The sequence below is a fragment of the Equus caballus genome, chromosome 30, assembly GCF_041296265.1.
Source record: "Equus caballus isolate H_3958 breed thoroughbred chromosome 30, TB-T2T, whole genome shotgun sequence".
Classification (NCBI taxonomy): Eukaryota; Metazoa; Chordata; class Mammalia; order Perissodactyla; family Equidae; genus Equus; species Equus caballus.
Window position 1 is genome coordinate 36723593 of NC_091713.1, and position 64436 is coordinate 36788028.

Genomic DNA, 64436 nt, shown 5'->3' on the forward strand with positions numbered 1-64436 from the left:
CCACGCCGCAGGGTGGGCTGGGCAAGCGCCTGCGAGCTCCGTGGCTCCTGCTGGCATCCGTCTTGCCCAGGTCCATCTGACAGTCCCTGGAGGGTCTCAGGGTTTCTGCAGGGTCATTTGCCACCAACCCTCCCACTCCAAGCCAGGGTGTCACCTGTTACCCCTGACCTTCCATCACCCGGGCCCTTGGCAAAGCTCTGAGCCCAGGGACAATAACCCAATGTCCTAAAAAGTAGGCTCCCCCGCCGCCAAACTTGCTCTGACTCGGAAGGGGCTCTGGCTACGACGAGGCCGACCCCCGGGTTGGTTCCAGCCCTCGCCCTGCAGCGCCCAGCCCCTCACCTGCACCCAAGCCCCCAGGAACATGGGGAGCCCCCCTCCCCCTGTGCTCGCCCTCCCTGCCCCTACTCATCCTTCCAAGTGGGGGCCATGCTCCTCGCAACATTCTCTCGGCCTGGGCACAGAGCTGGAGTCACTCGGTTGTGCTTGCAAACAGAGCCAGCAGGAAAGCTCACATGTCTGCGCTGTGGCCACAGGCCCTTCTCACCCCCTCCCCTTGGCCTGGCCTCTGGGTCCCACAGCTGTGGCCCCGGCTGTCACCAGGGGCCTTATCAGCTGCCCTGTTATAGACGGAGGTGAACGGGATGTCACAGGACTTGACTGTTACACGCACGTGCCCTTGTCCAAATCGCAATCTGGCTCTGCCACGGGCATTACGGAAGATAGATCTTATTAAAAACCTGTTAGCAGGTCAAGTGCACTGGTACAGGACCCACTTAGAGACTGTCCTGATGTCCCCGCCAGTTACCTCCTCTCCTTGGTCAAGCCAGGTGAACGGGCAGGAGGGGAAGAGATCAGACAGGGAGGTAATGGATTCCAGGGCCATCTCTGTCCCCGTGTGACCTTGGCCGACTCTGTCGGCTTCTCTGGGCCTCAATTCTCCTCATCTGTAAATTGAGAGGGTTGTAAAAAACGATCTTTTAAGATGCCACCAGGCCCTGACAACGAATGGCTCCTGTCAAATTCTGAGAAGTTCCATTTCCTCGGGTCTGGGAAGCTGCCTCGTAACTTATGTCCTAAACAGATTTCTCGTCTTCACAGTCATTCATTTTACAAATTTTCCATAATAAGCAGATATTACCCTTATAATCTGGAAACCGCCCCCCCCCCCCAATATCTCATATTAAGAGGATAAAAGACACTGTCACTTGACCTGGCGTTCCTGCCTCACCACCCCTAAGTCCCTTGGCATCTTCAAGACACAGGGTGAGCTGACTTTGGGAAACCCACCTTCTGTGGCAAACCCTCTGGAGGGCGAGGGAGGGGCACACAGTGGCAAGGGGGAAGCAGGGGACTGGAGGGGCTCCAGGGCCCCCTCCTGACAAGTGGGGCAGCTCCTGGGCTCTGTCTTCCGCTTTCACTCCCACACTCTCCTTGGCCTGTGGCCAGCCACGCCTATCTATCACCTCCCATAGTCAACACTGGGCTCCATCCCGTAGGGCAGGGCCCTGTAGAAGATGGGCCTGTGGGGAGCAAGGGTTGGGTGGCAAGAATGACACGGGTGGGGCCCGGTCAGCCAGCCAACAGCAACCATCTTCAGAAGCCACCCCTGCTTCTTAGGGCTGGGGGAGTTCCTGTGCCTGCCCAGGGCTGCAACTCCCTCAGGGGCTCAGGGTCCCCTGGCCCTTCAAAAGGCCCTTGTGCTTGAGGACCACCAGCCTCTTGGGCGGAACCTCCCTCGGGAAGCCTTTCTCCTCCAACCGCAGACTCAGGGAGCTGACCGGCTGGATCGTGTGTCCACAGCCACGGGTCTAGATAAGCGGCCGGGACTGCGGTGTTGGATGAGGCAACTTGGTTTCGTACTTGGAAAGCAAAGCAAAGAGAGACCTCCCTGTTTTCATAACACAAAAATCAGAAAGTAAAGTTTTCAAGACGGGCTTGGCTGGTGATGATGACACAGATTGTCCCCTGAGGCCTCTGTCCCCGAGGGGATGAGGGGCCAGAATCTCCAGGGTTGGGGGAGTGGGTTGTGGTTATTATCAAAGGGAACTAGGACTGTTGCAGAAGAAAAGCCAGGTTTGGATGGTTAGTGACGCTTCACAACCCAACCCCCCAACGGCCCGTTCTTTCTTCCCTTCACCCACTCGCGCAGTTGCTCACTCGATGCCGCTTCAGCATCTGCTGCCACGAGGCCGGAAAGCAAATACAGAAATAAACGAAATAAAATCATGAGCCTAAAGAAAAGACGGTGAATTTCATGGTATGGGAATTATACCTCAATAAAACTGCTATCATAAAAAATGTGTTCTTGAGAGCTAAACCCAACAAACCAGATCATGACACACAGAGCCGGTGGAGGGCCCTGGTCCTGCGAGGGCGCCAGGAATGCAGTGAATTCTGAAGCACGATTAAAAGACACGAGAGTCACCAATTCCTGAACACGGTGACAGGAGACAAAGTCCATCGAGTGACAAGCACAAGAGCGGCTCAGCGTTAGAGCGATGATTGTGTCTTCCAGGTGACAGCATGCTGTAGGTCTGTTCGGCGTCTCATAGACGTGAAGCTGTGTTTATGCTACAAATATTGGGAGGACAAGGGAGAGCGCACGGGATTTTTAGGGCAGTGGATCTAGAAACAAAAATCAAGACATGGTGGAGCTGTTTTCTTCTGTGAACGTTTTATATTTCTGTCTCCTCTTTGTAAGTGGCCTGTAAGGCACAGGTCTGTTCTGCCACTTCCTCTCAGAGACCTCTGTCATTTCAGAAGATGAGATCACCACCCCTCACACAGGACAGTGAAGATCCGGCGAAAAACGCCACAGCTGGCCTGGAGAAAGCAGGTGCCCAATAAACGCCAGTGCCCCGTCCTCCAGTGAGCATGCCCATCCCGGAGGCAGGAGATGGCCTGGAGAGAGACAAAGCTCTCAACACCGCTTCCTAGCTGATGAGCCCCACACTCCCAGCCCAGGAAACACTCATCAGGCTGAGCCGGGCCCCGGAGGCCACCCCACCCACCACCACCGACCTCCTACCCAACACGTCCACCATCAACCTCCCACTCTATCCACCACCACCAACCTCTCACCCCACACGCCCACCACGGACCTCCCACTCCATCCACTACCACCGACATCCCACTTCATCCACCACCACTGACCTCCTACCCCATCCACTACCATCGACCTCCAACTCCCAACTCCCAAACTTTCCCCCCACCGATGTCCCACCCACTCACCCCCCCCCACCAAACTCTCACCCCATCCACCACTGCTGACCTCCTACCCACCCATCACCACCAACCTCCCACCCAGGAAGGGCCACCAGCCACAAGTCAGCCTGAGACAATGGTCATTCAGGTTTTATTTATGACAACTTCTTAGAACACACACACACATCCAGTCTAGGAACAGAAATGTACAGCATGGGGCTTAAATAACTTTCATACACTATGTACAGTCATCGGCAGAGGTACAAAACATATATACACTTGTGCTAGCCACACAGAGGAGAGCACGGGCCAGAGGACCCTGCAGCTTGGGCAGGAGGCGATCGCCAGAAGAGAGCTGGTGGGCAGGGCAGGGCAGGGCCCTGATTCACTTCAGGGGTCCTCTCTGACCCTCGGCTCTTCATGGAGCAGTTCCGCTTCCCTGCAAGGCCCTCGGGACATGGGTTCAAAGGATTGGACTGGGGTGTGGTGGGGGGCCAGGGGCTCATTTGAGTGCTGGAGATGGGCAGGGGCTGGGGGATAGAACAAAGATGCCATGGAAGAAACAATTTTCCCTGTAGAGTCTGTCCTTGCACATAGGAGGGCAGTGAAGGATCTGGGAGCCAGGAGAGGAGGGCCAGGCCCAGGGAGGCCTGTGGGGGGCATCGGCCAAGCCCTGGCTCCTGAGCCTGGACCAGGAGGCTGTGCCAAGCCAAGAGAGCGGCGAGCGCTTTCCTGTTTGGGATGGCAAAGGGACAGAAGCCACAGGTGTGGGCCGCTGGGTGGGAAGAACTCTCCGCTCTCGCAGGGCAGGCCCGCCCACACAAACACGACAGCGAACATGGCGGGCATAGGCGGTGGCGGAACAAGCCGCGGGGAGTGCCTGCACCCTGCCCGGACTGCATCAGAGGACACCCCGTGAGCCGAGATGCTCTGTGACGGAGGAGAGCGGTGCATCTCTGATTTCACAGCGGCCGCCTGCCTGTGTCTCCACCACACTGGGTGGCGTGAGAAAGTTCCAGCAACTCCTTGCGGTAGTTTTGTGCTTTAAACCGCCCTCTGCCCAAGCCACACCGCCCCAGGCGGACAGCAGGGTGAAAGGTCCCTACGTGGAGGCTGTGGCGGGGGTGGGCGGGCAGGGAGAGCACTCCCAGACCCACAGACGTCCCTCCCCGAGGGGCTGGAGGCGGCACCCTGCCCACCTCAAAGGCTTAGATGTGCCCGCCTCTGCCTCGTAGCCTCGCCTCCCTCCTGGCAGCCTCCAGAGGCCACGCCAGGTGGTCCCTTGGGGAATTGTGGCTGCCGTGGAGGAGTCAGTCTCTCAGACGGAAGCAAACACTGAACTGGGTAATACTGGGAACAGAGCCTGGCACAGGGCTGTGCCGAGGAGGCCCCTGGGCCGTGGGGATGGAAGACAGGCTCCATCCAGGGAGCTCGCCAGTCAGCTTCCCAAGCATGCACGGGGCTCGGCCCAGCAGACAGGGCAGGTGGGTCTCGCTGGTTAGGCTCCAGCCTGGGCTCAGGCATCTGAAGATGTGGGGTGTGAGGTCAAGAGAGGGCGCTGTTCCCAGGGCCCACGGCATCCCGATAGGGCCTGGCTGCAGTGCGGCTCAGCCCCACGTCTTCGGATGGGCACGGAAAAATAAATAGGATGACGAGTCCCAGAACTGGGCTGAGTCGCAGGCCAAGCCCTGGTCCGAGCGAGAGCAGGCCCCCCCGAGATGTGCACATCCTCGTCGAACTCTGGACAGAGCCGAGCTGGGAGAAGCCACCTGCCACAAGCCCTGCCACTGTGCTCACATCACAACCATTTTGTGCTTGAAACACTTACGACGCTTGTGCAACGAGGAGACAGGGGCCTGCCCCCTAACTATGTGCCTGGGACATCCCTGAAGGAGTGGGCAGTCTTCAACGCCCCCGGAGCACAGCTGGGAATGGCTCAGGGCTTCCGGGGCACTTCAAGTTTAGAGCCAACGACACTGGCCAGGACAGCAGAGCTGGCCCCACTGGGAGGTAGCTGGCCCGTCCGAAGCAGCAGGGGACGGGCGCTGATGCCGAGCCCCTCTCGCAGGCCGCGGGGCACAGCTTGTGCGGGAACAGGCCTGGCAGCCCCGGGACAGCCGGCGGGCCGGGGGAGCACAGTCTGTGTGTTTCTACACTTGTAAACGGTCATGCAGACGGATTCTTCCTACAGGTTGCAAGCTTGAAGCTTTCTCTCGGGGTGGGAGAGGGGTGGGGAGGGGAGAGACCTGTGCTCTCTTCTGAGGGGTGGAAGGAGCGGCCGGCACCCTGGGACGGCCGGAGAAAGGGGACTTGCCATCTCGCAGACAGACTGGCCGGGCCCCAGGAGACCAGCCTGCGAGGGCACATCCTCCCTGCCCGTCAGCTCGCCCAGCCCTCACCAGGGCGAGGGTCCAGCGGGGCTCCCACAGCAGGACATAGCATCGGGGCGGCTCCCGGCAGGGGGACTGGCCAGCCTGGGCCTCTGCAGGCGTCTCCCCCCTTTCACAGCTAAGACGGCCCCTCTGTGTGTGCCAGGCACACATGGGGAGAGGCGCCCGGGGCCAGCCGGAGGCCAGGGAGCCCAAGACCAGTTAAGCAACCGAAAATCAGTGTGGACGGCTGGGGTTGGGGTGGAGGGACGGGGTGCGACCCCGCTAAGGCCCCAGCCTGTAATTCAGAGTTGTCCCAACTGGGGGAGCCGGCACAAGGACATCCCTGGAGCTGAGTCCATAGCCCGCGGGGTTGCGGGAAAAGAGACACTCAGTGAATTCCATCCTCACGGCCGACCTCCTAACAGGTGGGGCCCCGGCCCGTGCCACCTCTAAGGCTTGAGAACGTGTCTCCAGAATAGCCCGAGACAAAGAAATTAGAGGGACACCCAGCTACTCGGGGTGAAAATCCAGCAGGCTGGCTGGGGAGGGGGCCAGCCCCCCATCCAAGCTGCATCCTCGTGGACACAGTCCTCCGAGCTGCTTCCTACCCAGCCCACCGGGACTCTGGGGCCCCTGGGCTGGGCCGTGGGGGCAGCGGGCACGAGACCCCATGAGTGAAGACACAAGTGGCGCCGTGGGCATGGCTGATGTAAGGCTGCCCAGCACGGGGGCCAGGCCCCGGGGAGGAAGGCACTGAGCATCGGTGGCCCGGAGGTCAGGGGTGCGCTAGAACGGTCCCCCGGACGATGTAGGGAGGCCTGGCTGCAAAGGGGAAGGGGCACGTCCCCACCCCGCAGAGCAGACCAGGAACGGCCCTGGAGGGCTGGCAAGGCGGGTCCCCTTTGGGGCTCCCCTCCCCGCAAGAGCTGAGGGAAAGAACACGTGGGAAGAAACTTCAAGTCAGTTTCCAGGAGGCAACAGCAAAAAATAAAAATAAAAAATAAATTAAATAACTGAAGTATTTCTGACCACCTCTCCGAAGGAGTCTTCCCAGCGGCTCTGCCGTGGCCCCATTGGAAAGGGACCCCCAGGGATTGCTGGGGTCACCTGGGAATGGCTGTCGGGGGCCAAGGGGCCGAGGGTCACGGCGGGGGCCCAGCTGCCTCCACCTGGTCTCCGTGGTTACCTGAGGACTATCTTTTTGGGCTCAGAGGCAGGTCTGGGGCTGCGTCACCGGCCCCACAGGGCCCCGCCCCCAGGCCAAAGGCTCAAGGAAGGGCAGGGCCGGCTCAGCAGGAGAAAGGTGGCCATCAGGGAGGGAGGCCAAGGGGCCGCAGGGAGAGAAAAGAGGGGGAAATGCCCTTTGGCTTCACAGCTTAATTTCCTCCCCAAATTCTCTCTCCACGTGGCCGGGGAGGGACTGAGGAGAGTATCCCGTGGGAAGGTTAAGGGGGAGGCAGGAGAGCAGAAGAGGGGCCACACCCGTCGCCCACACCCTCTGTCCCCAGGGCAGCTGGCCTCCTCGGGCCACGGCTCCCCTTCCGTGCTGTCCAGGCTGCGGGGGGCCGAGGGTCCGGGGGCCATCCTCTGACCTCACGCCTAGGGTGGGCCACCGGGTAAGCGCCGTATACTCCAGAACTTCACTGTCAGGTCGCTGGGGTGGAGGACAGAGAGGGGCTGGTCAGCTCCTGAGGTCAGCCGGCTACCCCCCAAGAGGAAAGGATGGGCCAAATGATGGCCCAAAGGCAGCTGGGGCCGAGGGGCGAGGCTTGTTCAGGACGAAGGGGGAGACAGGCGGGAGGCGTGCCAGGCAGAGGGGGAGCCCCACAGTCCCAAAGGACTGCCAGGATTCTCGTGGTGGCTTTTCTTGGTTGTTGATGCTTTGTTTCGTCCCCTCTGCTTTCTGCTCCCTGGCTCCCCTCTCCTGGGGGCCTGTCCCACTGCTCATGCTCGGGAGGGGAGGGTGAGGCGGGCAGGGCAGTCTCACCGGGCCAGGAGGATAGGAAGGGAGAGCAGAGAGGAGTAAAATCGTCTCCTACCGTTAAGAAGCAGCTCAGATCGAAGTGGAGAGAGAGGAAGAAGGAGAGAGAGGAGAATGAGAGAGGGGTGGGGCGGGGAGGGTCAGGGCAAGGTGGTGGCGCGGCCCTTTATGGCCAGGACTCGGCGAGGAAGGCAGGGGGTGAGTCCAGGGACGTAATTCCACAACTTTACCCGGCAGTCACTGTGGGGGGAGAGAGGCGGAGGGGCAGAGAGGAGAGGCAGGAGGAGACGGGAAGGGCAGAGGGGAGAGAAGGGAGACGGTCGGAACAGGAAGGAAAAAGAAGAGACCCCTCTGAGTAGCTCCCGGGGGACAGACGGCCTGCACAGCCCCTGGATGGGGCCAGAGCTGGGGTGGAGGGAGGGGGTCTGGGGGGGACAGGGCTGCTCTGTGGTCTGAGTAACCTGGATAAGGGACAGCTGTGTGAGGGGCAGGAGGCGGGGCGAGTCCTGGCCTGGGGCCCAGCACCTTCCTGCTCCCCTGCCCGTGGCGGGCACTCCGTGAGGGTTACACAGGCTGGCGGGCGCTATGCAGGGGCCCAGAGGCCTGCCCCGCCCACGCCACGGGGAAGGGTGGGCCCCAGAAGCAGACCTCCGTGCGGCACCCACCTGGAGGCGGTGAAGATGTGCTTGGCGTTGGTGCAGATGGCGTTGATGGGGCTGTCATGGCCCTTGATCTCCCCGATGGGCGTGAAATTGTCCACGTTCCAGACCTTGATGACGCCTGCCCGGCAGGCGCTCAGCAGCATGGGGCGGCCCGGCACGAAGGCCAGGGCGCACACCCAGTCCTTGTGTGCGTTGGGGATTTGCTGCGGGAGGAGCGGGGCCAGTGAGGACCGAGGAGGGAGCAGCAGGGAGAGGACCCTGCACACACGGAGCGGGCTCCCCTCTGCCTCTGGAGTCCCCGGGCAGACAGGCAGCATCACGGCTGCCAGGAGCCAGCTGGGGAGGGCACGGGCCCAGAGAGGGGTTCTAGGCTCAAACTGGCACTGGTGGGGAACTCTGCAGCACTCGGAGGGGTCAGAGGAAAACACAAATGCTCCGGGAAAGGGAACATGGGGAGAGCTTTGCATCAAACCCAGGGGCTGCGAGCAGATGCTCTCCTGAGAGCAGGTGCATTGGGGGGTGAGGTGGAATGGGGAGAGGCTGCAGGGGACGGGGGGTGGACAGAGATGGGGAACAGGGTGCGGAACAGGTGGGTTTCGGTCCCCCCGGGCCCCACTTGGGCTGGGGGAGCCACGCCGCCCTACCCACCCTCCCCTCCCTCCCAGCACACCTGGATGAGCTCCTGCTGTTCCAGGTCCCACTTCTTGATGCCGTTATCCCGGGAGCCGCTGAACAGGATGTCTCCCTGGATGGCGAGGCATTCGATGCCGTCATAGTGCGGGGGCTCGAAGTTGTGGGTGGGGCCGATGGTGCCCGCCACGCACTCCCCCAGCTCGAACATCTGCGGGAGGGAGGGTCCGGGGAGACAGGGCTGGTTGGGGGGGGGGGGGCCCGGGGCCGACCACTGCCCTGGATACAGCACCGCCTGGGTGGAGGGGCGCGCTGCTCCCAGGGCCTGAGGACGCTGAAGGCTCACGTCTCGACCTCCCTGTGGGGACAGGGCTGCGGGTGTGGGGGGCCCGACTTCAGTTAATGCCAGGGGACCCCACAGCTCAGCATGGGGTGGTTACAGAGAAAGGTGGGTTTGTGGTGTAACCCTCCCTTCAAAACTCTTTTACGCTTTCCAGTAAATAAATATAACATTTTTGTACGTTAAATAAAAACATTCATCAGAACCCGATGTCCTCTATTCCCCTTTTACACCCTGCGTTCCCGTTTCCGGCCGCGGACGTGCAGCTGTTGTTGTCCCTCAGGAGGAACCAGGATCAGTGTTGTTTGTCCCTTTGTGTTTTGTTTTCCTAATTTGCCTACTAACAGTCGCACTGCATCCCGTTCGGCGGCTTCCCTAATTTATTGACCGTTATTCTACTCTAGACATTTAGGTTCTTTCTAATTTTCATCACTTACAAGCTCGCTCTGCCATCTTTACTGTCTGCACACACCCTCTTGCCTCTGTGGAGGGATTTCTTCAGCAGAAATGCCCAGAAGTCTCATTATTTCCATGCGTGTCCCCAAGGTGACAGAGCAGGAGGTGGGAGGGCGGGAGAAGCCCCAGGAATGGTGCCCCCCGGGGGCCTCGGGCCGCGGCTCCCCCGGTACCTTAACGTAGTGGTCCTTGGAGCCGGTCACCACCAGATCGTGCTGGCTGGCGGTCTGGGTGACGGTCAGGCACATCACGGGGCCGATGTGGCCAGTCAGCTTGCCGACGGGCTGGAACCTGTGGCCGGGAGAGGTGCAGCCAGGGGCAGGTGGGTCAGAGGGTTGGGGCAGGGGATCTGCCCTGGAACGAACATGCCTGGTGGGGTACTGCCCTCCCCTTGAGCAAGAACAAGAACCTAGACGGTGAGCTGCCCGCATCCCAGGGCTTTCGGAGGATGTGGGAGCAGAGAAGCAGCCGGGGTCCCTCCAGCCCCGGGAGGGTCACCCCAAGCTGAGACTCGCATGCCCTCCTTCAGCCATGCCGAGACCCCCGGCCCTGACCCAGGCAGCCCCCCGACCTGCTGAGCTCCCAGATGCGGACGGCGTTGCCGGAGGCCGCGTACAGCATGGTGCCCGAAGGGCTGAGGGCAATCTGGTTGATCTGGTGCTCTCCCTGTGCACTGGCGATGGCGCGGGTGGACGTGGCGGCACAGGCGTCACCAGAGGTCACCTGGCCCGAGGACCTGCCGCGAGGAAGAGAGGCTAGGTCAGAGATCAAAGCGGTCCGTCCGCCCAGGCCGGGAAACCAGCCAAACAGCACTCAGGCCACGCTGAGAACCCTCTTCTTCCAGGAAGCCTTCCCAGACTGACGGACAGGATCAGCTGCCTCTCCTGGAAGTTTCCAGACCGTCGGAGGCGGGACCAAGGGGAGGGCTATCCCCAGACCCCAGGCAGAAGGCAGCCCCTGTGTTTGCCCTGCGGCCGCCTGAGCAGTAGCTGAGAAAGTCTGGAAGGCCTGGCCACGAGACTGGGTCTGAACCCGGGGCTTCTGGAAATCACTTTACCTCTCTGAGTCTCCGTTCGCTCCTCTGTACAAACAGATGATAATACCCATTCTGTTTATTCTGTGTTTGTTTCTTTTGTTTTTTTAAGGATGATTTTTTTACAGCAGTTTTAGCTCCTGGCATAACAGAGGGGAAGGTACACAGGGTTCCCACATCCGGTCACATGCTGCATGGCGATGTTCCCGTCAACAACGGGCCGCACGCGTGACGGTGGTCCCATAAGATGGTCCCACGGAGCCTGGGTGTGTGGCAGGCTGTACCATCTAGGTTTGTGTCTGTGATGTTTGTGCGTCCACAACATTGCCTAATGATGCATTTCCCAGAACATGTCCCCATAGGTAAGTCACGTGTGACTGCAGCCCCAGCCGCCCCTCAGCCTCCCCCACCATCCACCTCCCCACCCGACGGTACATTTGTCGCAACTGATGGACCTCCACGGACATGGCGTTACCACCCAGACACCACAGCCCACACCAGGGCTCCCTCTGGGGGCCGTTCGTCCTACGGGTTTGGACAAACGCGTAATGAGGTTAGTGTCCTACAGAGTCGTCAGTTTCACTGCCCTAAAAATCTTCTGCTGACTGTTTTTTAAGGATCAAAATAACTAGATTGTAGCTGACAACGCAAACATAAGGATGAAATGGAACTTTTGCTCAGAAACAATTTCCCTTTGCAGGGGCCCTCGGCTCAGCTCTGTCCCCCATGTGTCTGTCTGTCTGTCTGAGATGGTCAGCGTCAGGGGTCAGGACCGTATCGGGGCCTCGTTTCTGCAGGCACGTGGCCAGCATGGCAGTGGAGGCTGCTGCCGCCCGGTCTCACTGTCTCCCCAGCTCGTCTTTCAGACCCACAGGGCGATACCGTGCATGCCTCAGGGGCAGGGCTGGGGGACCGGGATGAAGGGGCGGGGGCAGGCAGGCTGAGGCTCAACCAAGCTGCTGTCCTGGACACTGTCCTCCGACCCAGAGATCCCACTTGGTCCCAGAGAGTCAAGCCAAATCCACCGGCCTGTAACGGCCTCTGTGCCCGTGTGGCCAGGCTGCTCTCTACTCCCTGGGCCACTGGGGCTGGTCCGTGGCGCCCCACCCACCCTGTGAGCCAGCACCAGAGGACTTACGTGAGCGTGCGTATGCACTTGGCCGAGTCCCGGATGTCCCACACCTTGATGTAGGAGGTGGACACGGAGAACACCAGGCCCGAGTGGCTGCAGAACTTGATGGAGACCACGTTGTTGGGGTGGCCCTTGAGGGCTGCGATCTCCTGCCCCGTGACCAAGTTCCACATCTTACAGCTGCGGTCTGCAAGGGATGGGGAGAGCCGTGGGTGGGGGGGAGGGAGGCGGAGGACACGTGAGTCACCGGGGGCTGGGAAATGCACGCTCCCTGAAACAGGGCCGCCAGAGTCGGGGGATGTCGTCCAGAGAGGTCTGAAGGAAGGGGCTCGGGTCTGAGGGAGAGAAAGACGGGCTCACGCGGCGGGCTCACGCGGCGGGCACGTGCGTGTGAAAACTCAGGGGAGAGGCTGGTCAGCACTTTAGAGGATTTTCCCAGCAAACTCCCTCTAGACACCAGAGTTCTGTGAGCACTGCCAAGGGGTCCTGTGCTAAAATAAAATCCTTAAGCCTTTGGTGCCTAGTCCTACAACTGCTAATAGCTGACAAAATTAACGAACAGATGGCGAGCCAGCCTTATGGGGAAAACTTGGAATCAATCAACCACGTAGAGACTGACAACTGTCCCCCTCCACTGGGCAGACGCTGACGTAGATTCTCGTCATTCTATCAGCGTGTCCCCTGCAGAGCTGTTCTTCCTGCTGGTAGAGTTTTTGTGACTTTGCTGTTGAGATTAAATAATCGTGACGTGGTGGAGTCCGGTGGCCAAAATCAGAGGAACTCCTGGGACGCAAGTGTGGGGGGAGGATGCGGGGGGCCCGGGAGAAATAGATGGGTGGGGCACCTTAGAAGCTTTGCGGAGTTTCTGGGGAAGGTTTGGAAGGAAGTGTCGGACGGACCACCAGGGTCAGGTGCAAGGGAAAGCTTGGTTGGCTGGGGGCACCTGGGATGAGGAGCCTCGAGCCAAGGAGAGAGCCATGAGACAAGGTCGTGAGCAAGCCAAGCCCACATCAGCCACTCCTGGGGGCTCTTGCATCTCCTTCAGAGCCAACTTGCAAAGGACGCCGGGTTGGGTGGGAGATCCTAACCCTACTTGGCCAGTCTGGGTTCCACTCACCTTTGGAGCCCGTGAAGAGCAGCTCGTCCGTGGCATCCAGGCAGAGGATGGGCTTGGTGTGGCCCTCGGCCATGGAGACGCACTGCAGTGGGGCCGTCCGCGCACCCTTGGCTCCTCCAACCGGGGTGATGATGCCCCTTCCAGGGAGAGAGGGAGAGAGGACGCGCCCGTCAGCCAGGGAGACCGCGCCAGGCTGAGCGAGGCACACGGTCAGAGGGCACAGGGCAGAGAGGGGACCAGGGCCCGATGATGGAGCCTCCAGTCAAATGCCACCAAGGTCTGAGAGCCGGGAACAGGCTGCGCAGGTGGGGACGTCTGCCTGTACAGCAACCTGTCAGTCGCCATCCTGCGCACCTCCAGGCTAGACGCAGCCGGAAGGAGCGGGGGACACGGGCCCTGCCCGCGGGAAGTCCCCATCCGATGCCTGCCTGACCCAGATCCTGAGACACAAATGCACCCAGGCCCCAGCTGGGAAGGGAGGGGCCCCAGGGCTTCAGTTAACCCAGGGTGAGGTGAGGGGTGCAGACAGGGAGGATGCACAGGCCGTCACCCCACAATCCCACTCTATCCATCTGTCAGCGGCTGCCTCTGGGGTTGGCACCTCCCAAGCAGAGACTCATGCACGCACGTGCACACACGCACACACCCCTACCCACAGGCCTCTTGGACCAGCATGGCCAGACCTGTGACTGTCACTTCCAAAGAGTTACATCCATCCCTTTCGGGACCCCCAGCTCAGCTCTGGGTCAGGGATGTCTGGGGCGCCTCTGGGAACGAGGCTACGTGGACCCGGAGGAACACGCTCCCCGCAAACACTCTGGGAGGGGCAGGGAGGCTTAACCAGAGCGAGCATGAGGATTTGGCTACACCAGCCTCCTGCAGGTCTGAGGATGAAGATCTTTTGCGCAGTGAGGGTTTTTTGGAACGAGATCCCTGGCCAAGATATGTGCAGGTCTGAAAAGACGTTCTAGTTCTTTTCCAACAAGAATGCTGCTCCTGACAGCGACCCCGTGGCTGAGGATACACGGAAATGACCAGCGCCCCATCCACAGCACATCCCATCTGTGCATCCCATGGCCCCAGGACTCAGCCAGGCCCCCCTCGAGAATGGCGATCAGACAGGTGCAGCTGCTAGCCAGGTGTCACACACACGTGAACGGCCCCCATGCTGCCCCAGCCCCTGGCTCTGACACTAATTTGGGCCCAGCCATATGGCTGGGGGAGAAGCCCAAGACTGCCGTAGGAAGGATTTTAAGAAGATAACCCTCTGCCATGAGAGAGGCTGGTGGGCTGGCGGCAAAGCCTTGCTACCCGTGGGAGGGGTCACAGAAACATCACAACCAGGGCGGGAGCTGTCGGGAGCTCTGGCCCACCAGACCCTGGGATGCACTCCTCACTGCAGGGAGCTATGCTGTGCTGGGTTGGGTGGGGACACTGGCCTCTGGTCATCTCACAAGCTGGGGGGACAGGAGGTCTCCTGGTGCTCCCGGTCCACATGCCAGGAGAGGCGGGCAGGGGCCACGTCCCCTCTCGGAGCCAAGGTCTGAAGCGCGCACCCACCGGCCCAAGCTGAGCAAGTCAGCAGGACGCTGAGCACAGGCAACGACACCCCTCCAAGGAGCAGGTGCCCAGCTGGTCCCCGTGGCCCCAGGCCTTCCACGGGCTCTCCACCCCCATCGGCAGAGCTTCATCCCAGCCAACCCCAGGCTCCCATGCTCCACGCCCCCAGCCAGGTGACCAGGAGAAGAGAACAGGGCCTGCCCCCAGCAACCGTGCACCCATCCCCAAGCCCCCAGCTCCAGCCGGCCCGGCGCAGTCAGAGGCCACGCAGCCACCCTGAGAAGGAGGAACCAGGGGACGGGGGTGGGGGCGGGGTCGTCTCAGAAGAGCCATGGCGTAGGAGGGGCAGGCGACGGGAGGGGGCTGCATGCGGAGGACAGGGGCGTGCAGGCGGAGGGGTGTGCGGCAGAGGCAGAGGAGAGAGAGGACAGAGTGAGAGCTGGGAAGCAGACACGAGACGTGGTGTGTGTACCTCAGGACCTCCGACAAAGAGGAATCGCTGTCATCAGACCTGGGAGGGCAGAAAATTAGCTGGATTAGGGGGAGAGAGGAAAACACACAGGGACGCAGAGGTGACAGCAGCAGCAGGTCAGAAGATGGGTTATTCTCTTCGAGGCAGTGGACAGAGGCAGAGCGATGAGGGCGCCGGGGGAGAGCAGGAGAGGAGGGGGACAGGCTGGCCTAGGAGCTGGGGACACCCCCAGGGGCGGGCCACCAGGGTCCCTCGGCTAACAGGGTAGGAGCAAGGACGGGGCTAGAGATGTGGGAGGGCCAGCCCACACTCTAGGGGATGGTTCGTGGGTCGTTTGCTGGTTCCAAGCTCTCCGGCTACCCCATCGCACAAGCTGGGGGCACCTGCCTGCCCCAGCAATGCTCGTCCCTGCCCGGGGCCAGAGGAAGCCAGGCCGCTCCTGCCCTTCCCTGGGAGCCGGCTTCTTTCAGCAATTCCTCAGGGACTGACTTATTTACGAAGCCCACCGTCCCCAGAAGCCAGCTCTGCACCATGCATGGGGTCCAAGACCCGGACCACTGGACAGGACAAGGCCTGGGAGACCAACAGGCTGGGATGCCCAGAGTCCCACCCCAATCCTTCTGAAACAAGGACCTGCCGATCGTAAAGGTGTGGAGGGGGCGCCCTGGTTGGCACGGGCCGGCCGGGCTTGTACATCCACCCCGCAGTGGGAGCTGAGCCGAGCAGGTTTGGGGAGCCCAGGAAGAGGCGTTTTTGTGGGAAGGGGCTGATGCCAGGCAGCAGGTGCAAAGACTACCCATTTCTAGCCTGGGCTGCCCTGCAGGGTAGCACTGTCCCCCCTCAGGGTCTTTAGGGGAGGAAAACATGGAGGACGACACCCCTTTCTCAAGGCAGTGTCCCACTGCTGGGAACATGTGCCAGCACACGTCAGAGCCCCAGGTGCTGGCCCAGCTCCCCCACTTTCTAGGTGAACACCCCCGGGCCCCTCTTTGAGGCTCATTTCCTCTTCTGTGAAATGGGGAGACAATTCTTAAGGCTGATTTATGTTCAAACGAATCACAGATGTGGAAGCAGGTGCAGCATGAGGGTGCCTTGTGAATGCACAGGACTGCTGTCTACACCCATCATACTAGTGGTAGTTACAGCCGTCCAAGAGGACCTGTGAATACAGGGCGAGCTGACCCTGCAGGTGAAGGAAACCGGGGGTCTCTTTCTGCTGGGACGGTGCGCAAGGGCCCCGGGGGCCTGTCTGAGCATCCGTGGTTGGGAGGGGGTGTGGCTGCACCTTAAGGAAGGGGCTTCAGAGAAGAATCAAAGAATCCAAGATCAGCAGGGGAGGATTCAGGGGGCAGTTCTGGGGGACCCCTGGGAGCCTGACTGCCCCAGGCCCCCATCCTGTGGCTTCCTTCCTGCCCTCTCCAGCACGTGCAGGCGACAGGAAGGGCCCACGGTCAGGACAGAAAGGGCAGAGACGCCAGGCGAGGGGCATCAGGGCCTCCTCTCTCCGAGGGGCCGGAACAGCATGGCTTGGTCTGCCCACTGCGCCAGCCCTGCCCGCGGACAGCACCACCCATGGGCCATGTCCCCTCGCTGTGCCCGCCCGACCGGCCTGGCTCTTACTTGTCCAGCGCTGAGCCCTGGCTCTGATTGCTGGTGAGACGGGAGAAGACGTTACGGTCACTGCGGGGCCGCGTGGGAGGGGACGAGGGGGGCGTGAATCCCACGTCCGTGGACCTGGCGTGCAGGGGACAGAGGGCGGCGTCGTTAGTGCCCACACTCGTGCCCACAGGCTCACACGCTATGCTTCCAGCACCACCTTCTGGCTTGGCTGTCAGGCCTGCAGGGCAGGGGTCCCAGAGCCCAGCCCCTAATTAGCTCCCAGACGCTGCCCTGAACCAGTCCATCCTTCTCATCGTCAGAGGATTCCATATTTGGGGATTCACCCACTCTTGAAAATGGATTTGGAAACCCCAAAATCATACTCGCAGTGCTTCTGTGGTCATTTGCAGACACGAGCAGAGCAGCAAAAAATCTGAGCCCCCAAATGCACACATCCCCAGCTGAGGTGGAACGAGGCGACGCCGGCCTTCTTGCCTCAGCTCTTATTCGGTGAACGGGTGGCCTTCCGTGGTCCATTGGGTGTCATGTTTTTCCTATTTTTTGTGCTTTTGATTGCTGACTTCACCGTTTAAAATGGCCCCTTGGGTAGAGCGGAGGGGCCGCGTGGTGTCCTGAGCGCAGGGAGGCTGGGACGTGCCTTACGGGGAAAGTACGGGTGCGAGATGAGCTCATTCGGGCGTGTTATAGGGCCGCTGGCCGTGAGTTCAACGTGAATGAGTCACCGACATACATTAAGTAGGGTGTCTTTAAGCAGAAACACACGTGAAACAAGGTTCTATCGTGATGGGTTGGTGACCATGTTGTGCCCAGAGGCTTGTGGGAACCTAATGCTGCATTCCTCTGGGAGCAGCGGGTCAGTGACCGCTAACTCCGCGTTCATGGTGACGACAGGAGACAACTACTGTGAGTAGGAAGGATGGACAGCCTCTGCAGGCAAGAACCTTGCAGCCCGCTGTGCCGCCCCATTCTGACACCGTGAGGTCCCCCTCTTTGGGAAGCTGTCATTAGTCATCATGATGACTTTGGAAAGTCATTAATGCATCTTCAGCGTGGTCTCTCAGCTTGGGGGTGAAGGGACATCTGTGAGACCCCAAGGGCACACATATGCTTGCAGCTCCCCACCCCGCTCCCTGAAGGCCTCTCTGCGAGCTGTGGCATCTGCCCAGACCTCAGAGGGCGGGACGGCTGGGAGCCTGAGCGAGCCCTCCTGCCTCCCTCCTAGGCAGGTGGCAAGAGGTCCCCGTGAGCCCCTGCTCCTCCACTATTTAGCTGTGTGACCTGGGGGAGGCCACCAAACCTCTCTGAAAATTGAGTGCACGGACCAGATGACCAAGGAGGCATCCAGCGATGGGCCACGGCTCAGTGGGGCCTGGCCCTGGGAGCGGCTGGCCAGCTGGAGTTGCCCGCCCTCTGTAGTCAGCTCTCTGGGTTTTCTTTAAACGTCTACACTCCTCTCACATGACAAGACCTTAAACGGGCTAAAGACTTCCAAGGACCCATGGTCATGAAGAGGGGTGAAAAACGTCAGCACAATGACCACTCCAAGCGGCTACGAGGCCACCAACATGGAGCACGCATCAGCCAGAGGTTTTTAGCAGTGAGCGTGGCCACCCAGCTCAAGGCGCTATGGAGATCATATGTCCCCGAGCCCACACACCTGCCGGGTGGGGAGGGGACCATGGGGGAAGCTGAATGACATAGCCAGACTGGCCCACATTAAACAGTGCCCACAACGATCTACAGATGGACCAGGACTAGATTCAGGCTGCCCAGGACTAGAATGAGCGATTCTGGGGAAGGTTCCAGAATATACTCTCACCTAATGGGCTGTCCTCGGTCATACGACTTCCTTCGGGTCAGAGGGGACGTCTCCGTGCCTCGAGACTGCCGGGGGCTGAGAGAGAAGGGTCCGGTGAGGCCCAGCCCCAGCTCCCTGCCCGCCCTGACCCGCACGCCTGGCTCCCCTCCTTACAAGGTACTGCCTCTGGTGGGCAGGCTGATGGTGCGCGAGACCTTGTCCCGGTAGTACTGGTCTCGGAGGGAGAGGCCCGCTCCGTCTTCCTTGATCTCCACGAGGGAGGCCAGCGACTTGGTGATGTTCTTGGTGGAGACGTCCAGCGGGGGCCCCAGGCACTCGGCCGACACGGCCTTCATCTGGGCAGACAGCTTGGGCTCGCCCTGGGGAAGGAAGGACTGGGGTGGACCGCTTGCCCACACAGGATGGCACAGAAACGGGGAGCCGGGGCGGGGGGGGATCCTAACCAGGGAAAGGGTGCTGCCTTGGCCTCCGGTGGAGGAACCAGAAATCACCCAGAGACTGTCTCTCAAGGCTTCGGGAGAATCTGAAGCCACGGAAATGGTTTCTCTGCCCTACTGAAACTGAAGGCCCAGACGGACTGACCTCTTTGCTGGCCCCCAGCTAATTAATCGGTTTACCCAAAGACTATGCACAGTTCACTGCCAGCCTGCAGCTTCTTCCCTTCTCTCTTTAATAAACCCTATTTCTTAGTTCAGCCTAATAACGGATCCCTGGCTGGCAGGTCAGCTCCCTCGTTGTGGACTCCCACAACTGAGCCTCTTGGATCTGTCATCTGCCCGCAGAATGACTGGACATCTGGACTTTGCCTTTGACTCTAAGCACGAGGCAGAGCCTTGGTGGGGGAGGCGCGACTTTTGAAAGGGGGGGCCTCTGGCTACGGTGACATCACTAGGCAGTGGCTCCAGCCATTTCTCCCACCTTCCACCCGCCTCAAAAAAGAATGGGCTGTAACAGTTTACACGTCCAGGCACCTCCCAATTCCAGGCTAGATCCTTTCTGGACCTCCATCCCAGCCAGAGGCAATATCAGGTCGGGGCTGGGGGATGAGGGTAGAGCCGCAGGAAGGTGGGGACCAGGCCTGGGGAGGCTGGTCCTGCCCTGGCCTACTGTCTGCCTTCCGATGGGGGCTCACCTTGAACTTGAAATCATCGTGGCTGGTGGAGCCTTTCATGGTGAACGATTGGGAGAAGCTAAGGAAGAAGCAGAGGGCATTCAGGATCCTGACAGCCCACGCCCTGGCTCTCCGGGACTTAGATCCATGGGTCCCAAACAGCCTACAAATCCAGGCTCAGCCCTGGGGCCCTGTGGCCACCCCGCACCCCAGCCCAGGTACACGCTCAAACTCCTGACTTGGAAACTCACCTCCCCTCCGAGAACTCTGAGATCTCCTCATCAGTGCTGGCGTAGCCGTTCTCTGTGGGAGGGAGGGAGGGAGGGCAGGAGGATGAGGGGGCTGGCCTCCCTCCTGTGTCTCAGCAGCCGCGATCAGACTGGGCTCCTGGGGTGGTTCTGGGGAAGCGATGGTCTCCCTGGGGGTGGGAGCCAGGGAGCCCCAGGGTTCCCAGGAGCTGCCAGGCCTCCGCCCGCACCCACGTACCCTGCTGCACGTTGTAGATGAGCGCCTGCAGCTCAGGATTCGTCTCGGCCTTCTCGCGCAGGGCGTCCAGGAGCAGGTGGTTCTGGGAGGAACCTGCGATGTCGGTCTGCCTCAGCCGTCCTTCCAGCAGCCGGATCTGAGCCTCCTTCTGTGCCACCTGCAGCCCCTGAGGGCGGGGAGCGAGGCCTGGGTTACCCTTCCGGGCCTGACACCTGCTCCCAACAAGCCACCTGGGAGGGAAACCTGCTAACTCCAGACGTCAGCCCTGGGCCCGTCCCCGACTGAGAGGCACCCCAGCCCCTCACTTCCCTCACGCACACACCTCCGTGGAGTCGCCTTAGGACTCTCTCCCTGTTATGGGCTGAACTTTGTCCTCCCAAATTCACACGTTGACACTGTAACACCCAGGACCTCAGAATGTGACCGTATTTGGAGACAGGGCCTTTAAAGGGGTAATTAAGTTAAAAGGGGGTCTTTAGGGCAGGCCCCAATCTTATGACTGGTGTCCCTATAAGAAGAGGAGATTTGGGGCCAGCCTGGTGGCGTAGCGGTTAATTGTGTACATTCCACTTTGGCGGCCCGGGGTTCGCCGGTTCCGATCCCGGGAGTGGACATGGCACCACTTGGCACACCATGCTGTGGCAGGCGTCCCACGCATAAAGTAGAGGAAGACAGGCACAGATGTTAGCTTAGGGCTAGTCTTCCCCAGCAAAAAGAGGAGGATTGGCAGCAGATGTTAATTCAGGGCTAATCTTCCTCAAAAAAAAAAAAAAGGAGCTTTGGATCCAGTCACAGAGGGAAGACCACATGAAGGGAGAAGTCACCATCGACAAGCAGGGGAGAGAGGCCTCAGGAGAAGCCCACCCTGCCAACCCCAGGATCTCAGACACCAGCCTCCAGAAGAGGGAGAGAATAAACCTCCTGTTTAGGCCACCAGCCTGGGGCACTTTGTCATGGCAGCGCTGGCAGACTGACTCTCCCCAAAGACACAAAGCAGAGCTGGAGAGGTCACTGGGGATCAGAGGAGGAGACGAGGGCCGCCTCCCTGCCTCCTCTCCCAGTCACTGCACGCATACGATGTGGTGTCTGTCCCCAAGACCACAGGCCCCCGGAGGAAGGAGAGGCGGGCACAGGGCCCACCAAGGGATGCCTGATGCTCTAGTGTGAACCCTCCTGGGTGGCATGTGGTCTGTCTGTCTCGCGCTGCTCCATCCTAACACACACACACACACACACACACACACACGCACACACTTCTCCCTCCGCCTCCAGTGGGCTCCAGCCCAGCCCTGCGGTGGACGGGCCTGGACCAGTACACAGTCACCTCTAACGGAGCCCCACTGCGTGCCAGGACCACGCCAAGCCTCTCGCGTGTGTCATCTCGTTAAAACCGTGCAACAAGCCACGAGCTTGATACTGTCCCCACCCTCACTTTACAGCCTGGAATCAGAGGCTGGGAGGGGAGGCAGCTGCCCTGGCCTGTCAGTGATGCAGACCAGGAGGAGCCAGGCCTGTGGGCGTCAGCACGAGGGCAGATCACAGAGGCAGGCGCCTGAGTGCGCGGGCCCGCCCGGGAGGTGAGCACCGGCCCACCTTGTCGATGGACGCCTTGAGAAAGTTGTCCAGCAGGAGGCGGGCTTCGGCCAGGGAGCAGGAGCTGATGACCACCGACGTGTCTGTGGAGTCCAGCTCCTCCTAGGACAGGAGGCAGAGAGGCCTCGTCACCCAGGGCTGCCACAGCCACCCAGCCCCACGTCCCTGCCACCTCCGCCCGGCTGGGCACCTTGGTCTCTTCCAGCTGCACGATGGTGGCCTGGCAGTCGGTGATGCTGTCATTGATGTAGTCGATGTTGGCCGCCAGCACCTCGATCTCCTCTGCCAGCTCCTGTAGCCCCTTCTCCTCCTCCGGGCTCTCGGCCTGCAGCCGCTCACGCTTTCTCCGGAGAGCCTCCTGCAGGAGGAACAGCTCCTCCCTTTTCTGCGGGGGTGGGGAGAGGCCTCAGGTTGCTGCCCAGCCCTGCCCACAGCTCCCCACCAGGCCAGGCCCCAGGGCCCGCCCCCCACCCCCAGCACCTCTGGATTTCAGAGCAGGCACAAGGAGCAGGAGGAGAGGGCGTGAGGAGAGGCCCCAGGAGCGAGAGAAGTCAGCAGTGACGGCGGCGGACCGGACGGGGACGGGCGCAGGAGGGGAGGTGGGAGGGAGGGGAGGCGGGGCGGGGCCGCGGCACCTTGATGAGCCGTTCCATGTCGGCCTCCAGGTTGACGATGGTCATCCTCTGCATGACGATGTCGATAATCCGCCGCTCGAGGGACTGCCACTTGAGCCTCGCGGCCTTACTGAAGCTCTGGCTGGCCCCCTTCTTCTGGAACTTCTTTCTGGGAGACGGAGGCAAAGGGGATTGGGTGGGACCGCCCTCGACCTCCGCAGCCCCACCGAGCCCCCACTGGGAGCCGACAGCCGTGGGGGACCCATCACTGAGCTACCTCCCCGGAGCTTGCCTCTCGCTGGTCCTGCCTCCACATTTCTACCCACCCTGGCCGCACAGACCGGGGTGCCGCCCGTCCACCCCACCTGGCAGGGCGGGTGCCATTGACAGTGGCCGCAGGATGGTCCCCCAAGAAGTGGTTGATCTTGCGGTTCCACTGGCGCACGATGCTGGAGACAGAGCGGGCCCCCGATTCGGCCTCAGACGAGGTGGTGCTGGCCGACACCTCCGCCCCCGAGTCCAGCATGGGTGGCTTCAGTCCTGCACGCCCTGCCACCCGCTCGGACATGGGCTTGGCCAGGCGCCTCAGTGCAGAAACCTGGGGGCCGAGAAAAGAGAGACCCAGTGAGCACGGTACCCCAAAGCCCATGAGAAGGCCCAGATTGGGGGGGTGCAGGCAGGAAGAAGACAGGGGCTGCTCTGTTCTGGTCTGGACTTGGGATAGAGAAAGGGCCAAGGGGTCTGCTTGATATGAAATGAACACAAGAGACCTCCACTTTTTTTTTTTTTGGTGAGGAAGATTGGCCCTGAGCTAACATCTGTTCCCAATCTTCCTCTTTTTGCTGAGGAAGACTGGTCTTGAGCTAACATCTGTACCCATCTTCCTCTGTTTTATATGCAGGATGCCACCAGTGCATGGCTTGGTGAGTAGTGTGTAAGTCTATGCCCAGGATCTGAATCTGTGAACCCCGGGCCACCAAAGAGGAGGGCGTGAACTGAGCCATGACACCACTGGGCCAGCCCCTGAGACTTGCACTTTTTTCTAAAATTAACACCTCAGGCATGTGGGACCGGAGCCTGCAGCTTGCTTATTGAGAACGGCCCTACCAACAGGCCTCACACAAGGTCTGCAAGATCACATTTGCTGAGTGGAAGAAGGGAGAGCCAGGCCACAGGCAGACCTATCCCCTCCCGGTCCCTCGGGCCGTGGCCGAACTCCGGAGAAGGCAGCAATGCACATGCAGGGGAAGGGGCCTCGCTCACCTCCTGGGTTTTCCTCCTCAGGACCAGCTCCTGCTGCCGCTTCTGCGACTCCAGAGCTCGGATCTGAAACTGTGAGAAGCAGGCTGGGGTCCACCCTCAGGCACCACGCCCGGTCGTCCTGGGCCAGGACCAGGAAGGTGTGCCCAGCCCTGCAGGCGAAGCCTGGTGTCAGGGTGATTCTTGTGCAGCCAAAACTTGTTAATGAAACGGGATCTAGAGTTTAGCTCCCTCTCCCGGAGGTCACCATGAGGCCCCTGTGTCCGCAAGGGCAAGTCCCCCGGCCTCTTCTCCCCACCGTGGGCTAGGGATGCTGGACTAGCTGGCTCGGCCCTGCTGTGGCTGCCCTGCAGGGCTGGAGGCTGCACATTCCCGGCTCTGGCTTGCGGATGACCTTGGACCAGTTCCTGCCCATCTCTGGGGCTCGAGTCCCTCCCCTGGACAATACAGAGGCTGGACCCGCAGCCTGCGTGCCCGCCCTCCGTGACGCTGCACTCTGTTCTCCCACTCAGGATGGTGGGACCCAAGGCCGCGAGGCAGGAGGGGCGGCCGGGAAGCCGGCGAGTCTGGGGAGCTGGGGGGCTGGGGGATCCTCGAAGCCGCCCCTCACCTCCTGTCGCCGCTGCTCCTTCTTGAGCTGGGCGATCTCACGGTTCCTCTTGGTCTCTACCAGCCGCCGCCGCTGCTGTTCCTCTCGCATCTGCTTCATCAGGGCCACCTGGGACGGGCAGAGGCCGCGGCGTGAGGCAGGGCTGGACACGAGGCGGCCCACACCCTCCACGGAGCAGCTGCCTCTCGGGACGCTGAGCAGGGTGACCGCCTGCCAGGCAGCACTGGCTCAGGGTTTGGGGGTCTAGAACGAGGGGTCCATCCTCACCCCACCGAAGGAGTTGAAGCTGTCACACCGCCTGGCAACCTTCCAGCCTGCCCAGCCATGCCAGGCCGACCTCTCTGCATGGTCCAGCCGGTCCCCACTACTCCCAATACCACAGCCCCTGGTGGCCCTCACCCAGAGCCACCGTCCCATTCCAGGAGTAGCCCGGGGTGCCGGAGGCAAGTCCTCGCATCTGGATGGGGGACTTTCCTCTCTCCTGCTGACAGTTGAGCTGCCCACAGGGCTGAGGGGACAGTCAGGGGCCGACCCCAGGGCCAGGCCCACAGTGACAACCACCAAGACCAGCGTCATTTTTGGAGACCACACTGTACGCCAGGCCCCATCCTCGTGACTCAGACGAGAGGCGTTATCTCTCCCATTATGTAAACAAGGAAACGAGCCTCAGAGAGACAAAATAACTTAAAGTCACAAAACCAGTGAGGAATGCCCAGACTTCCGGCCCCGGTCATTCTGCCTCTAAAATCCAGCCCTCACCACAGCCCCAGGGCCGGCACCACGGCCATTCAGAGCAGAGCTGGCCACCAAGGAGAGCCTGGAACCCGGAGTGCTTGGGGGCCTGGCCAAAGGCACAGAGCACCGTGAGTGTGGCCAGAGATGACCCAGCATGATGGACAGCCAGGCCCTCGGGGCCTTGAGGCATCTGCCTCCCCCCTGCCCCCAAGTCCTGGTGCCCGAAGCATGAGAAACTATGCACACAGGGTTTCAGACACGTTCCGAGGGACCAGGGCCTGAGAATCGGGTGTGGGTGGATCCTTCCTCTACAGTGAGGCCTTAGGCAGCACCAGGAACGTCCCCAGCCTGCCCTGCTCTGGGATAGCCGGAAGAAGAGACGGCAGCGGGGAGGCAGGCCCTGCTGGGGTGAGTGCACAGAGAGCAGGAGAGCTCGCTGCAGCGGTCGGGTCTCTGGGGTCCAGAATCAGCCTGTCCCAAAGAACCGGGACAGGCCAGCCCAAGCCCTAGCTGAAGGGGACCATCTGAGACCAGGCATGCCAGGGCTGCATGCAAACCCGAGGTCAGCTATCCTCTGGGGCCAGGGGGCGAGGCTAGCTGGGCTCCCCCGGACAAAGGCCGATCTGCCCACCTGTGCAGGTGTGGCCGAGCGCCACGGAGGCCACCACAGGGGTGAAGGCCTCAGGATGGGAGTGCACGCAACAGCGCTGAAAGCGACATGGTACCCGCGACCGGCGCTGCTCTGCAGATGTGACACAAAAGGCAGTGTCCCCTCTCCGGGGGAGACCCTGGTGACGGGGGGGCCACTCCGGTTCCAGTCTGTAATCACTAGGGCCCAGCAGCTGACCTGCGGGGGACGGTCCTTGGGCATCGGCTCTCACGGCACCTGTACCCTCTCTGTCCCTCCCCTGCCAGGCCCCCCTGGGATGGCCCAGGGTGCTCTTTCTGACCTCTGGCCTGGGCTCGCCAGAATGCCGTTAGAGGGTGTGCAGAGCTGGCACCTGGCTGAGGGGCCTGCAACCCTGAGCTTCAAACCCAGGGGCAGGCACGGGTCCTCCAGCCTTCAAACAGATCCCGGGCGTTACATTACTTTTCCAGAGCCGTGGGCGGATCCCCTGCCTCGCAAGGCTCACGGTCAGGCCACCCCGCCGAGAGGAGAGCTGGCCAGGACAGGCTGGGCTGCCTGGAGAGGCGTGAGCGGAAACCTCAAGGAGACAGTGAGGACGCAGACAAGACCCCACAACTGCTCCTGGAGCTGCCGCAGGACCGCAGCCCCATGGGTGTGCTGCTCCACCCGGGGAACCAAGACCCCCGGCCCTTCGGCCCACCCCACCAGAGGGCCCCTGCATTCAAGCCCCTCCAAATTCCTCTTAGAGCCCTCTGTCTCAACACCCCACAGGACGGAAGTGCTGGAGTTGGAGAAAATGGGGCTCCCAGGCCGGTCTGATTACAGCACCCTGGTCCAGCTGGTGCAGCCCCCAGACCTGTGGCCCAGGCTCCGCTGGAGACAGAGGCAGCCCAGGAGTAGGGCCGGGCCTGCCTGAGGGCTGACGGTCCCCTCCTCTCCTCTTAGAGTCTGCATCACCATCACGGCATTGCCTCCCTCCGCTGCACTCCGGTCAGCCAGCCGAGTCCATGTGAGGACGCAGGGACTGATGGCTCCCAGACCCACACCCCTGTCCTGCCAGCCCCGAGGACCAGGCGCTCTGCTCTGGTGCCCATTTCCGAGGCCAGCCCTCCACAGCTCGCTGGGGCTGCCAGGAGCACCCGGCTTTGCTAGGGCGTCCAGCCCCAAGGCCGGGCCCAGGCCTGGAGAGCCGGGGTTCACCAGGGGCTGAGGGCCAGGGCAGGAGAGCATCACAGGAAGGCCCGGGGGAGGAAGGACATAAAGGAAGCAGGGATGTGTGTGGGGGAAGAACACACCCAGACACGGGGCAGAAGATCTGGGCCCAGACCCCAGAGACGAGCGTACCCTGAGGAGGGCAAAAGAGGAAAAGAAGGCACCTGCTACATGGACCACACATCAGAGCGGGAGGCTGAGAACCAAGCTCGAACTCCAGCACCACATCTAGGTGCTGAGATTAACTTCTCTGAGCCCCACTGGCCCAGGCGCAAAATGAGGATAACAAGAGGACACGTCTCATGAGCTTCTGCTCAGGGATGGGACGTGATCACGCCTGGTAAGTGACTGACCTGGGGCCCGGCCACAGTAAACCTTCAGACAGTGGCAATCATTCTTCTTCTTCTTTAGGCAAAGGCTTCCCACATAGGAGGCCTCACCTAGACTCTGTGCAGCCTGGAGACAATGGTGGTGGAGATTCCCAGCACGGGGACAGTGCCGAGCGGGGTCCCCTGGAGACCCTTGCCTGCCCCCCCACTTGGGAAAGTGGTATCACCCTGGACGATGCACCCGGCTAAGCGGACAGCATCCAGGACCAGGACAGGTTGAGCTGGGCAATGCTGTGTGTCTAGAAGATGGTCCACGCTGACAGCAACGATTATTCCCAACACGGCGAGCGGATTCTCAGAAGGCAGCCCCCGGCACCCCCCTCACTACCTTGGCCTTCTTCATCTCGGCCACCTCGGCCTGCAGCTTCTTCAGCTCCCTCTCGTAGCGCGACTGGTTCTTGAGCAGCCGCGCGTGCTCCTTCTGCGCGGCCTGCAGCTTCTGCAGATCCCGGTTCATCTCCCGCAGCCTCTTCTCGTAGTCCGCCTTGATCTTGTTGGCCTTCTCCTCCGTGTAGCACTCCATGGTGCCTGAGGGCGCAGGAGGCGGCCGTCAGGGCCACGGCCCCGGGGGGCCCTGTCCGCTGTGGGCTCGGACGGGGCAGGCAGGGGCTGGGGCTCTGGTCTCGCCGCGTGGCCTTGGGAAAGTCACGCCCCTCTGGGCACCTGTCTCTTCATCTCAACAACAAGGGGATCAGACTGGGGGATGCCCAAGACCCCTCCCCGCCCCCACATTCTCTGGGACCTTGAGGCGGTGTTTCATCTTGGGCTCTCTGAGCCCCTGGTCGCCGGCTTCCCATGAGGGTCCTGAGGGCCACTCACGCTGGCTGAGTTCTGACCCATGACTGGAGCCAAGGGCTGGGGCTGGGGGAAGGGGAAGCGTTCGCGGGAGGAGACGGAGGCTGTGGGGTGGGCAGAAGGAATGAACTGCTCTCCACCCTAGCCCTTCCCACCTCAACGGCCAACAGACATCTCCACGTGGATGCCTAACAGACTCCTCACTGGACAGCTGCGAACTCCACTGCCCATCTCCCTCCCGCCACAGTCCTCCAGGTCGCAGGGAATAGCATCGCCATCCTCCTGGAAGCTCGGCCCGGGAGGCAGCCTCGGTTCCCCTCTCCCTGACAACCCACCCGATCAGCCAACCGGGTCTTTTGTCTCTACCTCCAAGACACATCCAGAATCAGACCCTCTTGTGCCACCTCCCGTCCCAGCCACCTTTCACCTGAATCTTCCTAACAGCTTCCTACTGGGTCTCAAGCGTCCGCTTCCATCCCCCACACAGCAGCCAGAGGGGCCTTCTGAAAACGCTTTTAAAATTTACATCACGTCCCTCTCTCAAGACTGCGCCCTTCCCCATTTCCCTCTGCCAATAAGCAGTGTCCTTAAAATGACTGACGTGACTGGGTCTTCTCTCACGGTGCTCCAGCCGTCTGGCTCCCTCTCACCCCACCCACAGGCCAGGCACACGCCAGCCTCAGGGCTGGGCATCTTCTGTTCCCTCTGCCTGGACTGCTCCTCCCTGTGCTCACACTGCTCGAACACTATGTCACCTCCTTCAAGTCTGCTCAGGTGCCACCTTCTCCGTGAAGCCTTCCATGACCATCTTTTTAAAACTCCAACCCACCCCTAGCACACGCCCTGCCTCCTCCCAGGCTGTATTTTTCCTGCAACACTTATCACCCTCTCCTGCTACAGATTCTGCTTATTTATCTGATTTGTGTCTGTCTCCCCACCAGAATGTATCCCCCCATGACGGCCGGGATCGGCTCAGTTCAGTATCTCTAGCACCTTGAATAACGTCTTCCATCTAAGATGTCATCAACAAACATCTGCTGAGTAAGTGAATGAATGAAGGAATGAATGAATGAATGGGCTGAGAGCAGTGGAAGGAGGACGGAAGGTGAGACATAGGGGTGTCAGTAGGTTCAAGGGAAAATACTCAAGGAGCCGAACATCGGAAAGAGGCTGAGGGGGGTCATGTTCAAGTCCCTGGGGGATATAAAGGATTCTAATACCGAAGATGACGGTAAAAAAAAATAATAACTAATGTAAAACATAGCATAGGAACGAGGGTGAGATATGAGAACTCTGATTGTGGGTCAAAGGGCCACAGTCCAGGGGTCACAGAAGCTCTGCCCAGAAGACCAGGTAAGGGCCAGCAGTCCAGCTGCAGGGGAGGGGCCCCGGGGCAGCGAGGGGCCGGGCGGGGGGAGACGGGGGCGGGGGGGGGGGGGCGGCTCACTGAGGTTCTGCAGCACGCGGTCGCGCTCCAGCTGCGTGTCCCGGATCTTGTTCTGCAGCAGAATCAGCTTCTCCTCGTACTGGTGCTTCAGTGTCTGCAGCCGCCGCTGGCTGTTCTCCAGCTCGTCGATCAGCTTCTGCTTGATCTCGATCTCGCACGTCAGGTCGGCCAGGTCGGCCTGGAAGTTCACCTCTGGGGTGGGGGGTGGGGGGGGCAGAGACAGGCTTCAGCCAGCGCCTGGGGCGAGGGGGGCTCCCCTGGGTCAGCTGTGACCAGAGCCCAGAGGCGAGAGGAAACGTAAGTGCTGTGAGATGTGGTGACATGTTCAAAGCGCAGCCCCAGAAGTACAAGGCTGGGCCAAGGAGCTGGTGGGGGTCGAGGCATGTCCCTTGCCCCTGCTGGGCCCCAGAGGCTAATGTCCACCTGTCACAGAGGACATGGGACCCAGCCTCGGTGGAGGAGGAAGGGAGGATAGAGAGACCTTACAGGGCTCTGGGTCAGAGAGGGCGCAGGGCGGAGCTGATGGAGCAGGTGTCCCATTTGAGGGGACCTCTGCTGAAGGCCCAGCATGATCCACCGTGCTGGAGGTATGGTCACTAGCCCTCTCTGGGCTGTTTCTGCAGCGATGGCATAGGGCGGGCTCCTGACACCTGTGCACAGGGCTGCAGCGAGGAGTGACAGAACCCGGCACGGACGGGGCCAAGCTCAGCACAGGCCCACACGCAAGGAGCGCTCAGATGGGTTTGCTGCCATTTTTGTTGTTATTGGTTTCACATCTGGGAGTTCCAGGCCCCGGACAGCCTCTCTGTTTGAGAACTCAAGCAGGGCCTGACCCCACCCCTGGGGCATCGGGCTCAGGGTCTCACATCCAGAAAGTCAGCCCTGAGCAGTTTCTCCGGGCCCAGCGCTGACCGGCAGCCCTGCCCCCGGGGGAACCAGCCACCTGGAGTCTAACCTCCCTCGCCCCCCGGCCCGGCGCACCCTTCTCCTCGGGGTCTGAGTCCGAGTCCACCAGGCTCTCCTCGCTGCCCGAGTCCTCATCTTCATCCTCACGCCCCTCCTCCTCCTCACAGCCGCTCTCGTCTCGCTCCTCCTCCTCCTGGGCACCGAGCACCATTAGGGGTGGGCGGGCGGCCCTTCTGCGCTCAGGCTGGGCCTGGCCCCAGCAGGGAGCCCAGAAACAGAGGCCTCGGGTGTGTCCGGAGGGTGGGGAATGGGGTGAGTTGCTACTGGGGCCCCTTGTGCCCACCTCCCCCCGGCAGAGTACCCCACCTCCCCAACAGCCTGGGCAGAGCCCCCATCAACCACCTGGGATAGAGATCACCATGGCAACCCGTCACAGACATCAGGAGGCCCAGGATGGCCTGGAGGCAGATGGAAGCCCCCACCCACCCTGCAGAGGGATGTCGAGGGGCCCCCACCCAGCAGGGACGTGGGAGAGCATGGGGAGGGGCGGGGCGGTCCCCCACCTCCTCGGCCTCAGCCTCGTTCTCATCGGTCTCCTCGCTGTTCTCCTGCTGGAGTTTCGCCCTCTTTTTGAAGGCCTCCTTCTCTGGGCTGTCCAGGAGTGAAGGGTGGGCCAGGTTAGGGGATAGAGCTGCCTTGAGCTTGTAGGCAGAGCTAGGGGGGCAGGGGATGTCTTGTCCAGAGGGCGCAAGGATGGGGCGGGCTCCTGCTCTGCAGGGAATCAGGTCTCTGCTCTGGCTCCCAACCCAGGATTAACCCTGGGGAGCCGTGACCCCCTCTCCTGGGGACAAGCACAGCACCAGGGAAAAGCTGGGTGGCTTCTGCCCAGGGGGCTGAGCAAATTTGCTCAGTGAGTTTCTAAGTGACGCTGGGGCGGCCCCTCCCGAACACAGGTGGCAGCAGTCCTCCAGGGGGCCACCCCGTGAGAGCCTGGGATGTGGGGGGGCTCTCGGGGGAGGCGCCTGGCACTCCGCTCACCTCTTCCTCCGCTGCCTGACCTCCTTCTTCTTGAGCCTCTCCAGGTCCTGCTTGGCCCTGCGGATCACCTCGGAGGCATCTTCCATGGAGCTGGCCGGGCTGCCCCCGAAGGCCGGCGCAGCGGGAGACCCACCCAGGGAGTAGGGGCTCCGAGCCGAGGCCCGAGAGAGGCTGCGACGCAGGGACTCGTTCATGGCCTCACTCTCCAGGAGCTTCGTCCTGCGTGGAGGAGCGAGGGGGTGAGGCCGGGTGAGGGGCAGCTCCTCACCCCGCCTGGCCCGGGCCTGGCCAAGGCCCCAGGATCCCCAAATACGCCGGGGCTCACTCACCGTAGCTCCTCAATCTCCCGGATGTAGTTCTGGATCAGGGTACCAATGGCCTCGTTGCCATCGCCTGCAGGGAGGGCGGGAAGGAAGCGGCCACAACAGTAAGGTAAGTAACAGTAAGGACCTCCTGCTCTGAGACCGGCGGTCTCGCATCTGTGCCTCCAACGGGGTCGCACGCATGGGCCTTTTCCAAAAAGCAATCTACGTCAGAGAAAGACCTGTATGTGTGCACGGACCAGCACCGGGAAATAGGGAGAAATTGGAAACAACCTAAAAGATCCTTCAACAGAGGGTTGTTATAATAAATTATCCATCACCATGACATACGGAATACCATACCTTTTAAAAGAATTAAGGAGGTTTATATGTTTTATTATGGAAAGATCTCTAAAGCAGAATGCTAAGAGATGTCATAGGACAATTCATATGACTTCATATACAGAAAAAGAAAAAAGCACAGACTCGCACACATATATATATATATGCGTGTGTAGGAATCTACATTCCTATTTGGAGCAAGGTACTGAGAAAGGAGGGGGAAAATGTGCCCCCAGCTATTTCTAAGAAAGAGAGGACGTGGGCTGGACAGTCAGTGACAGAGGATTTCAACCCTTCCCTCTCTACACGCCTGTTAATCGACGAGGATGGATTCTTGTGCTACTTGGGTCATAAAAAAAAAGTTTTATAATTAATTTGAAAAATGCATAAATGAATTGCTCTGTGCATTGACCGCTGGCCCAGCCCGCCCCGTGTGCTGGGGAGGGTGTGGGGAGACGGGTCCCAGCCCCGAGGTGCTCCGAGCCGGCCTGCCGCACCCCAACTCACCGGCCTTGGCCAGGAGCAGGTTGGCCTCCTGGCTCATGAGCTGGGTGACGCGGTTGTTGATGGCATCGATGGCCTCCTGCATGGCCTTCACCCGCAGGCGCAGCGCCCCGTTCTCCTTCTGCAGCATGGCATTCTCCCGGAACAGGTCACTGTAGCCCTCGGCACCGTCCTCCCCAATTACTCGCTTGCCCTGGGAGGAGGGGCGGGCAGGGAGCGGTCAGGAGCCGGAGCTCCTGGGGAGGGGAGCGGGGGACGATGCCCACCCCCACCGCTGCCCTAGCCTCTCCCTCAGGGTGGCAGCATGGCGGTCTCCCCTGCCCCAAAACACAGCTCCCCTCTCCCAGTGCTCAGAAACCTTATATGGCTCCCGGTGACAACAAAGAGGTCCAGAGTTTGTAAGAGCCATTCCAGGCCTCCCACAATCTCACCTCCACCTATCTTTCAATGGCTCACCTTTGCATCTCCATAAATGCTAACCCAAGCGTCAAAACCCTACGGGGCTCAGGCCATTGGTACAAATGAGTAAGTCAGTGGGTGTGAGATGACAGGGAGTGGTGGAGACTGGAGTGAATAGTCCCAGTCTCAGTCTAAAAGGGGCAGCCCCTGTGCCACTCTAGCCAACCTAGTGCTATACATTGATAGATCGTCAATTTTTTTTTTGGTGAGGAAGATTTGCCCTGAACTAACATCTGTTCCAAATTTTTCTCTTTTTGCTTGAGGAAGACTCTCACTGAGTTAACGTCCATACCTATCTTCCTCTATCTTGTATGTGGGATGCTGCCCCAGCATGGCTTGATAAGTAGTGTGTAGGTCCACGCCCAAGATCCGAACCCACGAAGCAGAGTGCGTGAACTTAACCACTATACCACTGGGCTGGCCCCTAGATCTTCAAATTTTTAAAGTAAAAACTGCAACTTCCTAATTTTCAAAAAGGTTGACAAACTGAGCTGCATTCTTTTAAGACAGGGCAAGTCAAACCAAAACCCACTTGTGTGCCAGGTTCAGGCCATGGGCCACCAGCCGGTGACTTCTGCCTGAGTCACAGAGGATTGGACACGTCCCCCAAAGCACCCCTTTTCCCATCTCTGCTCCTTTGTGCACGGCTGGTTCTCATCCTAGAACTCATGCGCCACTTCCTTTTGCTGCTATCTCATTCATTCTTCGAGATCCATGGAAAAGGCTCCTCCTCCAGGAAGCCCTCCCTGGCCACCTGAGTGACTAGGGCCAACTCTCTCCTCTGTCCTCCCCCCAGCACACCGGCCCACCCATGTGGTCCCCATCAACTATTCTTAGTCTCTACCACAGTCTAGCAGTCTCATCTGGACCAACACAGCATGTCAGCAGACATGAAAACACCCAGCAGAGTGTCTGTCTGTGCATCAGATCTATGTGACGAAAGCCACGTGCTCCTCTCTCTCTTAGCACTCTACAACCCCGCGGGCTCCGACCGCTCGATTCACCTGCACGAGAGCCCCCGATGCAGAGCATCACGGCTGGCACGCAGCGATGCCCAGCGAGTGGGAGAAGAGCGGGTTGGAGGTGATGGAGGCGGGGGGAGTGGTGAGGAACGGGGGCCGTGCTCACCGCCTTGTACTCCATCAGCTCCATCTGCAGGCGTGCGATCTCGGCCCGCAGCGCGCTGATCTGCTGGCTGGTCTTGTCCTGGTTCACCACCACCTTGTTCTTGATGTTGCGGGCCCGATTGGCGTATTTCAGTGTGTTGAGCGTCTCCATGAAGTCGCGGTCCGAGGGGCTCACGCAGGCGATCATGATGGTCTGGCTGGGGGTGCGGCAGGGTGAGCAAGGCATGGCCGGCCCTGGAAGCATCGCCTCAGAGCACAGCTCCGGCTCCCATCCCTTCCCCACTGGCCGACACCCCAAGGACCCGGGATTCACCAGGGTGGATCCCGACCCTCTGGCCTGGGTTTCCTTCCCATAGTGAAGGCGGCTGTAGGGTTGGGAGGCTGGGACGTGTCATCGCCAGAGCCTCAGCTAAGCATCCCCTTAGCTTTTCCCATCTATCATCCCACTGGGCTCCATCATTTCCTTTAGAACTACGTCTCCCTGTTATGCAGACAAGGAAACTGAGTCCGACCATATGGGCCAAAGGTCACCTCCAGCTTCCTGTCTCCCGAGCCTGCAGCCTGGGGTGGGGGGGCCTCCTGGTCCACCCCTCCAAACCCTCACATCAGGATTCTCCAGGAAGCCCCCACCCCCGCCCTCCCTCGATGCTGGCTGCCGGGTACCTGTTGCCCCCCAGTGAGTCCTGGAGGAGCCGGGTGAGCTTGGAGTCCCTGTAGGGCACATGCACCACCTTCTTGCTCTGGTCCCCCAAGGCACTGATCACGTTGCCCAAGGCCAGCTGCGGGAGACAGAGCCCAGCACTGGAGAGGCACTCCGGGAGGGGCAGGGGGACAAGGCAATCCCGAGCTGCTGGAGCCTGCCTCGCTGACCCCCTCGGGCTCCCGGCAGGGTTTACAGGCAGACATGGTAAGTTGGGGAAGTCAGGGGCAGCGGGGAGGACGAAGGGCCAACAGCCCAACAGTAGTGACACATGGTGTCCAGGCCGGCAGCGGGCAAGAGGCCCGAGGAGGACGGGGCAGCCGTGGGTTGTGGGCCTTGGAAGGGTCTGAGCCGTGCTGGCTGCTGGGGCTGGGGCCGGCCGTGCGCCTACCAGGCCGCAGTTGATGGAGATGCCTTCCTTGGCCCGCTCGCCGGTGGCCCCCGTCCGCTTCAGCCGCTCGGAGCCGGCCAGGTCCACGAAGTGAAACTTGGCCGTGAGTGTCTCATACTCCGGCGCAGGAGCTGTGCCCTCAGGGAGCCCGGCCACCGCCTCATTCACCTGCAGCGGAAGTTGGGCAACTTGACTTGCCAGCCCTCACCCTGCCTTGTAGTTCCTCTGCTCTCTGCCCCCCCCCACAGTAACGCCATCAGGGGGACACGGGGCGGAGGGTGGGGACAGGCTGCGGGCACCTTGCCCCCCGCACGCGCAGAGCATCTGACAGCTCATGCAGTACGCGCACATGCCTCATTCTCATTTAACCCTCCCAACGACAGACGCATGGTTACCCCACTGCACAGAGGAGTAACCAAGGCTCAAGAGAACAGGAAGAGGAGCGAGCGGGAGAGGCGGGTCACAAACTCAGGTCTGCTAGCTGCAGCCCCACGGCTCCTTCCTCGCCTTCCCTCCGAGATGCCTGAGGTGCTCCCGGGCCCCGCGCACTCCTCACCAGGTCGGGCTGGGTGCACACGCGCATCTGGCACAGGTGGATGGTGAAGATGGCGTGGGAGCGGGAGCTCTGCACGTTCATCTGGGTGCTGGCCGTAGTGCGCGACAGGGCCCCCTGCTTCAGGCACTGGATCAGCTGGGGAGGGAGGCGGCAGGGGTGAGGACCAGGGGAGGCGTGGGGCCAGCCCCTGCCCGCCCCGGAGTCCCTCGGACGTGTACCTCCTCCTGGGAGTTGATGAGGCGGGAGGTGACACCCGTGGTGTAGATGCCCCCGTTGGCATCCTCGTGGATCTTGATGTTGGACCGGCGGTGGCGGGCGTCGGGGTCACGGGTACTGTCGAACAGGTCAAGGATCTCCTCGTTGTAGAGCTGTGTGGAGGAAGGAAACAGCGGCTGGGTGCACACAGCACACGGTGTGGGGCCCCAAGTGGCTTTCTCATGTTTGTAAACCAGCTCTGTTCTGCAGATGTGGAAACTGAGGCTCCGGGAGGCCAACTTGCCAACCCTGCCCCCTCTGGGATCTGGATTCTGGGATCTTACTGCTGGGTGGGGTGGGGGAAGCTGGGCCAGGGCAGAATTGTCCCGAGGCTGCTGCTCCCCATGGAACTAGCATTCGGCAGTCCTGGTGGGGGGCTAAGGACCTCAAGGGAATAGGGGCTCCGGTCCTAGATGTTGATGAGGAAGATATGACCATGATTTGGGCAGCTCCAATTATGTTACTGGGTTGGGAAAGAGGCGCTGGGGACCAGCAGGGCTCTGTGGAGACCGTGGGAGCAGCACCCTGATCCTGGCAGTCCCTGGGGGTTGAGACAACAACAACCTGCCCCATGGAGGAGGCATGTGGGCATGGAGGACGTGCCACGGTGGCCCGGCCTCCCCGGGAGAGCCTGGTGAGGTGGCCTGGCCAGGAGGGTCCCCCCATTTCAGACGGTCTCAGCCTTGGAGATTCCTGCATTTGGAATCGCTGGCAGGGAAAGTGTCACCTGCCGGAGGACAGGAAGGTTCCCCAGGCAGGGAGCGTGGCTGGGGGCAGGAATAGGGACGGAGCAGGTGGGTCACCCGCCCAGGAATCCTGGAGGGGGAGTGGGAGGCTGCAGTCCTGGACATCTGAGGCTTTGATGGCCTTAATGGGACAGGAAGGAAGAAGAGGACAGAGAAAGGACAGGTGCAGACATGGGTGCCGCAGTGTCTGTCTGTCTGCTGGGACAGACATGTGGCATCCTTTAACCCTGGCATGCGTTTTCTAGGAACTGGCCTGTGCTTCAGGGATCTCCATGGCAACAGGATGGAGAAGGGAAGAAAAGAAGGAGATGAGAAAGCTTATAGAGATGCGCAGCAGTGGGACACACACACAGAGGCGGTCACTTTATCAGAAGCAAAAGTCCAGAAGGACAAAGAAAAACTCTGAAGTCTGAAATACAGGGTCCCTTAAGGGGAAGTCAGCCACCTTGTGTGCCCAGGAGGGAATAACTGTGGGGCGGTGGGCAGGGCGGGGCCTGGAAGCCCGAAGGGGGCTGGGGCCACATCCCCTCCTCAGAGGATCAGCTGGTACGCTCAGAGCACAGGCATGTGGGTGAGAGTCCGGGGTGGCCCCATGCCCAGCACACGCCCCAGGGCCCGGGGGTCTGCGGGTTGGGGATTCAGATGCTGAGAACTGGAGCCGGCTGGTTCAAGGGTCCTAGGGGAGGAGCCCGGCCAAGTCAGGTGCTCAGGAGAAGTAGCCAGGCCCACCAACTTCCCGGAGACCCTTCTGAGAGGCCCCTTTAAAGGCCACAGGTCCCCTCCACCACGCCCAGAGCCCCTAGCTGCCACCATCCCCAGCCTTGGCACACTGACATGCTCCCAGAGAGAAGCAGGGCCAGAAGCAAAGAAAGGCCCCTTCTGGAAGACCTTCCTGCCCTGGGGTCAGAGAAGACTCAGAGGGTCAGGCAGGACCTCAGCCAGAAGGGGACAGGGCAGGCTACCCTGAGGCCAGGGAGGGACCCAGCGGAGGCCAGAAGGACAGGCGAGAACCAGAGTTCCCACTCTGTGCCAGGCATGTGCTTCTGTGTCGTCCTCACCATCCCCCTAAGGAAATAGATGTTATCATGCCGATCTGCAGAATGCTGAAATGACTCATCCAAGGTCACACGGCTCACAAGTGTCAGAGCTGAGAATCTGTCAGGGTTTGAAGAGATCCTGTAGGTTCTCATTGACTCATCAAGCCCCATCTGAGGCAGGAAGCCAAGTGGTCTTCCAGCTCTTGCTTGGATGCTTCCAGCAGTGGGGAACTCATCACCTATGGAGGCCTCCATGGCTCCCTAGGCTCATTCACTGCCCTGGAGGAGAGCCCAGCTTCCACGGTCCTGCTGTCCCCTAAGTCCCCCTCCTGCCCACCCTCCCAGGCCACCGTACCTCCAGGAACTGAGCGCTGACTTTGAACTCAGGCCCAGTCACGCCCTGCTCCTGTGCCCGCCGCTTGCGCTCAGCAATGCCCCCAAAGAGGTGGGCGATGGCCCTCGGAATGATGCCCTGCTCCTCCTCCGACGTGGCCATGTCGAAGCCGGTGCCCATGGTGTATGTCTTCCCGGCCCCCGTCTGCGTCGGCAAAGATGGAAGGAGGGCGTAATTCAGCACCCTCTGGGGGCACCAGCGAGACCTGGACCCTGGCCGAATTCCCTCCCATTTACCTCCCAGGCTGGGTCCCCCGCCCCCTCCTGGTCCCAAAGTCACACCCTGTGGAAGTCTCTGACTGATGGCCCCCCCTCTGACAACCAGCAGCCCTGCAGCATCCTCAGCCAACAGATGACCTGTAGCCGCATCTCAAATGCTCTGAAGTTGGGGCTGTCTCCCCTCCGAGGGAGGAGCCCAGGGTCGGAGGTGCCGCAGGGGGTGGCAGCCGCTCACCTGCCCGTAGGCCAGCACCGTGGCATTGTAGCCGTCAAAGCAGCCCTCGATGAGCTTGTCCACACAGGTCGAGTAGATCCGCTCCTGCCAGGTGTCCAGGTCGAAGACAAAGTCATAGGTGAAGGCCTTGTCCTTCCCCAGGAGGACCTGGGGCTCCCCCGGGGTGACCGAGGTGCAGATGTGACAGCCCTCAATCTTCTCCTTTGACAGCTGAGGCCGGATCCTGCCCGAGACGGGGAGAGCCCTGGGTCAGCCCCGGCTGCCACGGCCTCTCCCTCACTCCACCAGCCAAGCCGCCGCCTCCCCTGGCCCCTCCAGCCCCCGCGAGCTGGAGGAGAAGGAGCTGAGGAGGCCCCCAGAGGACAAGGGCAGCTGTCGTAATAACACAGTGACAGTAATAGCGATACCAACACCCCGAAGGCAGCAGTTGCTACATTTATTGAGCAAGAATTTTACATAAATGAATTCAGGTATTTTTCACCGGAAACCTGTGCGGTGCGCACTATTTGCCTGATTTTACACAGGAGGAAATGGAGGCTCAGAGAGTTTCAATGACTTGCTCAAAGTTGCATATGGAATGGGAGAGAGCCAAACCGGGTCTGTCTGACATCGCAGCACACGCTCCAGATTCAACGGCGAGCCCCAGAAACCAGCCTCCCGTGGGGCAGGGAGAGGAGACAGCTTGTCCCTTCTGGGGAGACAGAGCTCAGGGCCAGGGTGGTGAAGGTAGGGATGGGCCTGGCTGCTCCCCCCAGGGCTAAGTGTCTCCACCAAGGCCTGTGGGGCTGCAAGGGCGCTCCAGCCCAGGACCCCTCCCAGATGCCAGAGCCTGGCGGAACATTCTCAGCCACAAGCTCTGGTTCCTCCCCAGAAGCCGAGGGGGCTGGACCAGGTCAAGTCAGACGTTTGCTGAGAAGGGCAGGGACCCCCGGAAGGGACACAGGCCAGCTGCAGAAGGGGCCCACATCCCAGATCCTGGTGGGCTCCCTTTTACAGAGGGAGAAAAGTGGCATCGGGGCGAAGGCCAGCCACAGACAGGACAGTCTCCATGTGGCCACTGACACGGCTGCCTCCATGTGGTCACGGACAGGGCTGCCTCCATCAACCACCCCTCCTCCCTCTTCCAAGCGGCATTGCCATGCCCAGGTCCCCATGGCAACCAAGTGTGAGTCAGCGGGCATCTGCATCATCGGGATTGGCAGAAAACCCCCCTCCCCAATGCCTAAACGGGGTGGGCGAGGCGCTGACCCGCTCACGGGCTCCCACAGCCAGCCCCTCACCAGGCACTCACAATGAGCTGCTTGTCAGGCTCCCTCTCCCTCGGCCAACATTTACCAAGAGAAGAAAAGATGAGAGGGGCGCCCAGCCACAGAGTCAGGGCCTCCCCGTCGCCGTCCGGTCCCCGTCCCAGCTGCCTGGCCCCCAAGGCCCACTCAGAGCTCAGGCCAGGAGAGCAGCTCACCCAGGCCTGTTCCCTGCACTTGGCGGTGAGGGTTAGAGGGGCTGGGGAGGGGGTAAGTCCCTGGGGCTGAGGGGTCAGCTACACCAGGCCCAGTTCATGCCCACAGATGGTGGCCTGGGTTTTCTTCAGAAGCGTCTCCCTTAGGTGGGAAGGGGGCCTCACAGGTCAGGGGCTCTCCCCTCTTGGAGGCTGACAGCAGCAGAAGCCTGACGAGGTCCCCACCCTCATCCACCCCATCCACCTGTTCCGGGCCAGCTCCTCAGTCTCCCCCCGGAGCTGGTTTCTGATGGGGAAGGGAGCAGCTGATTCCTGCTCATCCTCGCTGGCTCTGCAGACCAGAAACTCAAGCCCCCAGCAAGACGTCAGGGCCGGCAACGCTCCTGCATTGGCCACTAGCCTTGGCGGCTGACACAGACTCGCCCTGCTGTATGCCAGGCAGTGTCCACGCACTGGCGTGGACTAGCTCTTGATCCCCACAATGACACCTGTGGTTTGCAGGTTGCAGGATGAGGATGTGAGACAGCATCCAGCCAGTTCCAGACACAAGGGACAGAGCCGGGCTTGAACCCCGGCAGCGTGTGCGCTGTCTCCTCAGAGCTCCTGCACTACTGCGTCGCTAAGGGGCGGGATGGCTCATACACGCAGGAGAGGGCAGGTAGCAGTCCGGGCGGAGGGCGTGGCACCGTGCACCAGGCACCAGGCAGGAATCCAGAGCTTGGGGCCTTGGATGCGGCTCTGCCCTGGGCTTGCGGGATCCAGGACCCAACCCCGCTGCCCAGGGTGTCCAGGCGCTCCCGGGTGGGCAGCCTCTGAGGACCCTCCAGCTTGGCTGGCAGCACCAGCTCCTGAAGACGCCCTGCCTCCCTCCCACGTGGGCTGCTTGCCACGGGATTTCTGGATCCAGTTCAAATACCATTTAATTACCCCAGGCAGATGGCAATGCTAGTGATTGCAGGAAATCAAATCAGGGTCCCTGGAGACAGTGGGTGCGGGGCGGGGGAGCGGCGCCCTGCCTGTCGGAGCCCGCCAGCGAGAGAGTGCTCTCCTTCCTCTCCTTCGACAACCAGTCCCAGACCACGGGGACCCGGCTGCCAGGAACAAGAGAGCAGTCTGGGGAGAGGACGTGGAGGAGGGGACTCCAGAGTTTTAGGGTCCAGGAGTCATGGGGTCCACCAGGCATTCACCCTGGGACCCTCCGCGGGCCCAGCACAATCTGCTGTGGGGTCTTCTGTGGGCAGAGAGCCAGCCAGCCCCACACACCACGGTGCTTTGCAGGGTGCAGATGGGTGAGCGAGGTTGCTCAGAGGAAAGGGTACCAGCCGGGAAACGGAGGACAGGGGCCCGGGATGAGTCACTGATTCCCAAAGCAACAGACCTCAGAGGAGGAGAGAGCGAGCGTCGGTCCCAGGAATGGGGCTTGAACGAGTCATGGGGATGGAAGCCAAAGAGAATTAAGATTTCAGGGTGCCTTCCATGCGCTAGCGCTGGGCCAGGCACCCACCATGAAGAGCTGGAGTGTCACTGTCCCTTTTCTGGAGAGGAAAGCCGAGGCTCGAAGTGGTTAACCCGCACACACGGTAAACAGGGAGGTTGGCACCAGCTCCCGCTCTGGCTGACTACGGCCGGCAGGCTCTTCCTCTTCCAGCTGCCTCCCACCCAGGAAACGCTTAACCCCCAAATCGATAAATACACTTCCTCCCACAGCATCACCCTTGGAGCCGGGGGCAGGGGACACTCCAGAGGAGTCCTGCCATGTGTTCACGTGTGCGCCAGGCTGCGCACCGAGCTGGCCCTGCCTCCCAGGGCTCACGGCCAGTGGGGCGGACACCCGCTGGACACCATGTCTCAGTGGTCCTAGGGCTCATTCCTTGCCACACCCTCCCCAGTGGAGAATTCAGACCCACGTCCACAGGCGGGAGATAAGAGGGTGAGGAGATAAAGACCAGGGTCTTTGACAAGCCTCTGCCCCAACGCTCTTGTGGCTCATGGAGCCACTGCTTCCTCCAGTGTCATCTAGATGGTCTCATCCCAATTTTAACTTTCTAAGAACTCCATCACCACCACCCCCCTCTAGCAGCAGTCTCCTTGCCTGGCCCCACCCCAGATGAGGCCACTTCCATGTGCCACCCTCGGCCCCACCGCCCCCCCATAAGTGAAGGAGGAAGCTCCCGTTACAATAGGGTGACAAGGATGGAGCCACGGCCCCCCGTTCCTCCGGGAGTCATGGGAGGGGGCGTCTTCCAAGTAGACCCTAGGAGCCGTGGACCAGAGCCAGGACTAGGGTGAGGTGTGTGAGGCATTCACCTCGAGTGCAAAGTCTAAAGGGGGCATGAAAAAACTCAGTAATCAAGATAAATAACCATCTAGTGCGATATTCGAAAAACTCAAGTTGCAAAGTACGGCCCGCGGGCCAGCTGCCTGTTTTTGTCAATAACGCTTAGTGGTGCAAACATTCAGCGTCACTTCTGTGCAGGGACCTCCTGAATCTCACCCGTGGGCATCTCAGCCCGAGCCCCACGGCTCCTCCCCTCCCTCCACTCCTTCTCAAGGTCCCGCAGGAGGGACGGGGGTGGGGAGGACAGCCTCGGTCAGAGAGGCCCCCGGAATCTCCCAGAACAGAGGAACAGAGCCGGTCTATCCTCCACTTGGCAACCGGAGGACGGAGCGGCGGTGGGAGCGGGGCGCGAGGGTGCAGAGAAAGGGCTCAGAGCTTTTCAGAGCAGGATCTGGCACAGCGCGGGCCCAGCTTCCTCTGTTCCCAATTGAGCGGGTGCCGGTGTGATGTGGTTAGTTCTTTGAATATGCGTGTCCCACTGCAGAGAAGGGCGCACATGGCAGGGGACGAGACAAAGGCCGTGAACCCGAGAGCCTGGGGGTGCGGGAAGAGCTGAGCTCAGCGGTTCCTTGGCTCTTTGGGGAGCCAGGAAGACAGGGCGGGCGGAAGGGGAGGGCAGGGGAGATGAGGAGGAGGCAGGCCCGGGGGATGCTGAGACACTGCCAAGGAGAAAAAATTGCCTCTGCAAAGGGTAACATGCCCAGAGCCCCACACCCTACCCCTCGCTTAGGAAGGGAGGATGGGGCTGGCTCAGCCTCACCCCTACCCCATCCTCAGTGACATCACACAAACACAGCCAATCACCCCACGGGCTCCACCCACTGAGCTCAGGCTCCTGGGGGGCGGGGAGGGCCCTGCCTCAGCTTCTCAGTTAGTCCCACCCAATCAGCTGGCAAGGGCCCCTCCTTTGGTTCCTAATAAACCTGCCCCCCAAATCTTTACCCTGAGTTCCTAAGGGTACAGCCCAGGTTCTTTTCATTCAAAGAGTCTTACTTCTCACCGGGAGGTAACAGGCCGTGATATTCAAACTAACCAAGAACTGTGATTCCTGGCTCCCGTCTTTGCTGGAACCTGGAACCCCACGACCCCTCTCCTTCCTCAACTTCCCCAATCAGTAACAACCCCACACGCGTGGAGGGAGGCAGCCTCTGAGCCCAGGAAGCTGGGCACGTGTCAGTCACAACATAGATCATTCAGCGCTCAGGTGGGTGGTTCCTGAGCCTCACTCACAAAGGAGGGCTCAGAGAGAAATTTACTAGCTCGGCTCAAGGTCGCATAGCTAAGTCGTCACAAGGTCTCCTAGGAAGGCTACCTTTACTGCCACCAGCCCTGAAGATTCAACCCAGAAGGAGAGCTGGCAGGACCAGCATGCACGCAGCTGGCCCCCTACAAGTAATTTTGCACTGGGGACTTCCAGGCTGGGAGACGCCCTCTCTCTAGGCCTGACCTCACCGGCTTTGAGAAGAACCCGACACCTGGAGGAGACAGCTACCTTCAGACGGTCAAAATAACCACCATAACTAGTCCCCTTGGAAAAAGCCCCAGGTGGGCTAAAAGCAGCTCTTCTCTTCCCCTCCGGGAACCAGAATGCCTTTGTGAAATCCTGAAAAGGAGCCCCAGAGGCTAGTGGGACGGCCCAGGGTGGGGGGAACAGAGGAGTGAGGAAGCCCATGGCCCTGTCTCACTGGTACCCAAGCCTGAAGGATGAAGCCAAGACAGAGTCCACCATCTCCCCTCCTGGTACCCAGCCCACAGTCGGCACTGCGCCTGGCTCCAACCACGGGGCTGCAGGGGTGGGCTAGAGCCAAGCTGTGCAGCCTCCATTGTGGAAGTGTGTGTGCGTGTGTGTGTGCGTGCATGTGGCCAGGGGCCCCAGGACCTTTGGGTCTGCCTGGCACAATGACTCACTTAGCCATGACTGGACCTGCCGGGGACCAGCTCTTCCTCATCAGCGACAGAGCCCGATCAAACGGGAGCTCAGCTACAGCAGGAAGGATTTAGGTTAAGACAGCAAAAAGAACATCCTGCCTGCAAAGACTGTCAAGCGCTGGAAGGAGAGCGGGGCATCTGGGGAAACATCTTCCTCAGAAATCTTACAGGCTCCGATGTCCCTCTTGTCTCTTCTCCGAGTTCTCCACACTCAGGCCTCATGTGATAAGGACAATACCTAATATTTTTTGAGAATCTGAGTGTCCGGCTCTATTATATATGTGAACACCTGTAACGTGTTAGGACAACCTGTGAGATGTATTTCCCCCATTTTCCTGAGCCTCAGAAAGGGGACATTTAACAAGCCCAGGGTCCCACGATTCGTAACGGTGGAGATGAAATTCAGACCCAACCCGCCTGTGCCCCGTCCCGCTGTGTCCGCCAAGCAACCGCACAGCAGGGTGAGAGAGGGCTGGCATTGGAGGAGAACGAGCCAGCCCTCCGAGGATCTCCAGACTCATCCCACCAACGGCCGCCAGCAGTGCCACGAGCAGTCTGCTGGGAGAGCATCCTTCCCATCTTATAGTTAAGAAAGCTGAGGCCCGGAGCGTGGAGGAGTGCAGGGCCCAGAATCCGGGAGGCTGCCTTGCTGCCGGGCAGAAGGCAGCTCTCCTCTGCGCAGCAAGAGGACATCCACGCCCCCGCTTCAATGAGCATCCTCTCCTCCTCCTCCCGTGGCAGCCTGCCAGCCCTGGGCAAGGCGGCGGCAAGCAGAAGGCCGGCCCTCCCAGGAGAGTCTGGCTCCCAGACACCCGGGGGCTTTTAGCTGACTTAGCCCAGAGAGGGCATCTTCCCACGCAGGCCAGTCCTCGCTGAAATGGGGTGGGGAGACCCCATTTGGGGTGCTGGCCCTTTTAGCTGCAGGGAAGAGCCCCCAGGGACAAGAGCCAGAGGGTCTTGCTGCCCTCCCACGGGACCTTCTCCCGGCCTCTCAGACCCTCCTGCAGCCCAGCCCTCAGGGAAAAGACCTGGCCTGGCTCTGAACCCCCAAACAAGAAGGCTTTGTGCCACGGCGTCAAAGGGCATGGGTTTATGGGCCCCGGCAGGCCTGGTGAAAGAGTCTGTCAACCCCCGTGTCTGACTCCTGCCCCCAACACATCCCCAAGAGCACAGGGAGGGGGCACAGACACCCCGAGAAAACCGACAGGAAGCCTTGAGGTGCCCGCTCAGGGGGTCTCGGGAATCTGACCCCACTCCCTCCTCAGGGGATGGCCTTGACCTTTCTCTTTGAGTTCATCCCAGAGCCCTGGCCACTGACTCCTGAGCAATGCCTGGGGACAGGAGGTCCTGCAGGGGAGGACCCCCCAGGCATCAGGATCCCAGCTGCACCCCGGGACCCCGCCACCAAGGGCTGAAACCAGGCACAGGGAGGAAGCGGGCAAGCGGGGTGGGATGAGATGTCAGAAGTCAGCGAGTGGGGAGGCAAAGAGGAGCTGAGAAGGGGGCCCGGCCCTGTTGGGGACCAGGGCCCAGGCCCCAGGCCCGGCTGTGGGCGGCAGGCAGGAGCTCCCTCAGCCTCGTCTGACTGTGTGGCTGGGGCCTGGGAAGAGAGCCGAGCCCGGCTCGGACCCGCCGCTCATCTGTGCTTCAGCATCACTCTCACTGTCCCACCCCTATCGCGGGGCATCTGGCAGGGGTTTCCCATGACCTCCCTGGAGACGCTGCGGAGCCAGGCTGAGCTGGGAGCGCCCAGGGCTGTGACGGCATCTGCATCTGGTGGGGGATGGCTCAGGGGGCCTGGGCCCTGGGGACCTCCCCTGCCGAGGAATGCAGAGCAACAGGCACTGGGCCTGGGGGCGGCTGGTTGTGCAGGGCAAGGAGCCTCCCCCTACACTCTCCCTGGTCCCCAGGCTCTCCTCAGGGCACTTAACTGCAGCCCTGGGCAGGACCAGCCACCCCCCGCCCCGATGGATGGTCGACTTCCACCTGAGCACCGCAGACAGATAGGGCCTCAGGCTGGAAACCAAATTCCAGGGACGGCTGCAAGGGTCCAGGGACAGCAGAGATGGGTACGAGGAAGCAGCCTGGATTCAGGAGCTAGGACCATGGGGAGGACAGCCAGCCCCCTTGCAAAGCAACCCCTCAAAGGACAGGCCGGACGTTCCTCACCATGCCACACGTGTGCCCTGCTCTGTGCCTTCCTGAGTGCTTTCCCACAGGAAAGGTCATGGCAACTGTGTGCCCTGAAGCATCTGAGAAACTGAGGCACAGAGACTCCCAGCCAAGGGCTAATTAGCAGCTGAACTGGGAGGCAGATTAGAGCAGCATGGGGAGCTGGTGCTTGGAAGTGGGACTGCTCTGGGTTCAAATTCAGCTCCTCCATTTACCAGCTGTGTACACAGAGGAACAGCATCCTCACCTCCCGGGGCTCCAGCGGGGCAGAAGGGACGACGCGGTCACAGTGCCCCGCACAGAGTAAGTTCAATCAACAGTCACGCTCAGCCCCCTCCTAGTCCAGTCTCGTTTCCATCACCACATGCTTTCTGCCATCAATCAGTCAGTCAATGGGCAGAAGGTGACCTCTTCATTTTACCAAACAGCCACCACAGCTTAAACCAGAGACACCTCACAGGTGCACTTTAAGTTAGGGCTTATTTTTAAAACATTTCATTCATTCTCCACTCCTAGGAGCCAGTCCTTTAGAACAGTATGTCTCCTGTTTCATCCAAACCACAGCTCTTCAGAATGAACGCACCCGCTGTCCCCATCCGCAGTGGGTAACACGGAGGCCCAGAGGGACAAACAGGAAAGGGGCCCAGGCCCCAGCCCTGCCCTGTGCCCCTAGAGCTAAGAGTCAGGGTGCCGGGCACATGTCACCCTGCGGCTTCCCCAGCCCTGCCCCACCCCACCTCCACCCGGAGGTTTTGAAATCCTCAGAGATCCAATCAAGGCAGGCTGGCTGGGGTGGAGGGGCCGGTTTCCGGGGCCTGTGGTTACTACGCTCCACTTTCGTGTGATGACATAAGCCCTGTTTCTGAGCAGGAGGCCACCACCACGAGTGTCAGGTCTGCACACAGCCGACAGTGTGGCTCGGTTTCCCAGATCTGTAAACCGGACAGCACGGGGCACAGCTGGCACTGACGGGCCTTGGGCTCCATGGCCGAGGGTGGGACTCTGAAGGCAGCCATAAGCCCCTCTACACACACACAGCCTTTTCTGTCTTCTTTAGTCTCTGTTGCAAGCCACCAATTCTCTGGATTTAAAATTCAGACAGACATTGGCCAAGATTTCAGAGTAGCCAGGAACTAGGACACTCACTGCTGCGAGGACCAAACAGGCGAGGGCAGGGTGCCGTCTAACTTTGTCCCGGGCGCCCTGGCCGGTGTCCCCAAACCCCTTCAGCCCTGCTTGACCCCAAGTGTCCGGGATGGATGTGGGACTGGCCCAGGCCCCTCCCCTCCCCATCGGACTAAAGGAAGGAAGCTTAAAGAAGCCAGGCAGAGATAAGGGGCAGGCGGTTGGGCCACACTGAGGGCTCCCCGCATGGTGGAGGCTAAGAGCCAGGGGCTTGAAAGGGTCTTAAATAAAGGCACCATGTGACTTGGCTTCCTTCCCCAATTTCAACTTTGCAACTCGCACGTCTTCACAGCCACCCTGTCTCCTTCTCCCAGGGCCAGGCCTGTGCTTCTGCAGCTGGGGCAGGCCTCAGCTTAGCCCCACCTCTGCCCCCAGGTAGAGGCTGAGCGGAGAGTCCTTATCGGACACGACACAGGGATTAACGGATAAAGGGATCACAGGGCAGGCCGGAGGGGCCGGTCACTGGAGGAGCTCACAGTGCAAAGGGCTTAGGGGTTCACGGACCAAACTCCACAGAGGCCTAGCCGTGGGGCCTTTGGGGTTCTGCTCACACCTAGACCTCGTCCCTCACCCCACGGCCCCCCAGGTCCTGAGCAGTTCCCCCTCTGGCTCTCCCCCAGCTCTGCCTTCCCCCCAGCATCTGCAGCCGGCCAGCTTTGATCCTCAACCCAAGGAGATTACCGGGCCGAGAGCCCTGGGCCTGGCACTTCTCCCCTAGTCTAACAGTGCTCCGACCTCCCTCCTTGTACGCACGTGCGCGCGCACACACACACACACACACACACACAGGGCAGACCAAGTCTCTTCCTCCTAGCTTTCCTCCCCTAGAGCCGGACCCAGGGCTTGCCACAAGTTATTGTCACAGGGACTCAGAAAACACTTCAGCTAGACACAAGAAAGGACTTCCAGGAAGTGAGAAAGACAGCTGAACCTGGCGCTGGGCCAGGCCCTCGGCAATCCCAAATCTCGGTTCTTCCCATCAGTGCTCCACTCCACTCCACGCTGACCCGCCACGCAGTTCTCCAGTGGGGCAAATGATTTCCAGGGTGGGGAAGGGGGTGGAGGGGGTCCCAAAAGCACAAAGAACCCTCCCCAACAGCCCCTCGGTGGCACTGTCCGCTCCTTCCGTCCCAGCCCCGGCACAGGTCTATCCTCAGCTCTCTAATTAGAAACTGGGTTCTGTCCAGGCATTGTCTGCCTACCACGGCCGGCTGCCCATTGAGGTCTGGCGTGTGCTGGGCTGGGGCTCCGCTGGGCTGGGAGGGGACGAGTGGGTGGGGCTCCCTCACCTTCCAGGAGCCCCTGAAAAGCTGGTTTTTCTGATACTCAAATCTCCTCACCTCTCCATCCAGATCAGCAACTGGAGACAAGTGGGGGGGATGCTCCTGATGTTACCAGGGCAATGTGAGCGGGAAGCAGAGATGATGCCCATCACCCTGAAGAACGGGGGCAGGGGGGCAGAGGGCAGACACAGTCCCCTCTTTGTGGGAAGGTCCCCAGAACGTTCTGGTAGTGGTGGTGTGATGGGGATGCTAGCTTTTCCTTTTCCTCACTCCTCTGCAGAGTGCCACTCCCATGGGCTGCTCCCACTCGTCTCCGTGTCCCAGTCCAGCCTGGGGACCCTGGGGGGGCGGGGGGGTTGGCAGATTTTGCTTGGCTCTCTCCTGCAAGATGGAGTCTACAGGAAAGCCCCCATGGGAGGGGCACCCTAAGCCCCTTGCTTCCCGGCCTGCTGCACAGCGGGTGGCGGCCGGGCTTCAGTTCCCTTTATGGTTCACCAGGACTCTCCCCGGCCCTGCAGATGTCATATTTACATTTCTCACTGCCACCCTCCAGCCCTCACCTCCCTCCCTTGACCTCCACAGCATCCTCTGCACTGTCAGCCCCAGCGGCAGCCTGGCCCCGCCCCGGCCAGCCCACCAGGCACCTGCCAGGCTTCTTTGTCTCTCAGGCTGTGCAGCCAGCAAGGCTGTGCTGGATGCTCAATGCAGCTCAGGGTGCATGGCTGAGAGGCCCCTCAGTCTCCCTCCTTGACACCCGACCTGTGACTGGCAGCCCACTCCTCTCCAGGCTGCAGAGGGCTGGCCAGGTGGCTGGGGGTGGGGGTGGGGGTATCTTCCCTGGGGAAGGGGAAAGCTGTTCCACAGTCATCTGTCTAGAGTGACTTCCCTGGACTCCTGGAATCTGGGTCCCGTACCACCCAGATAACCTACAGACCTGTCTCAGAGACCCACCCTAGACCCGGACCCTGCACCCCACCCCCATCACCCAGGGCGGGGGCAGAGATGGACATTCCTCTCCACAATCCCTGCCTTGGTGACCAGCCCCAGCTTGGTGCTCTCCCCACTAAGGGACCCTCTCAAAGAGAAACCCCAAGACAACAACAGGGAGCGGTGGTGTGATGCGAAGCATCTCCATGCAGCACAAAGGACACTGACGCCTCAACTCTGCGGTGTTTCCTGCCTGCACGTCTGTGCCCCACTCCCAGGAGAAGCCCCCAGCCACGTCCCCTCCCCACCCCAATTCTGTCAGGACATCACTGCAAGTCCAGATAAGTCCATGCAGCCCTCCTGGCTCCATTTCATCGGCCAGCCTGAGGCTGGGGCGTCAGCGTCACACCCTCCTGCCCTCAGCGAGGCAGAACCGTAGACGCACCTCCTCCTGCCTCCTCCAGCCCCATCTCCTCCCGGGACGGGGCCAGCAGGGTTCTCTCCAAAAGCCCTTGGCTCCCCGACCCCCACGAAGGCCACGGCCCCCTCCCCGCCCTTCCGCTGTCCCCGTCTCGATCTTTGTCTGCAGAACCCTTTCTGGGGGCGGGTGTGCTGCCTTCCTAGGTGGACCCAGAACGCAGAACCATCCAGAGGGTGCATGCGGGGAAATTCTCCCCGTCTGCAGGATCCCGGTCCGAGACAGCAGCCCCGTGGGGAGGCGAGGAGGAAACACACAGACGCTCCGGCCTGGGCCAGGGCTGGGTGTGAAATACCGGATTTCCTTGTTTATTCGATTTTCTCATCATTAAGGGCTCCCAAGAGGGGCCCGAAATTACCACCCAAACCAAATCCCCTCCAGCAGCCGGCGAGGCCGCCGCTCCCCGCTTCCCGGGCGCGGGCCGGGGCCGGGGGCCCCGCCAGACAAAGCCGAGCCCCCGCGCGCACGCCGCCGCGGTCCTACCTGACGGCCACCTTGACGCAGCAGTCCCCCTGGCCGGCCATGGTCCTCCGGGCTGGGCGCGGGCGCGGATCAGGGGCGGGGGTCCGGCGGCAAATGCCCGGGGCAGCGGCTGCGGCGGCTGCGGGAGGCGCGAGCGCTGCAGGCGGAGGCGGCCGCGGCGGCCGGAGGGGACATGCTCGGACGCAGGCGGAGGGGCTCAGCGGCGGCCGGGCTTGGGTCCCCGGGGCCGGGCGCGCGCGCCTCCTCGCGCCATCGCGCGGCGCGGAGCCAGCAGAGCGCGCGCGGAGCCCCCGCGCTCCCCACGGCGCGGCACGCGCCCAGCCTCCCGCCGCCGCCCGCCGCCGCGCCAACAAAGGGGCGGGGGCCGGCCCGGCGCAGGGCCCGCCCCCCGGGTCGCCAATCCCCGGCCCGAACCGGCGGCGGGGCGGGACCCGGGCCTTTAAAGGGACCTCTTGGCTCGCGTCCACCCGCTGGCTGGGGGGCCAGCGGGACCGGAGGGTGGGGAGGGGCGCGGGCCGCCGGACTGGCCACGCCGGGGCCTCGGCCCGGAGTCCACAAGCTCAGGCTCCCGGGGACCCGACTCATGAAGGCGGAAACTGGGACGCAGAGAGGGGAACTGGCCAAGGTCACACGGGAGCTCGCGGCCAGCGTGGGTAAGAACCCCGGCCTCCGGGCCGAGCTTGCCCGGAGCCTCCCACAGCCATTAGCGGTTTGTGTTTTGAAAGCACCAGGGGAGCTCCCGTTCTGCATTTGTTCCAGAGAATTGCCAAGCTCGAGGGAAGGCGACTCTTGCTGATGTCTAACTGACATCACCCCCGCCTGCACCTTGCGGCATGGTAAAGTTCATCTCTCCGTGGATTCCCCAGCCCAGACGGGCCCTCCCTTCTGCTGGACCACTAGGGCTCCAGGGACCTTTATGACCTACAGGCGACCCCATTGGCTCACACTTTGCTTGTTGTTGCCGTGGGGGCAGAGGGTCAGTGTGGGAGGCCTGAGCTGCTCAGGAGAGATGAGGGAACGAAGGGGCCACTCAGCTTGGACACCTGGGTAGAGGCTGGGGGCTGGGTGGGCGGGGCAGCGGGGCAGGAGTGCAGTGCCTTTATATGGACGTAAAGGACAGGGGAACCCTGGGGACGTTAACCTCAGGGCAGTGATGGAGGAGGCCCCGGTGGGGGAAGTCCGTTCTCTTTCCACCCGTCTCCCCGCTCTGAGCCCAGGCACCTTCTCCCTGCCCCCCAGCTCCCAACATTGGGGCCATTCACAGGGCCCCTCACCAGCTGCCCTCCCTTCCCTCGCTTGGACCAGCTCGCTCCCCTGGAAAGAGCCCAAGAGGAGGACCCAGCTGCAGCTCCAGATGTGGAGGGAGCTCTGGGGGGGAGGGGAAGACGGGGGTCTGACTCCAGGTGTCTTGCATCACCCTCGGATGATGAAAGCATGTCAGAGATTCTGGCAAGGATGTGGGTTAGGGTCTGAGGAGGCATCTGTGGCTCCTCCTCCCCTTCCCTCCACCGCCCAGCACCCCATCCAGCAGCTCACATCCCTGTTTGGTTTGACCTATTAAGGTCAGACCAAAACCAAAGATAATTCCAAGGGCAAATTTCAAGGGCAAATGAACGCCCTCCTGCCATCCTGATGGGGGAGATAGGTGCCCCCAGGGCGAAGGAGGGGAGGAAGGAGGTCCTGGTGGGATCCTGCACCTATTATTAGCATTTGAACCCTAGAGGACGCTCTCTCTGGGGCCAGAGGTCAGGAGGCCAGCAGAGTGTTGAGGAGTCAGCTTTTGGGCACTCTCTCCCCGTTTACCAACCAAAATAAAACATTGAGGAGGAGACTGACATTGATGGGCCCTCTGCATGAACAAGGCTCTTTATATGCATATCCTCATTTCTTTCGCATCGCCTTGTGAGCCCGACTCTAGTAGTCTTTATAGTTTTGCAGATGGGGACACTGGGCATATAGGTAACAGACCTAGGATTTGAACTCGTGCACCTGGTCCCAGACTCCACACATTGTGTCCAAGCTGCAGCCCAGGGGGAAGGGAGCTGGGCCGGCGCTGGCTTCTGCTCCAGGTTCAGCCCTTCCGCATGATAATGCTGCATTTTGCAGAGCTGCTCCCCCTCCTGCCAGACTCTGGACTTCTCTGGGGCCCAACTCTGTTTTCCTGCCTTCAGGAGGTCCCCTCTGACTTCCGAGAGTAGGTGACCCTTCTGACTCACAGCCTCACTGCTGGGAAATGGCGCCAGAGCTGCTGGCCCAGCCCCTGCCTCCGCGCCACAGGGTGTCAAGCCCGGAGAAGCAGGGAGGCCCGTGGGCTGGAAGCTCAGGTCTCCTAGAGCTCAGGGCCTCAGACAGCTATGCCAGCCACCGCAGCAGCTCCGTCCTGGGCCACCAGGGAGCAGCAGGGCAGCTGGGTGTCCAGACCCTGACTCCTGGGTGCTGCTGCCCAGAGGGGAGGAGGTGATGGGCATGAAGGTCAGATGGGGCTCCAAGTGGGAGGGCTTAAACCGCAGCTCCAGGGGACTTAGGGTAGCTGGTCAGAGGAAGCCCAGGGTGACCCCTTCAGTCTCTGTCCAGCTCCAACAGGGCCACCGCTTCCTCTCTGTGGTTTGTTCTCTCTCCCATCCCCCCTCCCTCCTCCCAGCTGCCCTTCTGCTTTCCTGCCCTCCGTTCCCAAACCTGCAGTTTCTCCCGATCAGCTGCCTCTATGCGACTCTCCCCCAACCTCGACCCTTTCCTCTCTGCCTGGAACAGGCAAACGCACACACACACAGCACATGCAGACACATACACGCACACATGCACACAGATCCACATCCACAGACACGTGCATGTGAACACATTCCCCCGTGTTTGGCCCTGAGCCCCCTAATTGGACTGGAGTTTGAGCCCCAGCCCTTGTCCTCAGCTGAGGCCCTTCCCCCAGGCACGTTGGGGCCTCCATCATCTCTCCTGACGGGAGCCGTGGGCGTCTGGGCAGATGGGAACCTGGAGGAGTTGCAGGGGGGCCTCTCCAAGGCCGGAAGCTCTCACGGCCCTGTGGTTAGAATACTCCAGCAGTGACTTGGGGCAACCATCTGAGGTCTCTCAGGCACAGCCTAGCTCTCGACAGCAACACTATGGTGACAAACCAGACACCTAGGAGACACCCTCAGGCCTAGAAGGGTCTCCAGAGGGGCCAAGACTTGAGTCCCCTTCCCTTTTATCTCCTTTGGGGTTGGCACCAGTCATTGACATTTGCTGAAAGCTCTGGGGTGGACAGTCCAGAGTTCTGGACCTCCAGTCCTAGCCCCCAGCCCACCCCAGCAGCCATGCTCTGTTCGCCGGGAGAACAGGCAGGCGTTCACCCATCCTGCCGGCGGATGGTCAGGGCCCCCCGTGGACGGAGCCCACTTCCGCCTGGCACCAGCAGCTCTGGACTCCACAGAGGGTCTGTCGGGGTGCAGACTCAGAGATCTGAGCTCGGGTGCGGGCTTGGCCTGACTTCCTCTGTTACAGAGAGAGACAGACAGCCGTAGAGGAAACCAGAATTTGTTATAAATAGCTGGGAGGAGAGAGAGCGGCTGTGGATGACAAACACCCCGTCAGTCTTCACAAAAAACAAACAAGCTATTTTTGGTTTCCAGCGTTACTGAGGATTTAATTAATGCTCCGTATACCCTCAAACACGGGCTTTTCACCCACACCTCTACCCTGCAGTGACGTCTGACAGTCCTGGGACATGAGGCAGGAGCAGGTGCGGGCTGTCCCCCATGTCCCGGAATCCGGGAGTCGGAGAGAACCCTAAGATCATCTTGCTCCACAGCTCCATTTTCAGGTGAGGAAGCTGAGGCCCAGAGAGGGAAGGACACGTGTCCACAGTGGCACAGTGAGCTGGAGCTGAGCGGGGCCTGGAGCACGTGCCCTGCAGTCCGGAGCAGGCCGGTTTCCACGGCGGCTGGGGAGGCCCTGAAGGCCAGCCGGCCGAGGCAGGGCTTCTACCCTTATAGTCTGGGTGGAAGTGAAGTCTGTGCAAAACAACAGACAGCCCAGAAGCCGAGCTGTGGGGTTCCGAGTCACAAGCTCTGGGTTCCTATCCCAGCCTGCCTCCACCTCGCTGTGTAACCCTGGGCAAGGCGTGTCACCCCTCCAAGGTCAATCCCCCCCAAAATGAGGGTGAGCACCAGACCTCGTGGCAGGGCTGTTATGATGCGGGAATGAGGTCACTGGGTCCGGCACCCAGCACCACGCTCTGCACAAAGCAGATATGAAGTTCTTTCACAATTCCACTGGATTCCCTGTCCCTTCTTCAAGGGGCCCCCGTCCTCTAGCTGGACAGAAGGGTGAGTTTGTCCTCAAGATGCCCCTTGAGAGATGGGACATCTCAGAGCTGAGTGAGAAGGAGCCTGGGTGGGGGAGCTGTGGCGACGATGTCTGCCCCGCCCAAGCGATCACTGTTGACCCAGGGACGCAGGAGGAGGCGGTTTCCAGCCTCCGCTGGCCCCTTAGTGATGGGGCCTTGGGAGTGGGGTCAGAGTTTGCAAAGCAGGAAGGAGCTGTGGCATGCTGGGTCCCCGCTGGACACAAATGCCACCGCTCCCAGCCTCGTGGGGGGCTGTCTGGAGGGGCATCTCAATTCTCTTTTACCTGCCCTACGTGCTACCCTGTGCCAAGGGTGTGACAGTTTTCTCATGGAATCCTGACAATGATCTGTGAGGTCAACGCTCTCATTGTCTCCATTTTGCAGAAGAGGAAATGGGCTCAGAGGTCACTTGGCCGGTGCAGGGGTCACTAATGCCACTGACCAGGCGTTTCCGGCTCTCAGCCTCTGACAGGGCAGGACTGCCTGTCCTTGCTCTGATGCCTGTGGCCACGGGACTTCTCTGACCAATGAAACGTGGGCAAAATGGACGCGTATCACTTCTCGTGGAAGCTTTACGAGCCACTGGCCCCCTCACACAGTTTCATGTTGTTTATAGAGCGTGAGAAATAAACTTCTATCGTGTGAAGTCAGTGAAGTTACGGGCTTATCCGTGACCTTGGCATGGCCCGCCCTACCCTAACGGACGTAGTTGGTAAGGGGCAGGGCCAGGATTCAGAGCTCTGGTCTGTAAAGATACCCAAGGGCGTCCCAGGACTCTCCCTGTCTGTCCAGTGTCTCCTGTACTGGCTCCCCCTCTGGGTTCTGATCTCCTGGGCTGCATGGAGCCCTGTGGGGAGGGAAGAAGCGGGCAGGCAGCGTCTCTGCCTGCATCCATCTCCATCCCCACAACTTGACTACGATTTTACTGTGTTCTCAGATTGCTGGGATTGGCTAGACGAGCATGGGTTTGTGTGATCCCTGTGAGGACTTGGGGTCTTCTGGTCAGCTGTGACGCCCAGGGTCCTCGGGGGACCCTCTGAGAAGTAATTAGAAAATTGCAAGGGCCTGCCAGTGGCACTGCCCGTTGCCTGCCTAGGAAGCTGTTCTCAAACAGGGTGTTAGCACACACTCCTGGTAACCCCCAGCTCAGACTGGTCCTCTTCAAGTCACTCATTCCCTTGGGACTCACTTCCCTCTCCATCAAATAGAGCCACTACAGTGGGCTGGTAACCGCCCCGAGATCCTGGGGGAAGCCAATATTGGATCATAGCGATCTTCTCAGAGGCAAGTGCAAAGAATTAACAGATACCATTTCTGACCGTTGTGCTAAAGGCTGCAGGTCCATGCTGGCATGGGGTGCGCGGAAACACCCTAGGAGGTAGGAACAATTATCGTCTCCACAAGACAAAGACACCAAGAGTGGCCCAAGGTCACACCATGGACGGTGGAGCAGGGTTCAAACCCAAGCAAGCAGATTTCTGGTTTCATCCTGTGTTGGAAGGAAAAGGATGGATCTGGGCTGGGGCAGCTGCTTTGCAGGGCCACACACGGACTTGAGTATGAGTCATGGCACAGCCCCAAAGTGGAAACCAGTGGCATGTCCATCCACAGAAGAAGGGACGGCCTGTGGTACATCAAGCAATGGAATACGATTCAGCCATAAAAAGGAAGGAACTGTCAACATATGACACAGCATGGATGGACCACAAACTGATGATGCTGAGTGAAAGGACCCAGACCAAAAATGCACACGCTGAATAATTCCATTGACGTAGAGTCTAGAAAATGCAAACCGACCTGTGGTGTCAGACAGCAGATCAGCGGTTGCCTGGGGGTCATGGGAGAGGGAGGCAGGGGCAGCACACAGACTTGGGGGGCAGAGCAGGGGTTGCTAACAGGCACCAAGAAAATGTTTTGTGGGGTGGATGTATCTGCTCTCTTGGTGGCGGTGGTGGTTCCATGGAGATATACATCTTTCAAAAATAGATTGTACACTTTGAATATGTGCAGTTTATTATAAGTTAATTATAACTCAATAAACTGTTTTTAAAAAAGGTGACTTGCTCCAACGTCTCTGCTTAAACAGAGCTGCAGAGCGGCTGATGACTTATCCTGGGTCCCTGGGACAATTAACCGGAGTCCCGGCCACCTGAAGGGTGGCTGAGCCCTCTCCCCTGCCCCATGTGGCCTGTGGGCTCATTGAGGGACCCCCTCCCCCTGCAAGGGGACAGAGAGTAAAGTGGGCATTCAGAAGCAGAGAGAGGACACGAGAGGAATGAGCAGGGGGCCAGGCTAGGAAACCAGACAAGAGAGGGAAAAAGAGATGAAGCCACAGGCCTGGGGACAAGGAGAGAGGAGGGAAGGGGGCGGAGACACTCCCCAGACCCGGTGAGGAGGAGGGGACCTCCCAGGCAGTCCCAGGCAGGGCCCTCCTCCTGCTTCAGATGCTCCCAGGGGAAGCCCTTCCCCCGATGAACTTAACAAAGAGGCCCCGCCCTGCCAAGGAGCTATTGATTTCCAGTCCCCAGAGATGCATCATTTCCTTGGATTTTAATAGATATTTGCCTCTGCCAGACCCTGCAGAGCAAACTGCCAGCAAATGAGCATTTAACACTTCAAAAATAGGAGGAGATGGGGGGCAGGGTGTTGGAGACGGGCGAGGGAGGGGGTGGAGGGACATCACCCAAGATTAACCTCTAAAGTGCTGGCTATCCAAAAATGCAACCAGACTGTGGATTTGATGGGGCAGTAATGAATGCCAGCCCCTGAGGCACTCTGTGCTGGATCTCACAGGACGATTGTAGGAGAATTTCAAAGGCCCTTTGACCATGACAGCCGCACTGGCCGAGGTGATAGAATCTCTTGAAAAATTAATGTGTGTCCTCTCCCCCCCGACCCCCCCGGATTTCCTGACACTTGTACCAGTCAACAGAGAGACACAGCTTTGAGGAGCCTTAGGATGGTCTCGTGAGAGTGCCGAGAAGCTGGAAGAGAGCTTGCTTTTCTTTTTATCTCCAAACTCACTCGGCTGGAGGATCCAAAGAGGAGGCCAGGAGTGAGGGAGTGGAGCAGAGTTTTAAGTCATAACCCCAATTAGAAAGAACCCTGCGGGAGAGGGCTGTCATCTGTCCCTCAGCCCTGCCCCGTTGGGCTGGCAGAGGAGAGAGGAGATGGGGGCCCAGGCCTGGGAGGAGGTCAAACCCCAAGACTAGAGGACCAGACGTGGGGTGCCTTGGAGAGACAGGCAGCCTCGGATAGTGTTGCCGCCCAAAATTGAGGCTCTCTTGTCTGATGTGCATAAAAAAGGCTAATTATTATGGCATCAACTTTTGGGGAAAGAAATCAGCTTTATTTTGCAAGATGGATCTGCAAGGAGACGGGGGGCATGTGCCCTCAGATCTGTCTCCGGGATCCAGGGCTTGGGGCGAGTTTATAGGGTGAAGGGCAGGGTGGTCTGCAGTGTGGAGACGGATGATTGGAGGTGAGGAGAGGAGAGGTGACTGACGGTCTGCGCAAGCATAGTCAAGCTTCATGCCTCTTCATAGGACGCACAGTGACAAATTGGCGGCATTACCATGATATGAGGGTGGTGTTTTTAGCTCCTTAACGTCAAGAGGGTCACTGATGGAGCATCTGCGCAGGCCCCGTTGATGGGTTGGTGGTCTCAACCGGCCTGAACTGGACCAGGGGTCTCAATTCCCGAAAAATCACTCTTAAGTACTCTGTTGATAAGATGGGGTCAGTTGAACTGGTCCCAGAGGGTCCGCGGTTACAATTATGCTGGCGCTGGGGCAGCTGGGCACCCACCTGCAGACCACTCCTCACGGTCATGGAGTGGGCCTCGGCCTCCCCTCCCCGAGGGGTCACCTCAGCAAGGATGGGTGCTGAGATGACAGGTGCTACGTCCACTTCGGTCTGCTCGCTGCCCAAGGACACCCCCATGCAGGATGCCCACCCCGGTGAGCCCTCACCCAAAGCAATTCGTGCCATCAGGACACGTATAAACTGCCCCAAACAAAAGGCAGGCGCCCTGCTCCCCAGAGGGGCAGTGGTGGTCCTCGGGTGGCGCTGGGCAGTGGGGAAACCCACCATCATTGTAGTGGGTTAAATATAAAATTGACAAAAGGGATAGAATATTGGCAATTTCAAGTGATTCAATGGAATATGTGCTGTTCAGCAGTTTATTGGTGCATTTGCCCTCCCTCTCTCCCTCCTTCTTTTTTCCCTTGCTGAGGACACAAAGGTAAAGAAATCCCTGCCCTCGAGAGGCATACCTGGAAAAAACAAAGTATAACCTCCGACTTCTGATACAGTGTAGCAAAGGCCATGATAGAAGGTATCCCCAGAGCGCTGAGGAGGAAGCGGCATCCGAGGGAGCTTCCAGACCAGAATGGCTGTGCGGCGGTGCAGAAAGGCACAGAGTGGAGGCAGGAGAGCGTGCAGCCTGTGCAAGGGGGGCTGGGTGGGTTAGGGTTGGCTGGTGCTGGCAGGATGTGGAAAGGGTCTGGGGCCAGATTAATAGGGGTCGAGGTGGGGATTGCGGGGGTGAGGGGATTGGCGTGCGATCCTCACAGTAATACAAAAGTCAGCAGCCCAAGAACAGCGTGCAGGCTCCTGTTAGACCCCTGGCTTCACTGCTTGTTTGCGATTCACATAGCGTTTCTGAACCCCGGTGTCCTCATCCCGGGAGGGGACTGACAAGAATGCCCATTCTGTAAGTGATGTTGCAGACGCTAAGTGAGGTATTGCATTGAAGGCACTTAATGAACAGGGCTTGACCTACGTTCGTTATCATTTATTGTTCTACAGATGAGGAGACCAACGGCAGAGACATTTTAAAAAGAAGACCCAGGGACCTGCCCTGTGCTCAAGTGGTTAGGTTCTCATGCTTGCTTCAGCAGCCCGGGGTTTCGTTGGTTCGGATCCTGGGTGTGGACATGGCATCACTCATCAAGCCATGCTGAGGTGGCATCCCACATGCCACAACTAGAAGGACCCACAACTAAAAATACACAACTATGTACTGGGGAGCTTTGGGGAGAAAAAGGAAAAATAAAATCTTAAAAAAAATAATAAAAAGAAGACCCAGCTAGAAGTGGCCATGAGTCTTCTTCAGGTCCAGGGGGAGCACTGCTTCTCGGGGGACCCTGCATATTTCGAGGGTTCCTCTCTGGAGCGTGGCTGGGGGGCTGGGTCTCCTCCTGGCTCTGCTCACTGACCTGGTGACGTTGGGCGTATATGTCTTTCCCTCTCTGGGTCTGGTTTCCTTCCTCACCACCACGGAATCTCCTCTTCTGTGCATTTTACTTAAACAGCAACTAGTTCCCTGTCCTGAGGCCTCTGAAGCCCAGTGTTGGCCCCGCAAGGTACTGCTCTGACGTCTTATCGTTCTCAACTGGTGTCCATCGCCAGCATTATATTCCGACTCCGCATATTTATGGCAAATTTCTGTTTAAAATGCTCCTGGCCTTGGCTTCCTAAACTGGATTTTAAGTTCCATTCGGGGGACACCGTTGTATGGCAGGAGAAAGAAGCAATGGAATTAGGAAGCCCAGGGACAAATCCCAGCTCTGCCACTTCCCAGCCATAAGACCTTGCCGCTCGGTGGCCTCGTCAGTGAAATGCGAGTGGGACCTGTGGTGGGGTGGGCCGTCACCTGGCGCCATAAGCTGTCAGCCCCAAGGCAGCAGAGACATGTTGCTGGGATCAGATGCCAGAAGAATGGGGGTCAATATCCGCTCTGAATTGGCAGTGCCCTGCCTGTGACCGGGGGCGGGAGCGGGCTGCACCCGCACGCCTGTCAGTGGAGGCCCAGCAGCCCCCGAGGCTGGCCTCCTCCCGTCTTAAACGTCTGTCTGTCTTACTAGGCAGTGTCTGACAGAATCAAAACTACAGCTTCTTAACCGGGGCTGGGTCCTTCCATGGTCACGTTCCTACCTTCCAACACCCTAGAAGCAGGAGTTATTCCCTCATTTTGCAGAAGGAGGAGCAGAAGCTTATGAGGCCTTTGTGAACTGCCCCACGTCACAGCATGCGGGGAGGCGAGTGGGCTTCAGATCCAGAAGGGTCTGGCTGCCAGGGCTCTGCTCTTAAACGGGTACAGGGAAGAGCCATACCCTCCTTGAAGAACCTGTGAGATCCTTCTAGAGCAGGGCCTGGAAGGCTACCAGCACCAGAGCCAGGAAGCTCCTCCCTGCACTGAAGAACAAACGGGACCCGGGGCCCACCCTCCTTGGTCTTCCAGACATCCTCCATCTGAGCTCCACACCTTCCAGATGGGAGGGCTCCCGTCGTCCCCATGGCCGGTGTGCGGCTGTGTGCCCATCCCCTCCCACCAGCGGCACCCCCGCCCCTTCTGGCAGATCCCCCACTCGGCAGCTGGGCCCCAAGTCTGCCAGGAACTGGCAGGGAGAAGACTGGAGTCCAGCAGACGCTGCCCCTGGCCAGTGCCCCCAGGTGACAGGAGGTGGCCCCGCCAGCTCCTATGGGTACAGTGTCTCTGTCAGGTGGTCCTGCTGAGAGGAGGGGCCTGTCTCCCCTCCAGTCTGCCCCCGTCACTCCCCCTTGGCCCTCATCCTTCCACAGCTTGTTCCTTTGAGGATTTATGGGAGCAGCCTGGCTGCCCGCTAAGGAGAAACCCATCCATCACTTCAAGTGAAGCTGGGATAGAGGCAAGATTTTGTACATTCTGATAAATCAGAGCATCTTATGTGTTGCAAAGGAAACTGCCTGAGCTTTTCACAAGGGTGAGAGGTGGTGGACAGGAAAGTTTCTCAGAGCCTGTGTGTCCGTGTGGACCTGTCGGTCAAGCTGGGAGGAAGGCAGAGCTGACGATAGCACAGTGGTAAGGATGTGGGACTGGAGGCCAGGGTGCCTGGGTTCCATCCCTCCCCGGCCCTCCTACCAGCTGTGTGGCAGCTCACCTGTCCTCTCCCATCATATTTGCAAGGTGAGGACGATGCCTCCTTCTCGTGGAGAGGATGACATCTGTGACTGTCTGCCAAACACTTTGGACAGGACCTGCCGTCTGCTTAGTATTCTGTGTGTGTAAGGTGTTAACATAAGACGCTCGAGTCCCACTTGTAAATAAAAATAGACTCTCCCAGCGTATGAAGCGCTCTCACGTATGTACCACATTATTAACTCTTCAGCCGTCCTGTGGGGTGAGTGATTTCATCTCCCCTTAGAGATCAGTCAGCAGAACTGGAGACAGCGTCAGCCGCTCCAAGGGGGCAGGGTCCTTGGAGTCCAGCTGGTGGCCTCCAGAGGCCGACCCCCTCCCGGCCTCACCTGGGCCCAGACAGTGACCTGGCTGAGGCTGGAGACCTGAACTCATGACATCGGGCCACGTCGGGTGGTGCCCCTGCTGAGGGCGGGGCCCCCACTTCTTGGCATTTTCCCACATTTATTTAACAGTAATGGAGCCTGTGTGCCTAAGTGCTCGGCTCTGGGGAGATAACAGTGACCAAGGTGGACTTGCTCCTCTTTCGTGGCTCTCAGCCTCTGGCTGGGGTGAAAATGAACCACCGGTTGCAGGACGGTCAGGACCCCACTGGAAGGGGGAAAAGGCGAGCCATGTGCTGGGGCAGCTACAGAGGGGTGGGGCTCTTCAGGGAAAGCCTCCTGCAGGAAGCCATAGCAAAGGCGAGATCTGAAAGATGACCGGGGATCCGTCGGCTTGAGGGTCCAGGGAGTTTTCCAGAAAGAACAGACCATTGGAGCTCAGAGGTGAGAGCACTCCCCCTGGCTGGGGCTGGTGGGAGGGGGGAGGGCAGGCAGGAGACTTCCTTAAGTGGGGGACCTGGGGGAGGCATGTGAGCAGAGGCGGGGGCTTCGCATGGTGCTCAGAGGGCTTCCGTGACTGCTTCCATCCCTTTAGGGATCTTAGGCAAGGGGATAAGATGATAGGTTCTCCTTTAGAAAGATCAGAGACAGGCTGGGAGGAAGAGAAGGGAGGAGGCTGGGAGGCCAGTTCAGAGGCTGTTGCAGCACACGAGGCAGGACGTGGTGATGGAGCCCCTCAGGAAAGCAACTGGGAGGAAGACAGGGCTGAGAAACACGTAGGAGGGCGAATCTATGGGGAAAGGTGGGAGGGAGGCGGGGAGGCCAGGACAAGAGCCAGACTTCTGGTCCCCCTGGGATCAGCAACACCAGAGGAGGGGCAGGCTATGAGGAAGGACAGTGAGGTCAAAGATGGACACGATGCACTTTCGGCGCGAGTGGGACCTGCATGCAGAGTGGTCCAGGGGAGTAGGATGCAGGGGTCTGGAGTTCAGAAGAGATGCGACCAGCAACACGGGTTTGGGAATTATCAACACGTAGATGCGCCTAAGATGTGAGAGTGGGCGAGAGCATCCAGCGAGACTTACTGAGTGGGAAGAAAGGGTCACGGACAGAGCCTGGAGAACGCCCTCACCTGAGAGTATGTGGGCTGGGGGGAGCTCACTGGGGAGCCTCAAGCTGGAGCAGTTGAAAGGTAGGGAGACTTCGGGAGAGCCACGGGGCAGGCATTGCTGGAGGAGCGGGGGCTAAGTCGTATCTAGTGCTGCTCAGATGTTAAGCAAGGTGAGGACTCAAACGCATCCCCTGGATTAGCAACAAGCTTGTTAGAGATGGGGGTGAGCGCCGGGAACGAGAAATGGGAAGTAGAAATAGAAATGTACGAGGGGGAGGCAGCCCAGGCAAGAAGTTCGGTCCTCAATAACGGACTAGATAGATGATAGATGATGGATAGATAGATAGAGATGACAGATGGATTAGATGATAAATGATAGGTGATAGATGATAGAGATAGATAATAGATGATGATAGACAGATAGAGATGATAGATTGATAGATGATAGATGGTAAATGATAGATAAATGATGGGTGATAGATAGAAAATAGATAGATAGAGATGAAAGATTGAGAGATGATAAATGATAGATGATAAATGATAGATTAGATAGAAAGATGATAGGTAGATGATAGATATAGATGATGGATGGATAGATGATACATTTGATAGATGAGAGGTGATAGATAGATGGATAGATGGATGATAGATTAGATAGATGATAGATAGATGGATAGATGGGTGATAGATTAGACAGATGATAGATGGATAGACAGATAGATGGGTGATAGATTAGATAGATGATAGATGGATAGATGGGTGATAGATTAGACAGATGATAGATGGATAGACAGATAGATGGGTGATAGATTAGATAGATGATAGATGGATAGATGGGTGATAGATTAGACAGAAAGATAGACTGGTGGATGGATGACAGGTAAGTACACAGGACAGCTGTGAGGCCACGGTGAACGTGTTACACGCAGATGGAGGGAGGGGTGAGGGCGGGAGAGG

General features: G+C 60.0%; 1 protein-coding gene and 1 long non-coding RNA gene across 9 annotated transcripts; one reads left to right on the plus strand and one right to left on the minus strand.

The window, feature by feature from the left end:
• Window positions 1-3341: 3341 nt before the first annotated feature.
• Window positions 3342-51066, minus strand: KIF21B (kinesin family member 21B). Of its 6 annotated transcripts, none has more exons than XM_023632732.2 (35): window positions 50746-51066; window positions 38492-38714; window positions 38000-38182; window positions 35825-35974; window positions 35607-35741; window positions 35051-35218; window positions 34623-34738; window positions 33961-34156; window positions 32377-32566; window positions 31555-31618; window positions 31226-31444; window positions 30751-30838; window positions 30263-30380; window positions 29282-29473; window positions 27368-27567; window positions 24076-24183; window positions 23469-23537; window positions 22571-22803; window positions 22227-22374; window positions 21782-21976; window positions 21592-21693; window positions 19999-20164; window positions 19764-19815; window positions 19534-19591; window positions 18555-18760; window positions 18402-18476; window positions 16583-16696; window positions 14963-15001; window positions 12931-13067; window positions 11820-12000; window positions 10220-10384; window positions 9822-9939; window positions 8893-9063; window positions 8226-8425; window positions 3342-7233 (listed from the first exon to the last, which is right to left on the minus strand). In XM_023632732.2, exons 1-35 carry the CDS (start codon window positions 50784-50786, stop codon window positions 7179-7181), a joined length of 4875 nt encoding a protein of 1624 aa, XP_023488500.1. In that variant the 5' UTR covers window positions 50787-51066; the 3' UTR covers window positions 3342-7178. The 6 variants fall into 6 exon arrangements, with proteins under 6 accessions (XP_023488500.1, XP_070112157.1, XP_070112160.1 ...); XM_070256056.1 differs by having other exon boundaries at window positions 3342-7800; XM_070256059.1 differs by lacking the exon at window positions 14963-15001.
• Window positions 51067-51211: 145 nt separating this feature from the next.
• On the plus strand, window positions 51212-60125 carry LOC138921606 (uncharacterized). 3 transcript variants are annotated; one of them, XR_011434307.1, is made up of 3 exons: window positions 51212-51398; window positions 54442-54559; window positions 56417-57140. It is a non-coding gene; the product is annotated as an uncharacterized lncRNA (long non-coding RNA). The 3 variants fall into 3 exon arrangements; XR_011434308.1 differs by lacking the exon at window positions 56417-57140 and adding an exon at window positions 59894-60125 and having other exon boundaries at window positions 51215-51398; XR_011434306.1 differs by lacking the exon at window positions 56417-57140 and adding an exon at window positions 55469-56341 and having other exon boundaries at window positions 51215-51398.
• The last annotated feature ends 4311 nt before the right edge of the window (window positions 60126-64436 follow it).

Excerpts from the sequence above, each read along its gene's own strand:
- KIF21B (XM_070256056.1), bottom strand. The coding sequence starts at position 50,786 with ATGGCCGGCCAGGGGGACTGCTGCGTCAAGGTGGCCGTCAG. Across the intron at positions 30,839-31,225 it reads GTCAGGCAGCGGAGGAAGAG|CCCAGAGAAGGAGGCCTTCA; the intron begins GTGAGCGGAGTG and ends ACTCCTGGACAG. Across the intron at positions 7,801-8,225 it reads CACATCTTCACCGCCTCCAG|TGACTGCCGGGTAAAGTTGT; the intron begins GTGGGTGCCGCA and ends CTCCCCCCACAG.